The 72,089-nt window shown below is 43.1% G+C and overlaps 3 protein-coding genes across 3 annotated transcripts; 2 read left to right on the plus strand and 1 right to left on the minus strand.

The window, feature by feature from the left end:
• Positions 1–29,443: 29,443 nt before the first annotated feature.
• On the plus strand, positions 29,444–37,769 carry exoc1l (exocyst complex component 1 like). Its single transcript, XM_061244320.1, has 3 exons — positions 29,444–29,583; positions 29,858–29,988; positions 37,470–37,769. Exons 1-3 carry the CDS (start codon positions 29,463–29,465, stop codon positions 37,728–37,730), a joined length of 513 nt encoding a protein of 170 aa, XP_061100304.1. The 5' UTR covers positions 29,444–29,462; the 3' UTR covers positions 37,731–37,769.
• Positions 37,770–40,873: 3,104 nt separating this feature from the next.
• Positions 40,874–59,475, plus strand: LOC133131252 (C-type lectin domain family 4 member E-like). The gene is made up of 6 exons (XM_061246519.1): positions 40,874–41,108; positions 55,694–55,780; positions 56,563–56,766; positions 56,876–57,027; positions 57,768–57,874; positions 58,920–59,475. The coding sequence occupies exons 1-6, from the start codon at positions 41,033–41,035 to the stop codon at positions 59,065–59,067; spliced, it is 774 nt and encodes a 257-aa protein (XP_061102503.1). The 5' UTR covers positions 40,874–41,032; the 3' UTR covers positions 59,068–59,475.
• A 3,287-nt stretch (positions 59,476–62,762) lies between these two features.
• Positions 62,763–69,759, minus strand: LOC133131225 (thioredoxin-like). Its single transcript, XM_061246479.1, has 5 exons — positions 69,581–69,759; positions 67,835–67,939; positions 65,364–65,423; positions 63,486–63,551; positions 62,763–62,951 (listed from the first exon to the last, which is right to left on the minus strand). Exons 1-5 carry the CDS (start codon positions 69,602–69,604, stop codon positions 62,889–62,891), a joined length of 318 nt encoding a protein of 105 aa, XP_061102463.1. The 5' UTR covers positions 69,605–69,759; the 3' UTR covers positions 62,763–62,888.
• Between the last annotated feature and the right edge of the window lie 2,330 nt (positions 69,760–72,089).

Genomic DNA, 72,089 nt, shown 5'->3' on the forward strand with positions numbered 1-72,089 from the left:
GTCTAACCCAAAAAAATAATAATAATTGCGCTTACGATGACTGTATTTCTGTTTAGAATAGCCCTTCGTGTGTATTTTACTAGTTATGGATGTGATGCTTTAACTTGCATGCACTATGCACTTGTAAATCGCTTTGGATTAAAAGCGTCTGCCGAATGACTAAAATGTAAATGTAATGTTCATGCTTGTTCGTTACCAATTTCTACCACCAGGTGGCAGTGCATACATGTCATGTGAATGGTCTTGTATTTGATGAGAATCTTCAGTAAACGCACTTGCATCCGATGTCCGGTGTCGTTTGCACACTGAATTATTGCGCCACTGTTTTACACTAGAGCTTTGCTGCAGTTTCATGTGAAAGATATTCTCTGTCACAAAAAGACTGGCCATAAATTAATTTTAAAGTTGAATATCGCAGTTGAATGGAACTTAAATTCAGGCTTGTATTCGAGGCAGGCCTTTATTACTTATTAGGCCTCTGTTGTAGAATTTTATTCTTAGAAATAAAGTAAAAAGCTACACTTAAAGCGGGCCAACACTGTTCAACCCTTCCTGTAACCGTTCAGAAATCAATTAGTGTAGGCTAATCAGGTAAGTCTTAGTTTATTGCAAATATTCTCAAACACAATAAATCACATGCAAGTCCAGAATCCATAAAATAACAACTTGCCAGACACGCCTTCATGAACAGTAACAAATTAGCGTAGATAACAGCAACTTCATGATCTTTTTTCCTAAAGTGCGTTTTATTGTGAGACATGCGTTTCATTTGGAGCAGCATACCGGTAGGCTATCAAAGGATTTTCGCTTTGGTTTGGGATTTAATTTACTTTTGGACTGTTTGATTCTATTGCTAAATGTTGGGACTGATGGGCACTGAAATCTGGGGGGTATTTGATGGTTCACTGATAAGTTTTATGTAGTTGAAAGAGTGTCGGGATTTCCACCCGTCTGTTTATTGCGAGCCAAGGCAGCCGCTTTCATTCATTCATTGAACGTGCGCTGTGCTGTAAATACATGGGAACCTTATTGCGTAGCCAAGTAGCCTAAATTGAGTTAATTTTTAATTTTGCCTGATTTATTTTTAATTAAATTCGTAGGCTGGAATGCCTCGCGGCAACAATTGTGTTTAAATGTATACCGCTTCTGCCTTTGGCAAGCTACTCAGAAGGGGGCGGCAAGCGACTGGTAGCTTGAGAGCAACGCGTTGGAGACCCATGGTGTAGGACAACGACTTTTCATTGGCAACAGTATTAAACCAACCAACAACATAAAATATTAAGAAGAGCTCTTTTATTTCATTGAGTTAAATCGAAACAATGTGCTCATGGACTGATAGCCCTACTGGTAGGCAATATTACCCCGTCTTGTATTTGGGGGCCGGCCTTTATTTGTCCGAATCGACCACGCCCCCGGCTATTATCCGATAGTGATGGGAATTCCGGCTCTTTTTAGAGAGCCGGTTCTTTTGGCTCGGCTACCTAAAAAGAGCCGGCTCTTTCGGCTCCCAAGTGGCTCTTCAGATTTTTTGGTGTTTAAATTAATTAATTACCAAAAATAACGTTAAATTATATGTAAAATGAATTACTAATGTAAAAACCATACATTATATCAAATGTTTATTATTTATATGGCTTATTATACTCAATAAGGAGCGGAGTGCTACAAAAAATAAATTATAAAGTACATTACATTACATTACATTACATTACATTACATTACAAAAACAAAGACCCAACTCAATTAGACAAAAGGTCCAATCTCTGATTATATTATTTATTAACTTTTAACTATTTACAGTGAAACAACATAGAGAAGCTTAGAGAATCACACTTTACAAAATAATAACACAATAAGGTTTTTGAAAAAAAAAAAAAAAAAAAAAAAAAAAAAAAATAATAATAATAATAATAATAATAATAATAATAATAATAATGACTCTGTGGGTAAAGGCAAGCACTTAAACAAGTAGAACAGCCTGGCACATAAATAAATTTACATCAAGTAACGGTAATGCAGCCTTTAAAACCAGGAAAAAAACAACTTCTGTGCCAGAATATAGCAGTATCCAATATAGCTCCAATATAGTTGACCAATCACGTGCGGCTTGAACAGAAAAAAGAAAAAACAAAGCGGCTCCCAGGCAGGAGCCGGCTCCCGTCGTTCGCTTCAAAGAGCCGGCTCTAAGAGCCGTTTCGTTCGCGACCGACACATCACTATTATCCGAGGCCCGGCTTCAAATAGGATTGAGGATTTACGGTAGAACCTTAAACGAGTACTCTCCAGGAAAATTACCAATTGTCGTTACACTGCCACGAATCGAACCCTGTGCAGTTTTGAAACTGTGCTTCTGCCTGCAAAGATAATAGCCTTTAAAATACAAAATTTTCCGTTTAAAAACGGACAGCATGGGCGAGTGACTTGGATAGAAGTGCTGCCTGCCTGGCACAACCGAGTCCCTCCGATCAACAGCCCGACCAAGAAAAACATATCGATAAAGGAGAGAAAACACGTAAAAGTGTTCTATCCACAGCGCTAGGAAACATGCAGACATTAGTAACGGACAGGTCAGGCGCGGATGTGATAGTTTTGGGGCTCGTCTCAAATGCCACCATGGAGCCCCTCTCTCCCACCCCCACCATAAACTGTGCCATTAAACGCCTCGCTGGGTATCTGTGCGGTCGCGTTTCATTTTAAATGCGTGCAACGTTGGCAGATCCGCTCAAATGCGAGTCAAAGCACTTTTACGATTGATCTATTCTTTACTTATTATGAAGCTTCCATGTAGAGTATCTTTAACTGATTTTAAAGGTATATTAAAGGCTAGCTACCCGAATCCATAATTACGTGGATAATTTGATCGTGCACGAGTATCTGTAAAGCAAACCATTAACCTACAGGCTCCTGCCGTACTCTGGCTCTCTGTAGATACACGTGATAGTAGTTTGAGGACAGCTAGCTAACTAGTTTATCCTACCTCCTAAGTGCATGGCATATGTAGCCTACAACCGCTGTACCATTATTAGGCCACACTCTTATAGGGGAGAGAACCGCCATAAGCACATCTAATTACATTATATTACAGGCATTTAGCAGACGCTCTTAGCCAGAGCGATGTACAATGAAGTGCAAATCAAACCCAGATTACACTTACATCAAGATGGAGAAAGCACATCATTGTCCCCATTGCGTGCAGCCTTAATACATTTTGTAATGAAACAAAAGATGCTTTATTATAAATATCTTCATGAACACCTCGCAGTCAGAACGGCTCATATAACTCACCACCAGGAGGAGCTGTATACAATATGTACCCCGGAGCCTCTGAGAAAGTGTCGAAATCTAACATGAATTGTATGTAATAGCTCACACATGGCCCCCCGCAGGCCCAGATGGAATGCAGAGTTCATAAATACGACGCTGAATTGTGTGTGCCAGTGCACGCGTGTGTACTACTAATGAGCTGTTCTCTTGCTCATTAGCTTGCCAGCTTTTTTCAGTGTCAGAAAATAATGCAGGACACATATATTTAACAGAAAAGTAAAGGCCCGGACACACCAAACCGACGGTCGGCGTCGGAGCCCCCGGAGGCGACGATGAGAGAGCTCTCACCGACGTCCGATGGCTCCGACGCCGATTCAACATGTTGAACATGGAGCCCTCCAAAACACGCCGACGGAGTGTCGGCGTGCGGGACACACCGGAAAGACTCGGCCGACAGGGCGCCACCGACGGCCGACCGTCGGTTTGGTGTGTCCGGGCCTTTAACCCTCCAACACGTGTAATACCGAATCTGTGAGTATTGGGGGCTACTCTTTCTTTTGTCCACCCTTCTGCCGCAAAGTGTTCCATCGTTCCAACAACGAAATAAGTTACAGCTGTGTCCTCCCTATGAAAGTTGTGACCAAAAATGTAAATGACATTATGTGAGAACCCTCTGCCTTGTAACTCTTAATGTTAAAACTAACAAGTACCTGACCCTTTTTAAATATATTTAGTATTTCTGTATTTATTCATGAATCTATTCTTTATTTTGTTCAGTGTGTTTATTTCTGAATCCATATGATATTGAGAATGCTTGCATGGGGCTGTCCCATTTGTTACGGGGTCTAGAAGAGCTGCTCTTATTATGATATGCATGGACCCCGGAAGTTAGGAACCTGTATTCGAGTACGCGATACACACGAATGTGCACCTCGCTATGCGTGTCATGCATTTATTCAACACTCATACACCGTAACATGGTGTCCGAAGTCGGTGAACTTGCGCTTTTGTTCGCGTTATAGTTGAGTTAGTGTGTAAAATGCTGACAGCGCGTCAGGAGGCGGAGGTGCGGATGCACAAGCTGGGCAACGCCAGCCGGTCGCGGGGCCGGGCATGGCCGCCGACATTCCTCCGCCATCGCCTATGAGCTCCGCGGGTGACTGGAGCGTTAACTGGGACGTCTTCAGGGCTGAGTATGAGGACTACACTTCGGTCACCGGTCTGGCCGACAGGCCGAAGAATGTGCAAGCTGCTATGCTACGAACTGTGATGGGAAGTGAATGCAGGCACATTTACCGTCACAATCTGAATCTTACCGAAGCACAACGTGGTGATCCTAAAGAAACACTGGATGTGCTGTGAGAATACTTCAAGCCCGCCAAGAATGTGATTTACGAGAGGTACGTGTTCGGACGTTGCAGACAGGATGACTGAGAATCTATTGACAACTTTGTCACAAAGTTGAGGGAGAAAGCGGCTACGTGTGAGTATGGACAATTAAGGGATGAGATGATTCGCGATAAAATTGTCCTGGGCATTGCAGACAAAAGTACATGGCGCAGGCTGCTAAGAGAAAATACTTTCGTCGTATTTACGTTGACTAATATAGTTAATAAAAGCACAGGACGACGACATAACGTGACTCTTTATTCAACTCCGGCCTGACCTGGTAACTCAGGTAGCCTGCCTAATAGCTCCTGCTCATCAGGACCCCATGCGCTGTGTAACAAGTCCAGGGTGCCCTTAGACAAGCCAGTCACAAAATCAACCTATTCATAAGGCATGAATACTACATCCCCCTTCTTTTAAGAGAACTGGAAGTATTGGAGTGGTATCAGAACAATTAAACAAAACGTGTATGCATTACCTTGCAAGCTATAAATATAAACCAGGTAGGTAAACAATATTCATAAAAGGTAATAGATATTAGGTAAGGCAATCAGGTAAGTATGCTTAGTATATTATGTTATATACAGCCAGTCTCACAGGTAATATATATCATACCATAGGAAACTTCACCTCAAAGGACACCTGTTTGAACATTTTAAACATTCACAAGGTAAGTAAGGCAAGTAGGACATTCAACAAGGTTAAATAAGGTAAGTAGTTCAACATTCAAAGTTAGAATTCAAGGTTACAAATTTTTTTTTCCTCTCTAGGGCAGCGATCCGCCTATACCCTGTGCATTCATAGGTCCAGTATGGCCCGAGGCTCGACTGCTCGGCCTGACCTGGTGTAGTATGAAGCTGAGTGTGCTTCTGAGTCATCTGACTGTTCGGGTGTGTTAGCAACAGGTGAGTGCTCTGTGTCTTCTGTGTCTGCCGGACTATTGCTTGCCTGACAGTGTTCTTGAACTTATCCCTGGTTATGGGTATGCACTTTGTTGTACGTCGCTCTGGATAAGAGCGTCTGCCAAATGCCAATAATGTAATGTAATGTAATGTAATGTAACGTAACGCAACGTAACGTAACGTAACGTAACGTAACGTAACGTAACGTAACGTAACGTAACGTAATGTAACGTACTGTAATGCAACGCAACGCAACGCAACGCAACGCAACGCAACGCAACGTAACGTAACGTAACGTAACGTAACGCGGGCGCTTGATAGCCTTGTTCAGCTCTCTTGGGTCCAGGCAGATTCTGAGTTTGTCTGTTCTCGGTTTTTCAACGATGACTAGTGCAATGACCCACTCCGTTGGTTCAGTGACCTTGGCGATGATCTGTGTGTGCTCCATGTGTTGCAGTTCCTCTTTCAGGCGGCTGCTGTATTTTCTTGTGAAATTGCGAAAATCGTGTTCTTCTTTGGAATTACATATGCTTCAAACTTGTCATAGTAGCCTTTCAATACCTTGGCTTCCTCTGCGGTAAGAGTCCATGTGTTGAAAATGTCTCTCCCCTTCTCTCCGCTCCACAGTAGCAGGTAGCTACATTTCTCGTCCTCTTCTTTTTTCTTGAGCGGGCCCGAGAACATGAGCTCCGCATGCTGTCTGAACTTTTTCCATTCTCTCGGTAAGTCCAGAGATTCTCAGTTCATCAATGGCGATGGAGCTCCGTTAAAATCCATGTTCGGTCTTCTGCTCTGACACCATGTCGTATTTACGTTGAGTAATATAGTTAATAAAAGCACAGAACGACGACGTAACGTGACTCTCTTTATTCAACTCCGGCCTGACCTGGTAACTCAGGTAGCCTGCCTAATAGCTCCTGCTCATCAGGACCCCATGCGCTGTGTAACAAGTCCAGGGTGCCCTTAGACAAGCCTGTCACAAAATCAACCTATTCATAAGGCATGAATACTACAACTTCAATGCTAGTCCGTGCAATTGGAATGTGCCGCGCAGCCGAACAGACTACTATACGCATGAAAATGATGGAGGGCACTCCTCAAGCTGAGGCTGTACATGCGGTTGCTCGGCAACGATTCAAACCAAACAAGTCGAGGCAAACCAATCCACCTCAAGCCACAGAGACTGATCACAAGTGCAAATACTGTGGCAATGCACACTCATGGGGCAAACAACACTGTCCGGCGTTTGGTAAGTCCTGCAAATTATGTGGAACGCAAAACCACTTCGCAAAGATGTGCTTGAAAAGTCAAAAGACTAAGAGTAAGCTGCACTGTGTAGACAATTCGTCAGATTCAGAGACACATAATGATGGTGGCTTATACATGCATGAGTCAATTGGAGCAGTCCAGGCAAAAGGGAAGAAATGGTTTGTTACGTTGCAATTGAATAGGAAGTCACAGCAATGCCAGCTGGATTTGGGTGCTGCCTGTGACTGTGAGCTACAAAGACAAGATGAAATTGGCACCAAACACACCACTGCAGCCCAGCAATACCAGACTAAAGCTGTATTCTGGTGACCTGTTGAGCTCCATGGGCATCTTTGAAACTGTGTGTGTGTGGTTAAGGACAGAATGCACCAACTGGCATTTGAAGTAGTCAAAACAAATCAAAAGCCCTTGCTGTCAGGCTCCACTTGCGAACACCTCGGACTCATTAAGTTCATGGTGCCAGCAGAGCATTGACTAGAGAGCAGTTGATTCGCAAATATGAGGAAGTTGAGTTAGTGTGTAAAATGCTGATAGCGCGTCAGGAGGCGGAGGTGCGGATGCACAAGCTGGGCGACGCCAGCCGGTCGCGGGGCCGGGCATGGCCGCCGACATTCCTCCGCCATCGCCTATGAGCTCCGCGGGTGACTGGAGCGTTAACTGGGACGTCTTCAGGGCTGAGTATGAGGACTACACTTCGGTCACCGGTCTGGCCGACAGGCCGAAGAATGTGCAAGCTGCTATGCTACGAACTGTGATGGGAAGTGAATGCAGGCACATTTACCGTCACAATCTGAATCTTACCGAAGCACAACGTGGTGATCCTAAAGAAACACTGGATGTGCTGTGAGAATACTTCAAGCCCGCCAAGAATGTGATTTACGAGAGGTACGTGTTCGGACGTTGCAGACAGGATGACTGAGAATCTATTGACAACTTTATCACAAAGTTGAGGGAGAAAGCGGCTACGTGTGAGTATGGACAATTGAGGGATGAGATGATTCGCGATAAAATTGTCCTGGGCATTGCAGACAAAAGTACATGGCGCAGGCTGCTAAGAGAAAATACTTTCGTCGTATTTACGTTGACTAATATAGTTAATAAAAGCACAGGACGACGACATAACGTGACTCTTTATTCAACTCCGGCCTGACCTGGTAACTCAGGTAGCCTGCCTAATAGCTCCTGCTCATCAGGACCCCATGCGCTGTGTAACAAGTCCAGGGTGCCCTTAGACAAGCCAGTCACAAAATCAACCTATTCATAAGGCATGAATACTACATCCCCCTTCTTTTAAGAGAACTGGAAGTATTGGAGTGGTATCAGAACAATTAAACAAAACGTGTATGCATTACCTTGCAAGCTATAAATATAAACCAGGTAGGTAAACAATATTCATAAAAGGTAATAGATATTAGGTAAGGCAATCAGGTAAGTATGCTTAGTATATTATGTTATATACAGCCAGTCTCACAGGTAATATATATCATACCATAGGAAACTTCACCTCAAAGGACACCTGTTTGAACATTTTAAACATTCACAAGGTAAGTAAGGCAAGTAGGACATTCAACAAGGTTAAATAAGGTAAGTAGTTCAACATTCAAAGTTAGAATTCAAGGTTACAAAATTTTTTTTTTTTTTCCTCTCTAGGGCAGCGATCCGCCTATACCCTGTGCATTCATAGGTCCAGTATGGCCCGAGGCTCGACTGCTCGGCCTGACCTGGTGTAGTATGAAGCTGAGTGTGCTTCTGAGTCATCTGACTGTTCGGGTGTGTTAGCAACAGGTGAGTGCTCTGTGTCTTCTGTGTCTGCCGGACTATTGCTTGCCTGACAGTGTTCTTGAACTTATCCCTGGTTATGGGTATGCACTTTGTTGTACGTCGCTCTGGATAAGAGCGTCTGCCAAATGCCAATAATGTAATGTAATGTAATGTAACGCAACGCAACGTAACGTAACGTAACGTACTGTAACGCAACGCAACGCAACGCAACGTAACGTAACGTAACGTAACGTAACGTAATGCGGGCGCTTGATAGCCTTGTTCAGCTCTCTTGGGTCCAGGCAGATTCTGAGTTTGTCTGTTCTCGGTTTTTCAACGATGACTAGTGCAATGACCCACTCCGTTGGTTCAGTGACCTTGGCGATGATCTGCGTGTGCTCCATGTGTTGCAGTTCCTCTTTCAGGCGGCTGCTGTATTTTCTTGTGAAATTGCGAAAATCGTGTTCTTCTTTGGAATTACCTATGCTTCAAACTTGTCATAGTAGCCTTTCAATACCTTGGCTTCCTCTGCGGTAAGAGTCCATGTGTTGAAAATGTCTCTCCCCTTCTCTCCGCTCCACAGTAGCAGGTAGCTACATTTCTCGTCCTCTTCTTTTTTCTTGAGCGGGCCCGAGAACATGAGCTCTGCGTGCTGTCTGAACTTTTTCCATTCTCTCGGTAAGTCCAGAGATTCTCAGTTCATCAATGGCGATGGAGCTCCGTTAAAATCCATGTTCGGTCTTCTGCTCTGACACCATGTCGTATTTACGTTGAGTAATATAGTTAATAAAAGCACAGCACGACGACGTAACGTGACTCTCTTTATTCAACTCCGGCCTGACCTGGTAACTCAGGTAGCCTGCCTAATAGCTCCTGCTCATCAGGACCCCATGCGCTGTGTAACAAGTCCAGGGTGCCCTTAGACAAGCCTGTCACAAAATCAACCTATTCATAAGGCATGAATACTACAACTTTAATGCTAGTCCGTGCAATTGGAATGTGCCGCGCAGCCGAACAGACTACTATACGCATGAAAATGATGGAGGGCACTCCTCAAGCTGAGGCTGTACATGCGGTTGCTCGGCAACGATTCAAACCAAACAAGTCGAGGCAAACCAATCCACCTCGAGCCACAGAGACTGATCACAAGAGCAAATACTGTGGCAATGCACACTCATGGGGCAAACAACACTGTCCGGCGTTTGGTAAGTCCTGCAAATTATGTGGAACGCAAAACCACTTCGCAAAGATGTGCTTGAAAAGTCAAAAGACTAAGAGTAAGCTGCACTGTGTAGACAATTCGTCAGATTCAGAGACACATAATGATGGTGGCTTATACATGCATGAGTCAATTGGAGCAGTCCAGGCAAAAGGGAAGAAACGGTTTGTTACGTTGCAATTGAATAGGAAGTCACAGCAATGCCAGCTGGATTTGGGTGCTGCCTGTGACTGTGAGCTACAAAGACAAGATGAAATTGGCACCAAACACACCACTGCAGCCCAGCAATACCAGACTAAAGCTGTATTCTGGTGACCTGTTGAGCTCCATGGGCATCTTTGAAACTGTGTGTGTGTGGTTAAGGACAGAATGCACCAACTGGCATTTGAAGTAGTCAAAACAAATCAAAAGCCCCTGCTGTCAGGCTCCACGTGCGAACACCTCGGACTCATTAAGTTCATGGTGCCAGCAGAGCATTGACTAGAGAGCAGTTGATTCGCAAATATGAGGAAGTTTTCAACTCACCTGTGGAATCGGTGCCGGGGGAGGTTCACTTTGAGTTAGACCCGACCATCGCTCAATGTGTCTCCCGCAATGTCCCTATTGCAATGAAAGCAGACGTCAAAGCCTTGCCGGATGAAGAGTGGGAGCACGGCAGCAACCTGCAGGCGCTGACGGAGTGCTGCAGAGAGGTGAAACGGCGGCTAAGCCTGAAAAAGCTACGGAAGTCCGCTTCCATGGGCACGTTCTACCAGCCGCTGGGTTGAAGCCTGACCCTGAGAAGGTGAAGGCCATCATCGGCATGCCTAACCCCTCAGGCGCAAAAGGCGTACAGCGTCTCATAGGCTTTGCTAGCTATCTGGCAAAGTTCATGCCACACCTGTCAGGTGTCTGTGAGCCATTGCGCCGTCTGCTGGACAAAGACACACCATGGCACTGGCTGCCATGCATGATGCGGCAGTGTCTGACCTGACACCACTGGCCACATCCATGCCTGTGTTGCGTTACTATGATGTCACTCGCCCTGTCACTGTGCAAAGTGACTCCAGCCAGAGTGGCCTCGGCTGCTGCCTCATGCAAGAAGGCCAACCTGTCACTTTCGCATCAAGAGCACTCTCCTACAGAGAGAAACTATGTGTGTCTCAGTATCGTCTTCGCCTGTCAGAGGTTTCATCATTATCTGTATGGACGTGACCCCGTCACAGTTGAGACCGATCACAAACCTCTGATTTCCATATTCAGCAAACCCCTTCTGAGTGCACCCAAGAGGCTTCAGAGCATGATTTTGACACTACAAAACTACGACTTAAAAGTTGTTTACAAACCAGGGACTGAGATGTTTATAAGTGACACACTCAGCAGCGCAACAGCCACTTGTTCGGGCCGTGGCACTGTTTACAACCGCCATGCCATCTGCTCGCTGCAACGAGCACAGGAGGACATACCACACATTAACCAAGCAGACTTCTTGAATGTGAGTGATCAACGACTTGAACAGATTAGGCGGCACACGGACAGGGATGAATGTCTACAGTCTCTCAAGTCCACAGTCCCTGCAGGCTGGCCAGAGGTGAAGGAAGGCACGTCACACAACATAAGAGAACACTGGCCTTTTCACCATGAGATCAGTGTGCAGAACGGCATTCTTTTCAGGGGACAGAAAGTCATTATACCCAGAGCAATACATCCGGAAATGCTTGCCCGCATCCATTCAAGCCACATAGGTGGAAATGCCTGCTACCGGCAAGCCAGAGAAACTCTATTGGCCCAACATGCAGGCGGAAATCAAAGACTTTGTGAGCATGTGCTCAACCTGCAATGAATACGCACACAAACAACAAAAGGACCCATACGGCCATGGCAAATAGTTAGCATGGATCTGTTTACCCACAGACAGAAGGAATATCTGCTCATCGTTGATCTTTATTCTGATTTCTGGGTGATTGAGCTACTCCCGGACCTGTTGGCAGACAGTGATATTCTGGCCACTGGGAACTCGGCACCTGTCTCCGTCAGGTCGCACCACGCTCCTATCTGGTGAATGTTGATGGCACCCTTTACCGGCGCAACAGAGTGGACCTCAGAGCTTCAGAGCCCACTGCATCAGGGGACTATGGACATGGATGAGCCCCTGCATACACCCACACCAGAGGGGAATCTCACTGAAACCCCTACACCAGAGGACATGTCAAGCCCTGTCAGGCTGCCGTCTGCGGCTTCCCCGGGACCTGGGGAGCAGCCGCTTCACCACAGTGGCACTTGCACCAAAGCAGGGCGGCAGTCTAAGCCGCCTGAGAGACTCAATCTGTGAATTATAATGCAGGGCTTGGTGATTCCTGAAGACACACACACAGACACTGAAAAAAAAAATGAAAAAAGGAAGGAAAAGAGAGACAAGAAATGGAGATGTGTTTTGTACTGGCAATGCTTCTCAGGAAATGTTAAATCATAAATGTTAATGTTATTGTTTTCAATTAGATAAGTAACTAACAAATACTTACTTAAATTCAGTTCAGTCATAAGTACCTAAAGAGTGAACTGTTTAAGCACTGAGTTCAAGCACTGTGTTTCGTGCATGATGGCCTAATTCTTGAATTCTGTAAAGGGGGATGTTATGGGGTCTAGTAGAGCTGCTCTTATTATGATATGCATGGACCCCGGAAGTTAGGAACCTGTATTCGAGTACGCGATACACACGAGTGTGCACCTCGCTATGCATTTATTCAACATTCATACACCGTAACACCATTGGCTGTTAGACATTAGAGACATAAAGTGAATAATTAATAATAACTAATACTCCAAAGCCTCTACAGGTATGATACCTGGTGGAACAGTGATGTTGCATAAACACAATGCAGGTTAGGCTCAGTTGTCCTTGAATTCTTCATTATTTATTAAATGGCATGCATAGTGTTTCTGTGGCTTAAGAGCGTAAATAATCCCTGAAAACACAAGTGTCCTACTGACATTCTATAGTGGCTGGCCTGCTGGAACACATGGTGTCTGCACTAGGTATATTACTGCAGAACACCTGGACGCATACACACCCCAGCACCACAGTGTAGAAAATATATTTTTAAGGAAGGTCTTAGAGGATAAAAACAGCTCTACACAGTTTTAAACACTGACTTTTGATATGTATGCTATGTTTTATAACACTCCAGCATTTCATCTGATGTCGCAGTGCGTGGTAATTTAGTAATGCACTTATAAACGCTCTGAGCTATGAAGTTACTATTACAGCTCTGTGTCCACATCCTGTCATTAGGACGATGTTGAGCAATGTCTTTTTGTTTTTTTACAGCTATTTTTATTGCCATTTTCCCTTTTCCAAAACAACAGGATGACAGCACAGCATCGTCAGTGAGAAACACTGCAGCCTTTTATAAAGTAAAGAGGTAGACAGTGCAAGAGAGTGATTTTCTGTCGAAGATGTACACTCATTTACCACTTTATTAGACTTGTACACCAACTTGTTAATGCAAATATTTAATCAGCCAATCATGTGGCAGCAAATAAATGCATACAAGCATTCAGACGTGATCAAGAGGTTCAGCTGTTTTCCAGACCAAATGTCAGAATGGGGAAGAAATGTGATCTAAAAGACTTTGACTGTGGAATGATTGTTGGTGCCACAGAGGGTGGTTTGAGTATCTCAGAAACTGCTCATCTCCTGGGATTTTCACACACAAAAGTCTCTAGAGTTTGTAGAGAATGGTGTGAAAAACAAAAAACATCCAGTAGGCAGCAGTTCTGTGGGCAGAAATGCATGGTTAATGTGAGAGGTCAGAAGAAACAGGCTGGTCGAAGCTGACAGGAAGGTGACAGTAATGCAAGTAACCCACATTACAGCAGTGCTATACAGTGCTAGTAACCCACATTACAGCAGTGCTATACAGTGCTAGTAACCCACATTACAACAGTGCTATACAGTGCTAGTAACCCACATTACAACAGTGCTATACAGTGCTAGTAACCCACATTACAACAGTGCTATACAGTGCTAGTAACCCACATTACAGCAGTGCTATACAGTGCTAGTAACCCACATTACAGCAGTGCTATACAGTGCTAGTAACCCACATTACAACAGTGCTATACAGTGCTAGTAACCCACATTACAACAGTGCTATACAGTGCTAGTAACCCACATTACAACAGTGCTATACAGTGCTAGTAACCCACATTACAGCAGTGCTATACAGTGCTAGTAACCCACATTACAGCAGTGCTATACAGTACTATGCAGTGCTAAGAGAATCTCTGAACACATAATGTGTCAAACCTGTGTCAAAGTGAATAGGCTACGGCAGGAGAAGACTTAATATGTCGAAAAAAAATAAATAATAATAATGCATTTTATTTGTAGTGCACTTTACATTTGGAGACCAAATCTCAAAGTGCTACAGGGTAAAAACAGGGAATAAAACACCCAATGGCATGTATAAAATATAAAAACTAAGAAAAAGCTTTAGTAAAGAGGTAGGTTTTTAGCCCTCTTTTAAAAGCATCAGTGGTCTGCGGTGCTCTCAGGTAGTCAGGGAGGGCATTCCACAGGCGGGGAGCAGCCGAGCAGAAGGCTCGGTCGCCCATGGTGCAGAGCGTGGTCTTGTGAGGACGGAGGCGGTTGGTGTTGGCAGAGCGAAGGTTTAGTAAATAGGTCTAGTAAATACTTACATAAAGTCACCGAGTGTATAACTCCTGAGCTACAAATACCTAAACAAAAGATTTGAGGGAATACTATATTTATTCCTTTGCATCGCACGGTCAGAAGTATGTTATCCTCGTATAGATCCCTAATGTTACCGAGGTCTGTTTCATATTTCAAACCTGGGATCATGAGTCCTGGGTGTAAGTCTTCTGTTTGCACATGATGTTGTACCCAAGTCACTTTGTACTTTGAACCAAACCTCAATTGTGTTTGATGAAGGGATTCTTAATTTTCTTATTTGGGGAAGAGAGTGGAGAGTCAGAGAACAAATCTAGATTCAATGGTAGGGCAGTTGCACTATGTTCAATTTCCACCCAAGGTACAGAGCTTCCAACTATAAGTTGTCTGTTATTGTTTTACGGCATCTTTTAGGTAAAAAAAAAAGCTAAATTTCAAATCAGACAAATATACTAATACATCTCAAACACACATGTAAGAGATTTTAGAAATGTAAAAAAGGGTCAGAACGACATCCGATACAATGACATAAATAACAAACTTCACTTACTTGCAAAACTTCAACACATAAACATGGACAAATCAATTCCACGCAAAAGAAACCAAGTAAAGAGAAAAAGGTCTGTTCATGTGCTGAGGTCTCCATGGGGCAGCTAATGTGTTGCAGGTGTCTGTGAGTGGGTGGACTAAATGTTCAGTTCTTTCCAATAATCCTTCCCCCATTTTTCTCTTTTCAGGCCTCTTTTACAAAGCCCACCACAGCACCATCTTAGAGGAGATCTTCAATTATCCTCCTGACCTCCCTACTGACATCCAGCCCACTGCTGCCCAATAATAACAGAGCTAGTCGGGTAACTGGATACCTCCTCTCTCATGAGATCAGTATAATGGGGTCAGGGTTATCTTGGTCTCATGAGATCAGTATAATGGGGTCAGGGTTATCTTGGTCTCATGCGATCAGTACAATGGGGTCTGGGTTATCTTGGTCTCATGAGATCAGTATAATGGGGTCTGTGTTATCTTGGTCTCATGAGATCAGTATAATGAGATCAGGGTTATCTTGGTCTCATGAGATCAGTATAATGAGATCAGGGTTATCTTGGTCTCATGAGATCAGTATAATGGGGTCAGGGTTATCTTGGTCTCATGCGATCAGTATAATGGGGTCAGGGTTATCTTGGTCTCATGAGATCAGTATAATGGGGTTAGTGTTATCTTGGTCTCTTGTTACCCTAAAGAAAATGTCACAGCTTACATATTTTTGACTGAGTACAGTCAGTCCAAAACACACACACACACACACACACACACTCAACTGTGGTCCTGGGGGGTAGGGGGGTACTCAGCTGTGGTCCTGGGGGGTAGAGGGGTACTCAGCTGTGGTCCTGGGGGGTAGGGCGGTTGGGATGGAGGTATAAATGAGCAGTTAGTGCTGCTTGTAGTTTTCCATTTTAGAAGTGGATCATGAAGTGCAGCACTGGGGAAAGGGTTTAATGTGTTATTCATTAGGTTTCTGAGACACACACACACACACATACACATACACACACACACACACAGGAATACACACATACACACACACACACACACACACACACACAGGAATACACACACACACCCACAGGAATACACACACACATACACACACCGGAATACATACACACACACACACACACACACACACACACACAGGAATACACACACATACACACACAGGAATACACACATACAGACACACACACAGGAATACACACACACATACACATACAGACAGCAGAAATGGCAGCAGAGGGACCCATCTGCTCTTTATTTTGGGAATTAAAAACAAGATCATTTAAGATCATTCCCTAGCCCATTACCCTAGCCCCTTACACTAACCCCTAATCCCTAACCTCTAACTCCTAACCCTAACCCCTTACACTAACCCCTAATCCCTAACCATAACCCATTAGCTCTCATTCAGTGTCTAACCCTAACCCCTCACCCTAGCCCGTAACCCTTTACCCTAGCCACTTACACTAACCACTACCCCCTAACCCTAACTCCTTACACTAACCACTATCCCGTCACCCTAACCCTAACCACTAACCCCTTACACTAACCACTATCCCGTCACCCTAACCACTAACCCCTTACACTAACCCATAACCCCTCACCCTCACCCTAACCACTAACCCATAACCCCTAACCCTAACTTTCCACCCATGTATGCAGCTCCTGGAGGAACACTACCTGGAGATTCTGGAATAACTCGCTAAGAAGTTGGAGAGAATCCAGCTGACCAACTGGCTGGAGGCATTCCAGATGGCGGCCAGGTGGGCCAAAGAGAAGTTTGGCTGGAGACTACATTCGACCACCCTGGATATTGTTCAGGAAACAGTGGCCACAATTCTTAAACCCAGAAGACACACAACTCCAGTCTCCACCAGCAACAGATTCACTGCTCTAGTGAATCCTCCACCACCCCCACCCACAACAGAAATAATCGCCAACACTGGGACCAGTACCAAAGGGAGTGACGAACCCTGAGACAGACATGCACCCCCAGAAAAGTCTTTTTTAATATTTCTCCTTTATTTAACCAGTCCCATTTAGATTGTTATCTCTTTTACAAGGGAGCCCTTGTCAAGGGAGGAGCAAGCAGAGATTACAACATACAATTCAATACAATACAAAAGCACAGCACAAATTACACATTAATACAACCTCAAGCAACAGTCTGAAGTAAAACAGCTGCAGACCTTTAACATCTGAAGTGCGCCTAACCCCCACCAAGCTCCAGCACAGAACCCAGAAGGACCTGTGGAACCCCAAAATACCACAGGGACTGGGAACCGGAACCACTACAACAAACCGGACCCACTCTGGCCCCACTCCTAACCCCCACCAAGCTCCTAGAGCTAACTGGCTCATAACCCTAACCCCACACCAATCCCTGACCCCAAGCACACTATGACCGCAAAAACCCCAATGCTAACCCCACTCCCACGCCACTGGGGCCACCCACCCCACACTACCAGACATCCCAGAACAACCCGGAAGGTCCAGGAATGGACCATCACAACCACCAGGCCCAACATAATCCTGGGGGACTCCAACCTCTCCAGGATCCTGTCCCACTCCAGGGGGGACCTCCAGATTTACAGCTACCCCGGAGCAACATTTTATCATAGCGCAGGACTTCTGGAGAAAACAGAAGAAAAGAGTACAGAGAGTCATCCTGGCCGCTAGAATAAACAACAAGGACCAGCACCCTAAAAAGACAGCAATCAAACAGCTGCAAACCATGCTGAGGATGACAAAAAACACCTTCCCGGCAGCAGAAATCTGGATCCCACTCATTAATGACTCCCAGAACCCCGCCAGAAATCCAATTTGGAGGAGATTAATAATCACATCCTCAGAAACATGCCACATGTTCCCAAGCTTCCGGAGGAGGACTTCCGCACTACACGGGACGACATCCACTGGACAGAGAGAACAGCTGGCAAGATGTTGGAACACTGGCTAAAACATTTAAACTAAGAATCCCCACAAACCCAAACACAAACAGGGAGGGGAACAAGAGTTTTATACAACTGGCCTAAGATTTACAATTACAAGATTACAAAAAATATACATACAGTCAGGTCCATAAATATTGGGACATTGACACAATTCTCATCTTTTTGGCTCTATACACCACCACAATGGATTTGAAATGAAACGAACAAGATGTGCTTTAACTGCAGACTTTCAGGTTTAATTTGAGGGTATTTACATCCAAATCAGGTGAATGGTGTAGGAACAGTTTATATATGTGCCTCCCACTTTTTAAGGGACCAAAAGTAATGGGACAAACTAACAATCATAAATCAAACTTTCACTTTTTAATACTTGGTTGCAAATCCTTTGCAGTCAATTACAGCCTGAAGTCTGGAACGCATAGACATCACCAGACGCTGGGTTTCATCCCTGGTGATGCTCTGCCAGGCCTCTACTGCAACTGTCTTCAGTTCCAAGGCATTTTCCCTTCAGTTTTGTCTTCAGCAAGTGAAATGCATGTTCAATCAGATTCAGGTCAGGTGATTGACTTGGCCATTGCATAACATTCCACTTCTTTGCCTTAAAAAACTCTTTGGTTGCTTTCGCAGTACGCTTCGGGTCATTGTCCATCTGCACTGTGAAGCGCCGTCCAATGAGTTCTGAAGCATTTGGCTGAATATGAGCAGATAATATTGTCCGAAACACTTCAGAATTCATCCTGCTGCTTTTGTCAGCAGTCACATCATCAATAAATACAAGGGAACCAGTTCCATTGGCAGCCATCCATGCCCACGCCATGACACTACCACCACCATGCTTCACTGATGAGATGGAATGTTTTGGATCATGAGCAGTTCCTTTCCTTCTCCATACACTTCTCTTCCCATCATTCTGGTACAAGTTGATCTTTGTCTCATCTGTCCATAGGATGTTGTTCCAGAACTGGAAAGGCTTTTTTAGATGTTGTTTGGCAAACTCTAATCTGGTCTTCCTGTTTTTGAGGCTCACCAATAGTTTACATCTTGTGGTGAACCCTCTGTATTCACTCTGGTGAAGTCTTCTCTTGATTGTTGACTTTGACACACATACACCTACCTCCTGGAGAGTGTTCTTGATCTGGCCAACTGTTGTGAAGGGGTTTTTCTTCACCAGGGAAAGAATTCTTCTGTCATCCACCACAGTTGTATTCCGTGGTCTTCCGGGTCTTTTGGTGTTGCTGAGCTCACCGGTGCATTCTTTCTTTTTAAGAATGTTCCGAACAGTTGATTTGGCCACACCTAATGTTTTTGCTGTCTCTCTGATGGGTTTGTTTTGATTTTTCAGCCTAATGATGTCTTGCTTCACTGATAGTAACAGCTCTTTGGATCTCATATTGAGAGTTGACAGCAACAGATTCCAAATGCAAATAGCACACTTGAAATTAACTCTAGATCTTTTATCTGCTCCTTGTACATGAGATAATGAGGGAATAACACACACCTGGCCATGGAAAAGCTGAGCAGCCAATTGTCCCATTACTTTTGGTCCCTTAAAAAGTGGGAGGCACATATAGAAACTGTTGTAATTCCTCCACCGTTCACCTGACTTGGATGTAAATACCCTCAAATTAAAGCTGAAAGTCTGCAGTTGAAGCATATCTTGTTTCATTTCAAATCCATTGTGGTGGTGTATAGAACCAAAAAGATGAGAATTGTGTTGATGTCCCAATATTTATGGACCTGACTGTATTTACCTAAGGGGGGAGGAAAATCCTAGACCAAGGATCATTTACCTCCTCCCAAAAATACATCAATAATTTCCAATACACTCCACTGTCCACTAAACACAACAGCTATATAAAAGACACATACGAATTCATAGGCATAATTAAAAACTCTAAAATAACACGAGAAGCCCTCTTATTCACAATTGACATAGATAGTCTCTACGCAAACATAAACACTGCAGCAGGGCTAACAGCTGTAAAACTCTGGATGGAGAAATACCCGGACGACAGCTGCCCGGATACATCCCTCCAACATATTTTAGAAATCAGCCGTTTCAGAAATCAAAAGTTTACTTTGAATTCAACAAAGAATTCTTCTTACAGATCAGCGACACAGCAATGGGCAAAACATTTGCACCATTCTACGTTAACATTTACATGGAACACTGAGAGGAAACTGTTTTTCAAAAATGCCCCAAACTACCCACCAATTATTTTAGATACTTAGATGACATATGGGGAACATGGACACGCAGTTTAGAATATTTCAAACACTTTATACAAATCCTCAACACACACCATAGAACTATAACAGTTAAATACACCACACATAACCAACAAACAGCAGGATTTCACATAGGTGATAGATTTTGAAGAGGCTACCCAGACCCTCTTCCATGTATTAAAACCAAGGGGGTATTCCAGATCTTTCCTTAGACAGGTCCGGAAAACCTTCTTAACAACCAGACAACAAGGCACGCGGAAAATCATCCCGCTAATCATTACATTACATTACATTATTGGCATTTGGCAGATGCTCTTATCCAGAGCGACGTACAACAAAGTGCATACCCATAACCAGGGATAAGTTCGCTGAAACACCCTAGAGGGAAGTACAATTTCAACTGCTACCTGTAGAACAAAGATAAGGACGAGGGCCTTTTTTTTTTTTTTGAGAACAAAGAGACAAACAAACAGAGCAAAAGTGACCAAAGTTAACTATCCAAACACTAATCACCACCTACTCAGCGTTTAGCCTAGCTGCAAACAGAAAAATTAAACAAAATCTAACCTGCACCTACAGAACACAAACATAATCCAGGATTATAAAATTATCTCGATGTATAAAAGAACTAGAAATCTTAAAGATCATCTGGTGAGCAGCGAACTACCAGAAATAAACACGATACTTTACCTACACAGAGCCCAGTGTTCTACAAACAAGCCACGACAGTCAGGAACACCACGACAAACACAACCCACATAATAAAACTAACACTAACATACAATACAAAAAAAAGGATATTCACTCAGTGAGCACTTTATTAGGTATGTATTAGACTTATTTTTTAGACTTCTATTGCTGTAGCCTATCAACTTAGAGTTATGATGCGTTGTGTGTTCAGAGATGCTCTTCTGCTTACATTACATTACATTACATTACATTATTGGCATTTGGCAGACGCTCTTATCCAGAGCGACGTACAACAAAGTGCATACCCATAACCAGGGATAAGTTCGCTGAAAGACCCTAGAGGTAAGTACAATTTCAACTGCTACCTGTACAACAAAGATAAGGACAAGGGGCTTTTTTTTTTTTTTTTTTTGAACAAACAAACAAACAAACAAACAGAGCAAAAGTCACCAAAGTTAACTATCCAAACACTGCTTACCTAGCCAACTAAAAATACCGATACACAAAGCAAGTCACAGAGACAACAATTAAGGTTCACAGGGAGGTAGGGAGGGATGGGGAGAGGTGCTGCTTGAAGAGGTGCGTCTTCAGCTTGCGCTTGAAGGTGGGGAGAGATTCTATAGTTCTGACCTCAGCGGGGAGTTCGTTCCACCACCGTGGAGCCAGAACAGACAGTAGTCGTGAGCGTGAGGTGGAGGTTCTGAGAGGGGGAGGTGCCAAGCGGCCTGTGGAGGCTGAACGAAGAGGTCTGGCAGGGGTGTAGGGTCTGATGATTTTTTGCAGATAAGCTGGGGAAGACCCTTTAACTGCTTGGAAGGCTAGCACCAATGTTTTGAATTTGATGCGAGCCATGACAGGCAGCCAGTGGAGGGAAGTAAGCAGGGGGGTGACGTGTGAGTATTTGGGAAGGTTGAAGACCAGACGAGCTGCTGCATTCTGGATGAGTTAGAGGGGTCTGATGGCGGACGCTGGGAGGCCAGCCAAGAGGGAATTGCAGTAGTCCAGGCGGGACAGAACCATCGTTTGGACCAGGAGCTGGGTCGAGTAGGGGGTGAGAAAGGGGCGGATTCTCCGTATGTTGTATAGGAAGAACCTGCAAGACCGGGTCACCGCCGCAATGTTCTCGGAAAGGGACAGTCTGCTGTCCATCACCACGCCGAGGTTCCTTGCACTGGGTGACGCCGTGAGTGTGGTATCCCCGAGAGAAATGGAGAGATCCAAATGGGGAGAGGTATTAGCAGGGATGAATATCATTTCAGTTTTACCTGGGTTGAGCTTTAGATGGTGGTTGTCCATCCAGCTCTGGATGTCCCTCAGGCAAGCAGAGATACGGGCTGAAACCTGCGTATCAGACGGCGGGAACGAGACGAAGAGTTGGGTATCGTCCGCATAGCAGTGGTAGGATAGCCCATGTGCAGTGATCACAGGGCCAAGGGAACGAGTGTAGAGAGAAAAAAGAAGTGGGCCAAGGACTGAGCCCTGGGGAACTCCTGTGGCGAGGGGCCGAGGTGTCGATACCGAACCAGCCCAGGCAACCTGGAAGGAGCGACCAGAGAGGTAGGACTCAATCCAGTCCAGGGCTGTGCCACAGATGCCCGTTGCTGACAGGGCAGACAGGAGGATGGAGTGATCCACAGTGTCGAAGGCAGCAGAGAGATCTAGAAGAATGAGGATAGAGGAGAGGGAGGCTGCTCGTGCGGCATGAAGTGACTCACTGACGGAGAGGAGCGCAGTCTCTGTCGAGTGGCCCGATCTGAAGCCAGACTGATGGGGGTCTAGCAGGTTGTTGTTAGAAAAGAAGGAAGAAAGTTGAGTAGAAGCGGCTCGTTCTATAGTTTTAGAAAGGAAAGGAAGAAGAGATACCGGGCGGTAGTTCTGGATGATGGAGGGATCCAGGGTAGGCTTTTTTAGCAGCGGAGTGATGTGGGCCCTCTTGGAGGATGCCGGAAAACAGCCGGAAGACAGGGAGGAGTTGACAAGGGAGGTGACAAATGGGAGAATGTCAGGTGTGATAGTTTGGAGAAGAGAAGAGGGGATAGGGTCAAGGGCACAGGTTGTAGGGCGGTGGCAGAGCAGGAGTTGAGAAACATCAGAGTCCATAAGGGGGGAGAAAGTGGAAAAGGAAGGGATGGGCCTAGAGGGGGGGAAGGGCACAGTGAGGGGGGCGGTGGTTGTAAAGGATCTGCGGATGACTGTGACCTTCTCATCGAAGAAATCAGCAAAGTCATCAGCAGCGAAGGAGGACTGAGGAGGAGGAGGCGGTGCGTTGAGGAGAGAGGAGAAAATGGAGAAAAGTTTCCGGGGGTTAGAAGCAGAGTTCTGAATTTGTGTTTGATAGTATTTTGCTTTGGCGGCAGTGACATCGGAAGAGAATGCCGCCAGGAGAGACTGGTAAGTCATGAGGTCGGAAGCGTCTCTGGATTTCCCCCACTTCCTCTCCGCTGCGCGGAGGCTGGCCCTGGAGGTACGAAGGGTGTCAGATATCCAAGGACTGGGAGGGGATGTGCGAGGTGGTTTTGAGACAGGGGGACAGAGAGAGTCAAAGGCGGAGGAGAGAGATGAAAGGAGGGTGGCAGATGCAGAGTCAGCGGGGAGTTTGGAGAAGGATTCGAGAGGGGAGTGAGGCGGTGACGGTGCTGGCAAAGGAAGAGGGTGAGAGGGAGCGGAGGTTACGGCGGGCTGAGGAAGTGTGGGTGGGAGGAGGGGGAGGAGGATGGGGAGGAAGAGGGAGGGAGAATGAGATGAAGTGGTGATCAGATGTATGCAGAGGGGTAACCGTGAAATCGGAGCATGAGCAGTTCCTTACAAAGACAAGGTCTAGGACATTGCCCGCCTTGTGGGTTGGAGGAGAGTGTTGCAGGGAGAGGCCGAAGGAGTGGATTAGCGGTAGGAAGGCAGCAGACTGGGAGGCTTCTAGGTGTAATGCGTATTTGCATCACTGTCACCTTCCTGTCAGCTTTGGCCAGTCTGGCCATTCTCCTCTGACGTCTCTCATTAACAAGGCTGCAGAACTGCTGCTCACTGGGTTTTTTTTGCAAACCATTCTTTTCAAACTCTAGAGACTAGATTGCGTGAAAATCCCACAAGATCAGCAGTTTCTGAGATACTCAAACCACCCTGTCTGCCACTAACAATTATTCCACGGTCAGAGTCACTTAGATCACATTTCTTCCCATTTTGGATGGTTGATGTGAACATTAACTCGGCTGATTAGATAATCACATTAATAAGTAGGTGTAATAAAGTACAAATCTTTCTAATAAAGTGCTCGGTGAGTGTATGTCAGAAAGTGTAAACACTGTGACATAAAATATGTAGGAGAGACAGGAATATAATAAGATGTAGACTAGCACAACATATATAAATAACATTAGAAATTATAAGGAGACAGACACATACCTGGTGGCTCATTTCCTTGAGGGACTAGAAATATTGGGCCTTCAAACAAATAATAACTGGACCCTGATCCTCCTAACCCCTATCCCCTATCCTGACATGGAGCCTGGATGATATTCTGATATCTGTCAGCGGCAAATCAGATCCAAGCTGACATCACGTATCTGTTAGTGGCAAATCAGATTCAAGCTGACATCACGTATCTGTTAGTGGCAAATCAGATTCAAGCTGACATCACGTATATGTTAGTGGCAAATCAGATTCAAGCTGACATCACGTATCTGTGTGTGGCAAATCAGATTCAAACTGACATCACGTATCTGTTAGTGGCAAATCAGATTCAAGCTGACATCATGTATCTGTATGTGGCAAATCAGATTCAAGCTGACATCACGTATCTGTTAGTGGCAAATAAGATTCAAGCTGACATCACGTATATGTTAGTGGCAAATCAGATTCAAGCTGACATCACATATCTGTTAGTGGCAAATCAGATTCAAGCTGACATCACGTATCTGTGTGTGGCAAATCAGATTCAGGCTAGCATCATGTGTTTGAGCGGGTTCTGTGGGGTCCCTGATCGCTTGCATTATTAAAATCTCTTCAGTCAGGCCTGCTGGCTCAGCTCCAAGCGAACACTAAGGCCCTAATGCACCTCCTCTCATCCCTGCCCTGACAATCATTACTACTGACTGTCCGGAATACACACTTTATCTTAAATTGCAAACTTACAGCTTTGCAGTAATAGGGTATGTACGGGCTGATGTAAGAGTAATGAGGGCATTTTCATTATGTGACAGAAATGAAAGGATTTTCACATTTAAGGGAATTGCGCAGAGAGGAGTGTATTGTGGGAATAATGAGCTGCCTCTGGTATGGCTGTGGTAATGATAGAAAAATATGTATCTGTGCTATCTATTCTTTCCCTCTACTAAAGGCAAAACTGCTAAATAATATGAATTATATCATGTTTACAGTACTTTTCTGTTGCTCACAAACATTTCTTTGAAACAGAAGTCTCAGAACGGCTAACACAACCCTCTGAAAAGAAAAACTATTTGCTAAATGAACATTTATAATAACATTTGAGATCGTTTATGATAACGCTCTCAAAATATGGAATGCATTTCCCAAAATGGTAAATGGACTGCATATTTATGTGGCACTTTTATCCAAAACACTTTAAAATTGATGCCTCTCTTTCACCCATTCTCGCACTTACACTCACGTATGCAAGGCACCAACCAGCTCATTTGAAGCAATCTGGGGTTTGGTGTGTTGCCCACACCCAGGGGGATCGAACCACCGACCCTCGGCTTGGCCAGATGACCGCTCTTCCCTCCTGAGTGAATGTCGCCCCCCAAGATCAACTAAGTTAATCCAAAGAAAATAATTTGTCACCTAATGAAAAGTTTTACAACAAATTACAACAAGCAAACACTTGCCTTTCGGTTACCAAGATAGGGCCTTATAGAGCCCTATACGTGTCAATATACCCTTGTATACGCTTACCTTTGTCTGTGCTCTCTTTCATGGTGATGCAGTATGGTAATATGGAAGTATTTGAAAATCATATCTTATACATAACAGTTGACTAGCGAAACAGAAATTATATTTCACTCAGTAAAACAAAACAATACTGTAAATTTTCTTTAAAAATGAAAAAATATATATTTCGTTTTCTTTCACAAAATGAATTTTGCTGGTAAATTATGTCAAGTTCTTTTTTTTAGTAAATGTAAAATAAACCAATATGAAATATATACAATTAACCAATAGAACAATATGCAAAACTATGTAAACAATATAATATAAAGCTGCTCATACTAACTGCTCATTGTAGGCAATCAAATCTCTTCATTAACTCTTCCCTGCAGGTTTTCACTGACATCGCATTTCATCATTGTGCATGAAGCGAGGGGAAATGTCTGTGTGTGTGTCTGAGGTGTGTGTGTGTCTGAGGTGTGTGTCAGAGGTGTGTGTGTGTCAGAGGTGTGTGTGTGTGTGTGTTTGAGGTGTGTGTGTGTGTGTCAGAGGTGCGTGTGTGTGTGTGTCTGAGGTGTGTGTGTGTCAGAGGTGTGTGTGTGTGTGTGTGTGTGTCAGAGGTGTGTGTGTGTGTGTGTTTGAGGTGTGTGTGTGTGTGTCAGAGGTGTGTGCGTGTGTGTGTCAGAGGTGTGTGTGTCAGAGGTGTGTGTGTGTCAGAGGTGTGTGTGTGTCTGAGGTGTGTGTGTGTGTGTGTGTGTTTGAGGTGTGTGTGTGTGTGTTTGAGGTGTGTGTGTGTGTGTCAGAGGTGTGTGTGTGTGTGTCAGAGGTGCGTGTGTGTGTGTGTCTGAGGTGTGTGTGTGTCAGAGGTGTGTGTGTGTGTGTGTGTGTCAGAGGTGTGTGTGTGTGTGTGTGTCAGAGGTGTGTGTGTGTGTGTCAGAGGTGTGTGTGTGTCAGAGGTGTGTGTGTGTGTCAGAGGTGAGTGTGTGTGTGTGTGTCAGAGGTGTGTGTGTGTGTGTGTCAGAGGTGTGTGTGTGTCAGAGGTGTGTGTGTGTCAGAGGTGTGTGTGTGTGTCAGAGGTGAGTGTGTGTGTGTGTGTCAGAGGTGTGTGTGTGTGTGTGTCAGAGGTGTGTGTGTGTGTGTCAGAGGTGTGTGTGTGTGTGTGTCAGAGGTGAGTGTGTTCTGCTTCCATCAAAGCTCTAACTCAGTGATATATTCTTGAGCATGAAAACACATTCACACATTCATAAAATGACTAAACTACAGGTCGCGGTATTTCTACAAAGTAGCCAATCTGAAAATAATTCTTCCAGTCATAGCTAACCTAAGCTTTTCAGCTGAAAAATACACAGACCATTTTATGTTAGTTCCCTCTTTTATTGATCTATTATCCTCCATAGTTAGTGGGTACTTTAAACCTATTAATTTAATCGAGGTCACAAAGAATTATGAGAGTGAACAAAGCTGGACAAAATATGGTGATGTCGTTAACAGTCGGCAGGGACAGCTGGTGTTGCTAATATACACAAAGATAAGATTCACACAATCCTGTTATGCCAAATAATCTCATTAAATGCACTGTAAATGTTACTGCCAGGGGATGCAGGGCAGAGGAACCAAGAGCAGGCCCAGGATAAGGTGAAAAACAGCAGGCTTTAATAAGGGGAGGTAGATGAAGGCAGGCAGTGGTCAATATCCAGCAAACAGGTAAATCAGAGGTAATCAAAGACGTAATCAGAAACACGGGCAAAAGTCCAAAACCAGGAGGGCAGTCCAGACGAGGCAACGGTACAGAATATGCAATCCAAAAAAACTGAATATCAATAGCCAGGCAGGTTGATAACATAGATTGATAGGACAGAAAACATACGGGTAAAACGGGGCAGAGGCTAACACAGTACATAAGTATACGTGTAAATACTGGTGAAACAGAATGACAAACTAACAACAGAAAGGCCAAAAGGCATGCTTAAATACAAAAATTACCAAGAGGTGTAGGAGCTGGGGAACAGAAAATGAGGAACAGATGAGAGGACTTAATGAATGACAGGAAGGAAGCCCAAATATGGAGTGAAGGGCAGGGACATGTAATAAAGAGAGAGGGAAAACCAGGGCTGGGGTGAGAGCACAGAGAATATAGAAAAATGAAAAAACAAAATAGAAGGGCATGGATGTGACAGCTACAGATTACAGGTCCTAAATGAACTGTAAATACTACAGATTACAGGTCCTAAATGAACTGTAAATACTACAGATTACAGGTCCTAAATGCACTGTAAACACTACAGATTACAGGTCCTTAAATGCACTTTAAATACAACAAATGACAGGTCCTAAATGCACTGTAAACACTACAGATTACAGGTCCTAAATGCACTGTAAATATTACCATTTACACATCCTTAAATGCACTGTAAATACTACAGATTACAGGTCCAAAATGAACTGTAAATACTACAGATTACAAGTCCTAAATGAAGTGTAAATAATACAGGTGACAGGTCCTAAATGCACTGTAAACACTACAGATTACAGGCCCTTAAATGCACTTTAAATACAACAGATGACAGGTCCTAAATTAACTGTAAACACTACAGATTACAGTTCCTTAAATGCACTTTAAATACTACAGATTACAGGTCCTTAAATAAACTATAAATACCACAGAATACAGGTCTGAAATTAACTGTAAATACTACAGATTACAAGTCCTAAATGAACTGTAAATACTACAGATTACAGGTCCTAAATGCACTGTAAAAACTACAGATTACAGGTCCTTAAATGCACTTTAAATACAACAGATGACAGGTCCTAAATGCACTGTAAACACTACAGATTACAGGTCCTTAAATGCACTTTAAATACAACAAATGACAGGTCCTAAATGCACTGTAAACACTACAGATTACAGGTCCTAAATGCACTGTAAATACTACTATTTACAGGTCCTTAAATAAACTGTAAATACTACAGATTATATGTCCTAAATGCACTGTAAATAATACAGATTGCAGGTCCTAAATGCACTGTAAATAATATGATTACAGGTCCTTAAATGTAGTGTAAATACTACAGATTCTTTGTGTAATTGTGTCTGGTCAATGGGATCAGAAGGTCTTGAGTCTGTCAGCATCTGTGTAGTGGGCTCAACCTTGCCGGCACTTTGATGTTGCTCTGATAAAACCTTTTAATCTTTTAATCTGGACATAGAATGTTTTCTGATAAAACATTTTTATGATGATTGATGCCTGTTCTGAAGTTTACTGCCTTCACTTATACTTGTGCTCCCCTAAATCTAATGGAACTGAATCTTTCATGGATCACACCGCAAATCAATACTTTGCCAGGCATTCTGTGATTATAATGGAGTCTAATTGATGCCTCAATTATATCTCCGTTTAAGGAAAATGATGTTAGCTAGATGAGTGTGGCCTCCCTGTAGAGCTCATTTCTCATAAGAGGCAGAACCCAGTATCACAGAGAGGAGAGACCAGCCTGTGTGCTGCAGAACCCAGTATCACAGAGAGGAGAGACCAGCCTGTGTGCTGCAGATCTCAGGTTCAGAGAAGAGAGGAGAGCTGGCAGCTGTAGAACAGTGAGGAGGGCAGGGAGCTGGCTGAAGCTTTCTGAAGCTTTCTGAAGCTTTGCAGAGGGACTTGTGCTTCATACGGTGACCATAAATGTCCTCCCTACTGAAGGAGGAGATGCAGAGAGTCCTCTTCACCCCCGAGGGACAGCAGCTCAAGGAGTTCATCGAGATCGCTGAAATCCCCCCCGGGAGACATTTTCTCTGTGTATCAGGTCAATTACTATTATTACTATGTTATTATTATTATTATTATTATTATTATTATTGTATTAGTATTAGTAGTAGTAGTATTAGTAGTGGCAATAGCCGTAGTAGTAATTTTGTTGATGTTCTGCATGTTTTCAGAAACTGTCACAAAACATAATGTATGGTCAATTTCTGAAACTGGTTCTGATGAGAATGTTTTTTGTTTGCTTTGAATACTGAAAGCGCATGATCGTTGAGCTGGATGCAGATGTAGCCTCACAGACATGTTGTTATTCTCAGTGAATAAAGTCAAAGCCGTGCAGATTTCTGTGGTGAAAAACCTCCGGACCAATCGGCTGGACACGTTCCAGAGGACTGAAGAGTGGCTGCTGAAGGATTTGGTTTTGCTGGATGGACGAGACCCTGAAGCAGTAAGATTGCCCTCCTTGTTTGACTTTGAGTTTTCAACCGTTAAAAATGAATGAAGTCTGGAAACTCAACATGTCCGCCTGCATTAAAAAGCTGAGCGTGATGCAGGAGACTTACTCTCAGGTTGCAGTTTGTATGAAGATCAATATTGTATCACTTTCAGGCTCTGCAGAGATGTTTCCATGAGAAATGTGCAGTAAATTCACTGTAGATCTCTCACACAATTACACTTTCTGCTCAGATGCATTTTCCCAATTAGATTTTGTGCAGAAATCTGAGCTCAGTCCAGCCCCATGAGGGTGGCCAGTGCCAACATCATTATTTACTGGCAAAAAACGGCCCATTTTCTTAAAACAGCCAAGATCCTAACTTATTTATTTTGTCCATTTATTTTGTCTTGTAAATTGGCATATTAGAGCAGTAAAACATATAACACAAACATATACACATGAATATAACGTATAGAATATATATATATATATATATATAATACACATATACACAAACATATACACATGTATATAACATATATAATATATATATATTATACACATATACACAAACATTTACACATATAAACATCATATACATATATATTATACACATATACACAAACATATACACATATAAACATATACACATATATATATTATACACATATATACAAACATATAAACATATACACACACACACACATATATATATATATATATATATATATATATATATATATATATATATATATGAAGTAAACTGTATGCGCACATTTATGTATTTCTGCTAGGTAAAATGCACACTTTAAATGCTTTGATGCTTTTGATGCCAATACAATTCTGAGAATTTTCTCATATGAAAGATGTCTGAATATTGCAGAAAAAAAAGATGATTCTTTCATGTGCTGGATTTTTGCAAATTACTCACAAATACATCAGCCTGCTCTCCATGAAGGTATCGGTACAGATCTCTGTGGCATTATACACTGCCATGTATAATGCCTACTGTACGTCAAACAACATGTGCTCACCACTGGGCAGATTGTTTAAGATTAAAAACTTGTTTGCATTAACATAATTATAGAAAAATGTCCAAATTGTTTTGTCTCAAGCAATCAATCAACGTCGCATCTTCCGACATTCCGAATACAACAACAACACCGGTGAATGATATCACTCAGGTAGAAAATGTTTTAATTATGAAACCACGATTAACCATCACTTACTTACGTTTTATGTTATACATCCGTTAAAAAACTATGAAGTAGGGCAGTAGGACTCGCCAGTTGCCGCCCTCACGTTGTAATTTCGCCTCGGTACTCGCGACCAAGCAAGCTAGTGTAATTACTTTGAAAACAACGTTTTCTCCGTCATGCTCAACTTAAAAATATGCAATTAAGCAGGTTACGTTTTGCATAGTTTTAGTAGTTTAGTGATTAGTCACCCCCTTTTCTTTAAAACTAGTTGTTTAAAAAAAACGTGATGTTAAAAGATGTATTATTGTTTGGACATGTCGCAGCGTGTTTTCCCTGTTAAAATTAAAGTTCGCAAAAGTTCAATATTGCTTTGGGAATAAGATAAACACGGTTAGTTGAGGCTCCAATGAGCTGCAAAATACTTCTCACCTCCCTGACCCTGGATCAGATTTTCAGCTAGATGTATAGATGTAACAAATATATTAGTGCGTGTGTGTGTGTGTGTGTGTGTATGTGTGTTTTTGAATATGACATAATACACTGTGGTTTCTTTTCCTCTGTGTGATGTTCAAAGTGTAGTTCAATAGTTGAACTGGCTGTGTGTAGTGTATATGGGTCTAACAGGCTGTGTGTAGTTTATATGACACTAACAGGCTGTGTGTAGTGTATATGGGTCTAACAGGCTGTGTGTAGTGTATATGACACTAACAGGCTGTTTGTAGTGTATATGACACTAATAGGCTGTGTGTAGTGTATATGGCACTAACAGGCTGTGTGTAGTGTATATGACACTAACAGGCTGTGTGTAGTGTATTTGGCACTAACAGGCTGTGTGTAGTGTATATGACACTAACAGGCTGTGTGTAGTGTATATGGGTCTAACAGGCTGTGTGTAGTGTATATGACACTAACAGGCTGTGTGTAGTGTATATGACACTAACAGGCTGTGTGTAGTGTACATGACACTAACAGGCTGTGTGTAGTGTATATGACACTAACAGGCTGTGTGTAGTGTATATGACACTAACAGGCTGTGTGTAGTGTACATGACACTAACAGGCTGTGTGTAGTGTATATGGGTCTAACAGGCTGTGTGTAGTGTATATGACACTAACAGGCTGTGTGTAGTGTATATGACACTAACAGGCTGTGTGTAGTGTATATGGCACTAACAGGCTGTGTGTAGTGTATATGACACTAACAGGCTGTGTGTAGTGTAAATGGGTCTAACAGGCTGTGTGTAGTGTAAATGGGTCTAACAGGCTGTGTGTAGTGTATATGGGTCTAACAGGCTGTGTGTAGTGTAAATGACACTAACAGGCTGTGTGTAGTTTATATGACACTAACAGGCTGTGTGTAGTGTATATGGGTCTAACAGGCTGTGTGTAGTGTATATGACACTAACAGGCTGTTTGTAGTGTATATGACACTAATAGGCTGTGTGTAGTGTATATGGCACGAACAGGCTGTTTGTAGTGTATATGACACTAATAGGCTGTGTGTAGTGTATATGGCACTAACAGGCTGTGTGTAGTGTATATGACACTAACAGGCTGTGTGTAGTGTATTTGGCACTAACAGGCTGTGTGTAGTGTATATGACACTAACAGGCTGTGTGTAGTGTATATGGGTCTAACAGGCTGTGTGTAGTGTATATGACACTAACAGGCTGTGTGTAGTGTATATGACACTAACAGGCTGTGTGTAGTGTACATGACACTAACAGGCTGTGTGTAGTGTATATGACACTAACAGGCTGTGTGTAGTGTATATGACACTAACAGGCTGTGTGTAGTGTACATGACACTAACAGGCTGTGTGTAGTGTATATGGGTCTAACAGGCTGTGTGTAGTGTATATGACACTAACAGGCTGTGTGTAGTGTATATGACACTAACAGGCTGTGTGTAGTGTATATGGCACTAACAGGCTGTGTGTAGTGTATATGACACTAACAGGCTGTGTGTAGTGTAAATGGGTCTAACAGGCTGTGTGTAGTGTAAATGGGTCTAACAGGCTGTGTGTAGTGTATATGGGTCTAACAGGCTGTGTGTAGTGTAAATGACACTAACAGGCTGTGTGTAGTTTATATGACACTAACAGGCTGTGTGTAGTGTATATGGGTCTAACAGGCTGTGTGTAGTGTATATGACACTAACAGGCTGTTTGTAGTGTATATGACACTAATAGGCTGTGTGTAGTGTATATGGCACGAACAGGCTGTGTGTAGTGTATATGACACTAACAGGCTGTGTGTAGTGTATTTGGCACTAACAGGCTGTGTGTAGTGTATATGACACTAACAGGCTGTGTGTAGTGTATATGGGTCTAACAGGCTGTGTGTAGTGTATATGGGTCTAACAGGCTGTGTGTAGTGTATATGACACTAACAGGCTGTGTGTAGTGTATATGGGTCTAACAGGCTGTGTGTAGTGTATATGACACTAACAGGCTGTGTGTAGTGTATATGACACTAACAGGCTGTGTGTAGTGTATATGACACTAACAGGCTGTGTGTAGTGTATATGGCACTAACAGGCTGTGTGTAGTGTATATGACACTAACAGGCTGTGTGTAGTGTATATGGGTCTAACAGGCTGTGTGTAGTGTATATGACACTAACAGGCTGTGTGTAGTTTATATGACACTAACAGGCTGTGTGTAGTGTATATGGGTCTAACAGCCTGTGTGTAGTGTATATGACACTAACAGGCTGTTTGTAGTGTATATGACACTAATAGGCTGTGTGTAGTGTATATGGCACTAACAGGCTGTGTGTAGTGTATATGACACTAACAGGCTGTGTGTAGTGTATATGACACTAACAGGCTGTGTGTAGTGTATATGGGTCTAACAGGCTGTGTGTAGTGTATATGACATAACAGCCTGTGTGTAGTGTATATGACACTAACAGGCTGTGTGTAGTGTATATGACACTAACAGGCTGTGTGTAGTGTATATGGGTCTAACAGGCTGTGTGTAGTGTATATGACACTAACAGGCTGTGTGTAGTGTATATGACACTAACAGGCTGTGTGTAGTGTATATGGGTCTAACAGGCTGTGTGTAGTGTATATGACACTAACAGGCTGTGTGTAGTGTATATGACACTAACAGGCTGTGTGTAGTGTATATGACACTAACAGGCTGTGTGTAGTGTATATGGCACTAACAGGCTGTGTGTAGTGTATATGACACTAACAGGCTGTGTGTAGTGTATATGGGTCTAACAGGCTGTGTGTAGTGTATATGACACTAACAGGCTGTGTGTAGTTTATATGACACTAACAGGCTGTGTGTAGTGTATATGGGTCTAACAGGCTGTGTGTAGTGTATATGACACTAACAGGCTGTGTGTAGTTTATATGACACTAACAGGCTGTGTGTAGTGTATATGGGTCTAACAGGCTGTGTGTAGTGTATATGACACTAACAGGCTGTTTGTAGTGTATATGACACTAATAGGCTGTGTGTAGTGTATATGGCACTAACAGGCTGTGTGTAGTGTATATGACACTAACAGGCTGTGTGTAGTGTATATGACACTAACAGGCTGTGTGTAGTGTATATGGGTCTAACAGGCTGTGTGTAGTGTATATGACATAACAGCCTGTGTGTAGTGTATATGACACTAACAGGCTGTGTGTAGTGTATATGGGTCTAACAGGCTGTGTGTAGTGTATATGACACTAACAGGCTGTGTGTAGTGTATATGACACTAACAGGCTGTGTGTAGTGTACATGACACTAACAGGCTGTGTGTAGTGTATATGGGTCTAACAGGCTGTGTGTAGTGTATATGACACTAACAGGCTGTGTGTAGTGTATATGACACTAACAGGCTGTGTGTAGTGTATATGGCACTAACAGGCTGTGTGTAGTGTATATGACACTAACAGGCTGTGTGTAGTGTAAATGGGTCTAACAGGCTGTGTGTAGTGTATATGACACTAACAGGCTGTGTGTAGTGTATATGACACTAACAGGCTGTGTGTAGTGTATATGGCACTAACAGGCTGTGTGTAGTGTATATGGCACTAACAGGTTGTGTGTAGTGTATATGACACTAACAGGCTGTGTGTAGTGTATATGGGTCTAACAGGCTGTGTGTAGTGTATATGACACTAACAGGCTGTGTGTAGTGTATATGGGTCTAACAGGCTGTGTGTAGTGTATATGACACTACCAGGCTGTGTGTAGTGTATATGACACTAACAGGCTGTGTGTAGTGTATATGACACTACCAGGCTGTGTGTAGTGTATATGACACTAACAGGCTGTGTGTAGTGTATATGACACTAACAGGCTGTGTGTAGTGTATATGACACTAACAGGCTGTGTGTAGTGTATATGACACTAACAGGCTGTGTGTAGTGTATATGACACTAACAGGCTGTGTGTAGTGTATATGGAACTAACAGGCTGTGTGTAGTGTATATGACACTAACAGCCTGTGTGTAGTGTATATGGGTCTAACAGGCTGTGTGTAGTGTATATGGCACTAACAGGCTGTGTGTAGTGTATATGACACTAACAGGCTGTGTGTAGTGTATATGGGTCTAACAGGCTGTGTGTAGTGTATATGACACTACCAGGCTGTGTGTAGTGTATATGACACTAACAGGCTGTGTGTAGTGTATATGACACTAACAGGCTGTGTGTAGTGTATATGACACTAACAGGCTGTGTGTAGTGTATATGACACTAACAGGCTGTGTGTAGTGTATATGACACTAACAGGCTGTGTGTAGTGTATATGGAACTAACAGGCTGTGTGTAGTGTATATGACACTAACAGCCTGTGTGTAGTGTATATGGGTCTAACAGGCTGTGTGTAGTGTATATGGCACTAACAGGCTGTGTGTAGTGTATATGACACTAACAGGCTGTGTGTAGTGTATATGGGTCTAACAGGCTGTGTGTAGTGTATATGACACTAACAGGCTGTGTGTAGTGTTTATGGGTCTAACAGGCTGTGTGTAGTGTATATGACACTAACAGCCTGTGTGTAGTGTATATGACACTAACAGGCTGTGTGTAGTGTATATGACACTAACAGGCTGTGTGTAGTGTATATGGGTCTAACAGGCTGTGTGTAGTGTATATGACACTACCAGGCTGTGTGTAGTGTATATGACACTAACAGGCTGTGTGTAGTGTATATGGGTCTAACAGGCTGTGTGTAGTGTATATGGGTCTCACAGGCTGTGTGTAGTGTATATGGGTCTAACAGGCTGTGTGTAGTGTATATGGGTCTAACAGGCTGTGTGTAGTGTATATGACACTAACAGGCTGTGTGTAGTGTATATGGGTCTAACAGGCTGTGTGTAGTGTATATGGGTCTAACAGGCTGTGTGTAGTGTATATGGGTCTAACAGGCTGTGTGTAGTGTATATGACACTAACAGGCTGTGTGTAGTGTATATGGGTCTAACAGGCTGTGTGTAGTGTATATGGGTCTAACAGGCTGTGTGTAGTGTATATGACACTAACAGGCTGTGTGTAGTGTATATGGGTCTAACAGGCTGTGTGTAGTGTATATGACACTAACAGGCTGTGTGTAGTGTATATGGGTCTAACAGGCTGTGTGTAGTGTATATGACACTAACAGGCTGTGTGTAGTGTTTATGGGTCTAACAGGCTGTGTGTAGTGTATATGACACTAACAGCCTGTGTGTAGTGTATATGACACTAACAGGCTGTGTGTAGTGTATATGACACTAACAGGCTGTGTGTAGTGTATATGGGTCTAACAGGCTGTGTGTAGTGTATATGACACTACCAGGCTGTGTGTAGTGTATATGACACTAACAGGCTGTGTGTAGTGTATATGGGTCTAACAGGCTGTGTGTAGTGTATATGGGTCTCACAGGCTGTGTGTAGTGTATATGGGTCTAACAGGCTGTGTGTAGTGTATATGGGTCTAACAGGCTGTGTGTAGTGTATATGACACTAACAGGCTGTGTGTAGTGTATATGGGTCTAACAGGCTGTGTGTAGTGTATATGGGTCTAACAGGCTGTGTGTAGTGTATATGACACTAACAGGCTGTGTGTAGTGTATATGGGTCTAACAGGCTGTGTGTAGTGTATATGGGTCTAACAGGCTGTGTGTAGTGTATATGACACTAACAGGCTGTGTGTAGTGTATATGGGTCTAACAGGCTGTGTGTAGTGTATATGGGTCTAACAGGCTGTGTGTAGTGTATATGGGTCTAACAGGCTGTGTGTAGTGTATATGGGTCTAACAGGCTGTGTGTATTGTATATGGGTCTAACAGGATGTTTCTGACTGCAGGATGAGCCCCAGTTTGTGATGCATTTCGACGCTCCGCGCTCGATGGAAGCGGTGAGCTGTGCTGCTAAATACTCGCTGGCACGTTCACTGGTGTCTCTCAGCACCTCGCACCACCAGACGGACCTGAAGCTTGCAAACTTCGATTGGACCTACATCCACCCCACATCTGTGTACTCCAACCGTGGAGACTGCATGGTGCTCCTGCAGATCTGCTTCTACGCTGCCAACCTGGTGTGTCTCTCTCTCTGTCCAATTTCATAAATCTACTATCTCTCTCCCATTTCATAAATCTTCACTCTATGTCCCATTTCATGAATTTGCCTTCCTATAATCTAACTCACTCTTCACTGTCAGTATTCTAAAATCTATCTCTACACTGTCAGTGTTCTATTTCTTAACTTTACACTGCCAGTGTTCCATAATCTAATGATATAATGCCAGTGTTCTATTTCCTATCTTTACACTGTCAGTGTTCTATAATCTATCTCTACACTGTCAGTGTTCCATTATCTAACTCTACACTGCCAGTGTTCCATAATCTAACTCTACACTGTCAGTGTTTTAATTCCTATCACTACATTTTCAGTTTCCATAATCTAACTATAGATCATCAGTGTTCCATAATCTAATTATACACTGTCGGTGTTCTATTTCCTAACTTTACACTGTCTGTGTTCTATAATCTATCTCTACACTGTCTGTGTTCTATAATCTATCTCTACACTGTCAGCATTCTAATTCCTATCTCTACACTGTCAGTGTTCTAATTCCTATCTCTACACTGTCAGTGTTCTAATTCCTATCTCTACATTGTCAGTGTTCTAATTCCTATCTCTACATTGTCAGTGGTCTATTTCCTATCTCTACATTGTCAGTGGTCTATTTCCTAACTCTGTACTGTATTCTGTAACCCACACTGTCACTGTTGTATAACTTCATGTATGTGATCTGGTTGTGTCATTGTGTGTGTCCCATTCCCTAAAGATTCCATCATCATTCTCCAGGAAAATACAGGGCTGTGTGTATGCTTTTTGACATGAGATTTTAACCAAAACTGTCAGCAGGAATGTGTTAAAAAGAGTTTACTTTTTTTTAAACGTCATTTGTATCTCTTTTTGAATTGCATGCGTAATCTAATCCAAAAGTGTTGACTTGTTGTGTTGTATACTATAAATTCTGAGAAACTAAAGCAGGCCAGGTCATTGTGAAGTTGAGCATGTATACCCAGAATACAATGGGGTTCAGGTACTGATGATGTAATGATCTCCATGGCCAATGATTGGTTACAGGTCATCTGCAGTGTAAAAATGGGGAATGTTACTGGGATTATTACATGGTAATGTAATAAAATAGTTTAGATAATTAAAATAGTCCAGAAATGACTCCAGGTTTGTTCATAGGGAGCATGTCTGGGAGTGCTTGGGAATGCCCAGATGCCAGCAGGCCAGACTCATATCACCAAAGAAACACACAAGGGACCACTTTTGCTCTTAGGAAATTGACTTGATTTTAGGGGAACACAGACATACTTTTGGGAATTTGGATGCCACAGTGGATCTGGAATTCTGAATCCTGTCCTTTGGAGTTACCAGGACAAGAAGCCCCTCACACAGGTTCTCTCTCACAGATGGACAGGATGTATTCTATCGGAATGGGATTTCCAGGGTTCCAGTATCCTTACATAACGTCCACAAGATAAAACAACCTTATATTATGCCACAAACCTGAGGAAACACATAGGATGTGTTCTCTATAGTGTTTCAGCGACATACAGGGAGGCAACAATTGTTAGTTGTGTGTGAGTATAGGATATTGAAACATTTATTTAGAGTAGTATACAGTAACAACTGGATGTCTCATAATGAAATAGATTGAATACTGGCTCACAGAAGTGACCCCCTCAGGTTTGGCGTTTGGACAAAATGTGCTGGCAGGCTAATGCTGCGTGCAACAGAAGTTATTCCTGTAAGAAACCCCCCAAATACACCAAAAGGCGGAAGTATCCAAGAGGTGAAGGAAACGTGTGTAGTCTGACCAATGCTACTGGAACAGGGTTAATTTAATTTTGTTCTCATTTATCTGACTCCAAAAGATAAGTTCAACTGCTCCTCTGTTCTAACAGTTCAACAAAAGGAACTGCAAATGTCCGCCAATAGTGTGGCTCTATATGATCGCTATCTATTTGTATAGACGCGAACGTGCCTGTGGCCTGTATAGCCTACAATTGTACACTTTTATACAGGGAGGCAACAATTGTTAGTTATACAATATAATTATACACAGTATGTATCTTGCGACAGCACTGGTGTATAGGCGAGTGACTACGGGGTGCAGGTATCCTAGGTTGTCTATGTCTGATAGGACTCTAAACTGCTAAGTGTGCAGTGGTGCGAGCCAAGAGGATGCAGGTTCAAATTAATACAATTTATTAAACAATGTGCATTGCAGAAATAGAATGACAATGTGTTACAAGAATTACAAGTTGTAGTATGAATGGCTATAGGCAAATAGTGTGCAGGAGATCGTATTAGTGAGTCTTCCGGAACCATTCCACGTTTCCCTCTATAATACCCAGGGTTTTCAGGAAAAACAACAAATCATCAAATAAAGACGGGGGTAACAACAGTGGTCCTGCTGATGTTAGGTCTCTGTAGTCCAACAAACCTGGTTAACCTTTGTATCACAGCTGGATGCTGACTCACAGGTAACTTGCAGTACCTGTGGTTTATTCCTACAAGATCCTTATTCAGCAACCAGTGTACTACACCACCAATGACACCAAACTTCCCACATCATTGGCTATCTAAAGACACCAAACACTGTATGTGGAAAACCCATGGTTTATACAGTGCTATTTCAACTCATCAGTTCTGGGAGCATTCCACTGAGGTGGCAGCACAATGATGGGAGCAATAGTCCTGTATTGACGAGCACTGTCTTTTCATCAAACCTTGCTGCTGTGTCAACATGGTCAACACGGTCTTTTTCATTTAGGGGGTCTGCAGAGAGGCACACTTATGTAAAATGCCCCACATTCCCGTCTGGTTCTGCGCGTCATATAACCTCATATAACCTCCGGACAACGCAATCAATATAATTCCAAGTAATCACGAAACGCTACATTATGAAAGGCTACTTTCGTTTTCATTTTAATTGAAAGAACTACTAATGTTTCACACTGTGTAGTATTTCAACAAATCGTTCTATACAGCGTAGCCGAACATGAAAACTTTAAACGTTGTTTCACAAAATTTCGTAATACACCCCCCGGATAGTGCTGACATCAATGCTGTGCTGAACTGGCATATTATCAGATGGGGCGGATATGTGATTGATAAATTCGCTACGGGGGGGGAAAACCGCAAAAAAACTGACTCACTTTTACCAAGCATGGACAGGATCAAGCCATACACACGTTATAGCAATCTGTCTAACGCGTCAGCTTCCTTGCTAGAACACAGCACACTCCACGACAAAACCACGACTCTTCCGCATACAGTGAGGATCTAATCCACAGGACGAGCGTGCACGCGTCTCTCAGCGAAAAGCGGAGGACAGATCTCATGATGGACTCCCCAACGAGCGCGGACTTCGATCTTCGCGATAGCTGGTCGCGCACAGGGGAGTTCGGGATGAAAGGTACAGTGTTTTACAATCCGAACCTTCCCATCCACTGCCACCATATCCATATCTCTTCCCATATGTCTCACATCTATCCCATTGTCTTACAAGCTGGTCCACTCTCAGGAGTATTGTATTACTTTGTATTACAAGCAGGAAAACACTCTCAGACCTTTACATATTTTATAAAAGCAAACTTTGCCATTTTAAATAATAATTAGGCTACTGTAACATAATCAAAATGCACAATCTCCTAAATTTTTATAACTTTGTAGATGTATAAGATAATAATTCAGATCATCTTAATGGTCAATCAGCATTTTCAGTCAAAGCAACACATATGTGATATGTTTTTTGAGAAAACCGGCTTAAAAGTTTTGATGTGAGATGGTAGTTAGGGGAGACTGGAGATGGTTTAAACAATGGGTTAGTGTAACACCATCAATTTGACCAACAACGGATGAGTTGCAGTAATGTCACTTTTGTCTTGATCCATATTCCCCTTTGAGCTCACAGGAGGAGACTGATGACTCTATATTAAATATTGGGTGTTTTAAGCAACAAAAACTAAAAAATAATAATAGTAAGATTTTGAGCTGCAAAAGTAATAATTCTCATTTAATCTATTTTGTGTGTATCAGTCACAATATTGTAGTTAAAATGGTTTAACTTCTGCAGTAATAAGCAATTTATCTAGTCAAATGAGAAGCTTCAAATTCATGCTAGCCTCAAACCCAATGCCAACATAGATTAATTTCTTTTTCAGCAATGAAAGAACAAACAGACAAGAGTAGACACGCTAAAGCAGTCTTGTATGTATGTGTATGTGGGTAATCAGTTGACATATTCACTCACACACACACACACACACACACACACACACACACACACACACACACACACACATACGCTATTACAATATGCAGTTTTTTTTAATTAAATAAAGCTGTTTTACATTTAAAGACTAAAATCATCATTTCATTTATTTGGATAATATAATCTTGAAAAGGGTGATGTTATAAAAAATGACACGTAAAACAATGTACTTTCGGCCTATGCACAATTTCTTGTGTAAATGCAATAGTGGGTCTGATTAAACAAATTTTATATTCCTGTTACATCCAACCCCAGCAAGTGTTACTAAAGGATTTGCTATCAAGGCAAGATTTAAGCCTAGACTTAAACATGGAGAGAGAGTCTGTCCCATGAATCTCAGCGGGTAAATCGTTCCACAGGAGAGGGGCTCAAAAGGAAAAGCCTCTACCGCCTACAGTACATCTACCCACTCTCCGAACAATGAGGAGCCCTGCATTTTGTGAACGAAGAGTTTATAGAGGAATATATGGATGGAGGAGGTCCTTAAGAGGGGGGGGGGGGGGGGCCGTTTCCTAAATATGGGGCAAAACTTAAGAAAACAAGTTTAGCTTGAATCCCAAGCCTGTGTTTCCCAGAAGGTAATGGGCGCTCAAACTCCACCCTTGAACGCAGAAACTGGTTCTAACGCAGCCACCCATCAAGGCGATCACATGACACTCCCATGGTAACGTTAGCATACAAATATCCCTGAACCTAACTAGGCTAGCCTGGGCGATATGACGGACAGCTCTGACTTCGGCGAGTTAGGGGACAAGCTTTTACATTTTGACGCAGAAATACAACCTAGCAGTTTTGAACTGGAATTTACAGTGGAAGAATTGCGTGCCCCACTCAATTTGTCTTTTATCTTCCTAAGTTTGAATGAACTTGTTTCAGCGAATACTTCGAATTTCGTGCACAGCACGAAGACTGACACGGTGACCGACGGACTGACAGCAGGTCCCCACTCATTTGATTAAAAAACTGCCTTGCTCGCATACCATTGGTAATTGCAGTATAAATCGTTGCAAGACTGAACGTGCTTGGATAGCACGCATCCGGAACAAAACAAAGACACGCGGCATCGCGTTATGAGAATTACGTTTTAAGACCTTGGCCGGGGAGTGGTTGTTGTATTTTCACAACTCTAAGCCTTGTTTTGAGACTTTATAATTCTGGATGTGTCTTGGAATAACTTAATAGCTCAATAACTTAAATGAAGCAAGACACTTGTACCATTTAACATGCAAATAACGAATGTATACGAATGTTATTCTTCTGACCAACAGGGACCGGGCGTGATGGGGGGTGTTCATTTAACTGCAGTAGTTCTTGAGCCTCATTCAGGAACTTCTCTTTTGTTTTCTCTGAAAAATTCCTATGGAAAAGCAACGTGGGATTCAGGAAACGTGCAGAGCTTGGATTGTGTGCATATCCCAGGTGTAGCAGAGGATGAATGCTAATTGCTTGTAAATTGAATGTGCGTGCATGTTCACCCTATAGGGTCAGCCATTCATCGCTCACCAAAACAGATCTGCATCTCATATGCCTGTTCCCCCCAGACCATGGCACGGTTAGCCAAGTGATCCACAAGCAACAAATGCACTCAGTGTTGGGTTTGGCTGTGTGTTTGTGGGTCTGTACAATATACATTCACCAAGCACTTTATTCGGAATAGTTTTACTTCATTCCACCTACTTATTAATGCGATTATCTAATCAGCCAATTGTGTGGCAGCAGTGCAATGCATACAATCATGTAGATACAGGTCAGGAGCTTCAGTTAATATTCACATCAACCATCAGACTGGGGAAAAAATGTGATCTAAGTGACTTTGACCAGAATTCTGAATTTGATATACACTCAGTGAGCACTTTATTAGGTATTTATTAGACTTATTTTTTTAGACTTCTACTGCTGTAACCTATCCACTTAGAGTTATGATGCGTTGTGTGTTCAGAGATGTGTGTTCTGCATACAACAATCACTCCACTGTCAAAGTCACTTAGATCACATTTTTTCCCCATTCTGATGGTTGATATGAACATTAACTGAAGCCCCTGACCTATATCTACATGATTGTATGCATTGCACTGCTGCCACACAATTAGCTCATTAGATAATTGCATAAATAAGTAGGTGTGAGAAAGTAAAAATGTTCCTAATAAAGTGCTTGGTGAGTGCATATTCTCTGTAGTCGGACAGCCTGGTGGAAAATGAACTTCTCTACCAAATCTGTTCTTAAAACTAAAGAAAGCTAAACTGAAATTGAAATCAAACGCTGGTGAAAATATTTAGGTTATTCGGATAGTTAATGTGATGAAAATCAATAGCATATTTAATATACATACGTATATTATTATAATATTATAATAATTGTATTGAAAAAGATTGTTGATGACAGGAGGTCGCTAACTATAGCTTTACTAAAGCTAATAAAGCTTTGAATAGACACATGTTCTGTTGTGTTAAAATACCCTAGAGGGAAGTACAATTTCAAGTGCTAAGGCTACAACAAAGTTAAGGACTAGGACCTATTTTACCAATGAACAAAGAAATAGAAAAAAATAGATGAATGCAGAAATGTTAGTGGATGCCTTCATAGGCACAGTTAATGATCAAATTTGATCATAAATATGTTTCCTGAAAGAGGACCATTGAGAGAACCAAGCAGTCATGACAGATCTATGAGATTTCCCTACCAGTAGGAGGATGACATTGGTAAATCTGACTCATTTAGCTGATACAGTCCACTCACAAACAGTGAAACGCTTTCCTGCTTTACTCTCCCTGCTTCCTGTCAGACATCACTAGGAAACTGAAACAGGAAACAGGGAAGACATCCTCATTTCCTCCAGCACAGCTTCCAGGTTTGTTGTGCTGGCGTGACTTTTATTCCGGCAGGGTTGCAAGTGAGATTGTTGCCAGGGGCAGTTGAGATGGAGATTTGGTGCTATGGTAGTGGTGCTAATACTTGATTGGTGGGTTGCCCTGTAGTGTTAATTGTTAGTGTTGAGTGTAATGTTAATGTGAAAGGTAGAGTGTGGAGCGATGTCTCTTCAGACCTTGGGATAAAATGTCTGCTTAGTTTTTTAGAGGAAAGGAGGGTTTGTTTCACCACTGGGGAGCTATGGTGGAGAAGCTCTGTGGCTGGGATTTGCAGAAGTGTGGTGGAGCTGGAGTGAAGGGTTGAATGATGTTCTGTCAGTAGGAAGCAGTGTAGATCAGAGTCAGGGCTTCTGGATGAGTGGTAGTGGCTGTTTGGCACAGGCAGATGAGATGGGGTTTGTGAGTGGCAGTCTTCTTGGTGGGAGATGAACAGCTGGATGGGCAGTTATGGTTGGGTCCTGCTGATGCTGTACAAAAGGAATCCCCTTTATGACCATTATGCTGCTGCATTAACTTACTCTAGCTGGTAATCCAGGACCACGCTCAGGTTCCTCGATGTGATGTAATGACTAAGCCGAGAGATTTAAATTGAAAACAGCAGAGGCCCTAGTACAGAGCCCTGTGGGACTCCTGTAACAAGGGGATGAGGTGAAGAGACACTTGGTGGAGAGAGCTTGGTGGTTGACCGTGTTGAAGGCTGCAGACAGGTGAAGGAGGATCAGGACAGAAGAGAGGGCTGAAGCTCTTGTTGTGAATCAATTTTGAATTTGGTGCCCTGAGACTCATGAGATCTCATTGTACCTTGTTTAATAATTCATACACCAGTTAAGCATACCTCTCGTGAGTTAACACAACATATTGCTCAGTAATGTAATTTCCTCTTCATTCTGCAGTCTGTTATTCATTGTATCTTTCTTTATTGTTCTCATTGCTTATTATTCCTGTTTCATTTCATTTGTCTGTTATGTTAGATTGCACATGTTTTTATTATTAACTATAAATATAAACATCAGAAATCTAATTTCATATTCATAATTAATTTCATATTCTGCCCAAAATGGATGGTGCAATGGTTTCCTCTTTCACATTGTTTTAACTTTGCTTAAACAAGCAATTTTCACACAAATGTGACGCACATTGTCTTGTAAAAGCTTGGCATTCCAGTTTCAGTTCCTCATGACATCCCTCCCCCCCCCTCCCCCCCCCCACCCACTCCCCTACCCTCGGGCCGCTCCACGTGACCTCGGCTTTGGCAGGAACAAGAATTTTGCCCCGGTCCTCCGTGGGCAAGTGCAACAAACTGATAAACTGTAACCTGTCTAACTGCACACACGCCCTGTCTGTAACCTGTCTAACTGCACACACGCCCAATCTGTAACCTGCCTAACTGCACACACGCCCAATCTGTAACCTGCCCAACTGCACACACACCCTGTCTGTATTCTTGCTAACTGCACACACACCCTGTCTGTATTGGTGCTAACTGCACACAAACCCTGTCTGTAACCTGTCTAACTGCACACACACCCAGTATGTAACCTACCTAACTGCACACACACCCAGTCTGTATTCTGCCTAACTGCACACATACCCTGTCTGTAACCTGTCTAACTGCACACACACCCTGTCTCTAACCTGCTTAACTGCACACATCACCCTGTCTGCAACCTGCCAAACTGCCCACACACCCTGGCTGTAACCTGTCTAACTGTACACACACCCTGTCTGTATTCTTGCTAACTGCACACACGCCCAGTCTGTATTCTGCCTAACTGCACACACACCCTGTCTGTAACCTGCCTAACTGCACACACACCCAGTCTGTATTCTGCCTAACTGCACACATACCCTGTCTGTAACCTGTCTAACTGCACAAACATGCCCTGTCTGTAACCTGTCTAACTGCACACACGCCCAATCTGTAACCTGCCTAACTGCACACACGCCCAATCTGTAACCTGCCTAACTGCACACACACCCTGTCTGTAACCTGCCTAACTACACACACACCCTGTCTGTATTCTTGCTAACTGCACACACGCCCTGTCTGTATTCTTGCTAACTGCACACAAACCCTGTCTGTAACCTGTCTAACTGCACACACACCCAGTCTGTAACCTACCTAACTGCACACACACCCAGTCTGTATTCTGCCTAACTGCACACATACCCTGTCTGTAACCTGTCTAACTGCACATACACCCTGTCTCTAACCTGCTTAACTGCACACATCACCCTGTCTGTAACCTGCCAAACTGCCCACACACCCTGGCTGTAACCTGTCTAACTGTACACACACCCTGTCTGTATTCTTGCTAACTGCACACACACCCAGTCTGTATTCTGCCTAACTGCACACACACCCTGTCTGTAACCTGCCTAACTGCACACACACCCAGTCTGTATTCTGCCTAACTGCACACACACCCTGTCTGTAACCTGCCTAACTGCACACACACCCAGTCTGTATTCTGCCTAACTGCACACATACCCTGTCTGTAACCTGTCTAACTGCAAACACACCCTGTCTCTAACCTGCTTAACTGCACACATCACCCTGTCTGTAACCTGCCAAACTGCCCACACACCCTGGCTGTAACCTGTCTAACTGTACACACACCCTGTCTGTATTCTTGCTAGCTGCACACACACCCTGTCTGTAACCTGTCTAACTGCACAAACACCCTGTCTGTATTCTTGCTAACTGCACACACACCCTGTCTGTAACCTGCCTAACTGCACACACACTGTCTGTAACCTGTCTAACAGCACACACACCCTGTCTGTATTCTTGCTAACTGCACACACCCTGTCTGTAACCTGCCTAACTGCACACACATCCTGTCTGTAACCTGTCTAACTGCACACACACCCTGTCTGTAACCTGCCTAACTGCACACACACCCTGTCTCTAACCTGCTTAACTGCACACATCACCCTGTCTGCAACCTGCCAAACTGCCCACACACCCTGGCTGTAACCTGTCTAACTGTACACACACCCTGTCTGTATTCTTGCTAACTGCACACACGCCCAGTCTGTATTCTGCCTAACTGCACACACACCCTGTCTGTAACCTGCCTAACTGCACACACACCCAGTCTGTATTCTGCCTAACTGCACACATACCCTGTCTGTAACCTGTCTAACTGCACAAACATGCCCTGTCTGTAACCTGTCTAACTGCACACACGCCCAATCTGTAACCTGCCTAACTGCACACACGCCCAATCTGTAACCTGCCTAACTGCACACACACCCTGTCTGTAACCTGCCTAACTACACACACACCCTGTCTGTATTCTTGCTAACTGCACACACGCCCTGTCTGTATTCTTGCTAACTGCACACAAACCCTGTCTGTAACCTGTCTAACTGCACACACACCCAGTCTGTAACCTACCTAACTGCACACACACCCAGTCTGTATTCTGCCTAACTGCACACATACCCTGTCTGTAACCTGTCTAACTGCACATACACCCTGTCTCTAACCTGCTTAACTGCACACATCACCCTGTCTGTAACCTGCCAAACTGCCCACACACCCTGGCTGTAACCTGTCTAACTGTACACACACCCTGTCTGTATTCTTGCTAACTGCACACACACCCAGTCTGTATTCTGCCTAACTGCACACACACCCTGTCTGTAACCTGCCTAACTGCACACACACCCAGTCTGTATTCTGCCTAACTGCACACACACCCTGTCTGTAACCTGCCTAACTGCACACACACCCAGTCTGTATTCTGCCTAACTGCACACATACCCTGTCTGTAACCTGTCTAACTGCAAACACACCCTGTCTCTAACCTGCTTAACTGCACACATCACCCTGTCTGTAACCTGCCAAACTGCCCACACACCCTGGCTGTAACCTGTCTAACTGCACAAACACCCTGTCTGTATTCTTGCTAACTGCACACACACCCTGTCTGTAACCTGCCTAACTGCACACACACTGTCTGTAACCTGTCTAACAGCACACACACCCTGTCTGTATTCTTGCTAACTGCACACACCCTGTCTGTAACCTGCCTAACTGCACACACATCCTGTCTGTAACCTGTCTAACTGCACACACACCCTGTCTGTAACCTGCCTAACTGCACACACACCCTGTCGGTAACCTGTCAAACTGCACACACACCCAGTCTGTAACCTGTCTAACTGCACACACCCTGTCTGTAACCTGCTTAACTGCACACATCACCCTGTCTGTAGCCTGCCAAACTGCACACACACCCTGTCTGTAACCTGCCAAACTGCCCACACACCCTGTCTGTAACCTGTCTAACTGCACACACCCTGTCTGTAACATGCCTAACTGCAAACACACACAATCTGTAACCTGTCTAACTGCACACACCCTGTCTGTAACCTGCGTAACTGCACACACACCCTGTCTGTATTATTGCTAACTGCACACACACCCGGTCTGTATTCTTGCTAACTGCACACACACCCTGTCTGTAACTTGCCTAACTGCACACACACCCTGTCTGTAACCTGTCTAACTGCACACACACACCCTGTCTGTAACCTGCCAAACTGCACACACACCCAATCTGTAACCTGCCTAACTGCACACACACCCAATCTGTAACCTGTCTAACTGCACACACACCAAATCTGTAACCTGTGTAACTGCACACACACACACAATCTTTAACCTGTCTAACTGAGCACACACCCTGTCTGTAACCTGCCTAACTGCACACACACCCTGTCTGTATTTTGTCTAACTGCACACACACCCTGTCTGTAACCTGTCTAACTGCACACACACCCTGTCTGTATTATTGCTAACTGCACACACACCCGGTCTGTATTCTTACTAACTGCACACACGCCCTGTCTGTAACTTGCCTAACTGCACACACACCCGGTCTGTATTCTTGCTAACTGCACACACACCCTGTCTGTAACTTGCCTAACTGCACACACACCCTGTCTGTAACCTGTCTAACTGCACACACACCCTGTCTGTAGCCTGTCTAACTGCACACACACCCAATCTGTAGCCTGTCTAACTGCACACACACCCAATCTGTAACCTGCCAAACTGCACACACACACCCTGTCTGTAACCTGCCAAACTGCACACACACCCAATCTGTAACCTGCCTAACTGCACACACACCCAATCTGTAACCTGTCTAACTGCACACACACCCTGTCTGTAACCTGCCTAACTACACACACACCCAATCTGTAACCTGCCTAACTGCACACACACCCAATCTGTAACCTGTCTAACTGCACACACACCCTGTCTGTAACCTGCCTAACTACACACACACCCTGTCTGTAACCTGTCTAACTGCACACACACCCAGTCTGTATTCTGCCTAACTGCACACACACACACACAATCTTTAACCTGTCTAACTGCGCACACACCCTGTCTGTAACCTGCCTAACTGCACACACACCCTGTCTGTATTCTGTCTAACTGCACACACACCCTGTCTGTAACCTGTCTAACTGCACACACACCCGGTCTGTCTTCTTGCTAACTGCACACACACCCTGTCTGTAACCTGTCTAACTGCACACACACCCAGTCTGTAACCTGCCTAACTGCACACGTCACCCTGTCTGTATTCTGCCTATCTGCCCACATCACCCTGTCTGTATTCTGCCTCACTGCACACATCACCCTGTCTGTAACCTGCCTAACTGCACACACCCTGTCTGTAACCTGTCTAACTGCACACACACCCAATCTGTAACCTGCCTAACTGCACACACGCCCAGTCTGTATTCTGCCTAACTGCACACATCACCCTGTCTGTAACCTGTCTAACTGCACACACACCCTGTCTGTATTCTGCGTAACTGCACACGCACCCTGTCTGTAACCTGCCTAACTGCACACACACCCTGTATGTAACCTGCTTAACTGCAGATATCACCCTGTCTGTATTCTGCCTAACTGCACACACCCTGTATGTAACCTGCTTAACTGCACACACACCCTGTCTGTACTCTGCCTAACTGCACACACCCTGTCTGTAATCTGCCTAACTGCACACATCACCCTGTCTGTAACCTGTCTAACTGCACACACACCCTGTCTGTATGCTGCGTAACTGCACACGCACCCTGTCTGTAACCTGCCTAACTGCACACACACCCTATATGTAACCTGCTTAACTGCACATATCACCCGGTCTGTATTCTGCCTAACTGCACACACACACACAATCTTTAACCTGTCTAACTGAGCACACACCCTGTCTGTAACCTGTCTAACTGCACACACACCCTGTCTGTATTATTGCTAACTGCACACACACCCGGTCTGTATTCTTACTAACTGCACACACGCCCTGTCTGTAACTTGCCTAACTGCACACACACCCGGTCTGTATTCTTGCTAACTGCACACACACCCTGTCTGTAACTTGCCTAACTGCACACACACCCTGTCTGTAACCTGTCTAACTGCACACACACCCTGTCTGTAGCCTGTCTAACTGCACACACACCCAATCTGTAGCCTGTCTAACTGCACACACACCCAATCTGTAACCTGCCAAACTGCACACACACACCCTGTCTGTAACCTGCCAAACTGCACACACACCCAATCTGTAACCTGCCTAACTGCACACACACCCAATCTGTAACCTGTCTAACTGCACACACACCCTGTCTGTAACCTGCCTAACTACACACACACCCTGTCTGTAACCTGTCTAACTGCACACACACCCAGTCTGTATTCTGCCTAACTGCACACACACACACACACAATCTTTAACCTGTCTAACTGCGCACACACCCTGTCTGTAACCTGCCTAACTGCACACACACCCTGTCTGTATTCTGTCTAACTGCACACACACCCTGTCTGTAACCTGTCTAACTGCACACACACCCGGTCTGTCTTCTTGCTAACTGCACACACACCCTGTCTGTAACTTGCCTAACTGCACACACACCCTGTCTGTAACCTGTCTAACTGCACACACACCCAGTCTGTAACCTGCCTAACTGCACACATCACCCTGTCTGTATTCTGCCTATCTGCCCACATCACCCTGTCTGTATTCTGCCTCACTGCACACATCACCCTGTCTGTAACCTGCCTAACTGCACACACCCTGTCTGTAACCTGTCTAACTGCACACACACCCAATCTGTAACCTACCTAACTGCACACACACCCAGTCTGTATTCTGCCTAACTGCACACATCACCCTGTCTGTAACCTGTCTAACTGCACACACACCCTGTCTGTATTCTGCGTAACTGCACACGCACCCTGTCTGTAACCTGCCTAACTGCACACACACCCTGTATGTAACCTGCTTAACTGCAGATATCACCCTGTCTGTATTCTGCCTAACTGCACACACCCTGTATGTAACCTGCTTAACTGCACACACACCCTGTCTGTACTCTGCCTAACTGCACACACCCTGTCTGTAATCTGCCTAACTGCACACATCACCCTGTCTGTATTCTGTCCAACTGCACACACACCCTGTCTGTATGCTGCGTAACTGCACACGCACCCTGTCTGTAACCTGCCTAACTGCACACACACCCTATATGTAACCTGCTTAACTGCACATATCACCCTGTCTGTATTCTGCCTAACTGCACACACACCCTGTCCGTAGCCTGTCTAACTGCACACACACCCTGTCTGTACTCTGCCTAACTGCACACTCCCTGTCTGTAATCTGCCTAACTGCACACACACCCTATCTGTAACCTGCCTATCTGCACACACACCCTGTCTGTACTCTGCCTAACTGCACACACACCCTGTCTGTAACCTGCCTAACTGCACACACCCTGTCTGTAACCTGTCTAACTGCACACACACCCAATCTGTAACCTGCCTAACTGCACACACACCCAGTCTGTATTCTGCCTAACTGCACACACATGCTGTCTCTAACCTGCATAACTGCACACACACCCTGTATGTAACTTGCTTAACTGCACACATCACCCTCTCTGTATTCTGCCTAACTGCACACACACCCTGGCTGTAGCCTGTCTAACTGCACACACACCCTGTCTGTACTCTGCCTAACTGCACACACACCCTGTCTATAAACTGCCTAACTGCACACACACCCTGTCTGTAATCTGCCTAACTGCACACACTCCCTGTCTGTAACCTGCCAAACTGCACACACACCCAATCTGTAACCTGCCTAACTGCACACACACCCAGTCTGTATTCTGCCTAACTGCACACACATGCTGTCTGTAACCTGCATAACTGCACACACACCCTGTATGTAACTTGCTTAACTGCACACGTCACCCTGTCTGTATTCTGCCTAACTGCACACACACCCTGGCTGTAGCCTGTCTAACTGCACACATCACCCTGGCTGTAGCCTGTCTAACTGCACACACACCCTGTCTGTACTCTGCCTAACTGCACACACACCCTGTCTATAACCTGCCTAACTGCACACACACCCTGTCTGTAATCTGCCTAACTTCACACACTCCCTGTCTGTAACCTGCCTAACTGCACACACACCCAATCTGTAACCTGTCTAACTGCACACACACTCTGTCTGTAACCTGCCTAACTGCACACACACACCCTGTCTGTAACCTTTCTAACTGCACACACACCCAGTCTGTATTCTGCCTAACTGCACACACACACAATCTTTAACCTGTCTAACTGCACACACACACCCTGTCTGTAACCTGCCTAACTGTCCACACACCCAATCTGTAACCTGCCTAACTGCACACACACCCAATCTGTAACTTGTCTAACTACACACACACCCTTTCTGTAACCTGTGCAGTTACCAGTGGGTAATCTGCAGCCAGCTCTCCAGTGATTTCCTTTTATTTTTGTTCTCCAGGATGGGAATGTGCTGATTTTAAAAAATCCACTGCAGAAAAATGCAACATGAGCAAAAAGGAACTATTTAAACTTCCAGGAAGCTACATGTCAGTGGATCAAGTGTGCTGCTTGTAACATCAGCAAAATGTCAATATATTAAATTCTGTGGTGAACATGGCAGCAGTTCAGATTTATTCCCTGCGGTTATGACTATATCTAACATTAATATTAATACTCCATGAGGTTAGGACTATATCAAAGGTTAATATTAAGACTCCCAATGATGACAATTCAAGGTTTTCCTACAGCATAATGTGGATGCAATCCCAAAATCAATGCCCCCGTTTTGTTGCATAAACAATATCTTGCCTCATTTTTTGAATGATTTAAGGAAATGCTTAACAGTTACCTTTAATTTAAACATAAAAAGTAAGAGTATATTAATAAACCAATACTGCAATGTGATTCAAATTTCAATACTTTATAACTTTGTTTACAAATAAAGTTATAATTATTATTATTAAGTTGCAGATGCAGATTAAGACTAGTCCTAGACTAAATTTAATTGGAGATTATCCATACAAAGCTCCATTTAGTCCAAGATTAAGCTTAATCTGTGTCCATGCAACCGGCCCCTATTTTGTTATTGACCCTTATCTTATATTACAGCCCATGGTAATATTCACCCTTATCTTATATTACAGCCCATGCTATTATTCACCCTTATCATATATTACAGCCCATGGTAATATTCACCCTTATATTGTATTACAGCCCATCCTAATATTCACCCTTATCATATATTACAGCCCATGCTAATATTCACCCTTATCTTATATTACAGCCCATGCTAATATTCACCCTTATCATATATTACAGCCCATGCTAATATTCACCCTTATCTTATATTACAGCCCATGCTAATATTCACCCTTATCTTATATTACAGCCCATGCTAATATTCACCCTTATCTTATATTACAGCCCATGCTAATATTCACCCTTATCTTATATTACAGCCCATGCTAATATTCACCCTTATCTTATATTACAGCCCATGCTAATATTCACCCTTATCTTATATTACAGCCCATGCTAATATTCACCCTTATCTTATATTACAGCCTGTGGTAATGCTGACATTATATCACATGAGTCACACAGAGTTCTTAGTTCTTAATGGTTATTTATTTTATCTAATTTATTGATATATGGATTACCTACCACACCAGACCTGAGGTTTGGCAAATCCTTTCTCCAGCCATCTTGAGAAAGGTTTTGCCAAACTATCTTTTTGTGTGCCCCTGATACTACTGCTTCTTGAGTTGTCACATACTTGATGTCATATACAAAATATGTCTTTTACACTTCTGGTTTTTATATCTTCAATTAGCATAGGAATCGTAATTAATTTCTATTGTCATACTGTTGTTTAGGTTGCACCATTCTGGAGACTTGAGACTTGACTTGGACTCTAGCTCAGAAACTTGAGACTTGACTCGGACTTGCATTTGATGACTTGTGAACATATCTGGTGCACAGGAACACAAGTGCACAATTTAACACAGCCCATGTTTCACATGTGCCCATATAACCCACCACAGTGCCCCCTACTGGTTCCACCAGCAACACACATCTCAGGACTCATATCCGAGTATTAACCAATCCCAGCCCTGCTTATGTTCAGCACTAACCAATCCCAGCGCTGCTTAGCTTCAGTACCTAACCAATCCCAGCCCTGCTTAGCTTCAGTACCTAACCAATCCCAGCCCTGCTTAGCTTCACCACTAACCAATCCCAGCCCTGCATAAATTCAGAACTAACTAATCCCAGCCCTGGTTAGCTTCAGCACTAACCAATCCCAGCCCTGTTTAAGTTCAGAACTAACTGACCCCAGCCCTGGTTAGCTTTAGCACTAACCAGTCCCAGCCCTGCTTAAGTTCAGAACTAACTGATCCCAGCCCTGCATAAGTTCAGAACTAACTGATCCCAGCCCTGTGTGCATCTCAATCTACAGGAACAAAACTCTACAGACTGACTGCAGTGTGTCTGGGGCTTCTGAGTGGCCTTCTGCTGATAGTCATCATAGCGCTCTGTGTCCACCGTGAGTATAATACTACTGAGTACATACTGCTACATACACTCTATCCACTGTATCAGCACTACTGAGTACATACTGCTACATACACTCTATCCACTGTATCAGCACTACTGAGTACATACTGCTACATACACTCTATCCACTGTATCAGCACTACTGAGTACATACTGCTACATACACTCTATCCACTGTATCAGCACTACTGAGTACATACTGCTACATACACTCTATCCACTGTATCAGCACTACTGAGTACATACTGCTACATACACTCTATCCACTGTATCAGCACTACTGAGTACATACTGCTACATACACTCTATCCACTGTATCAGCACTACTGAGTACATACTGCTACATACACTCTATCCACTGTATCAGCACTACTGAGTACATACTGCTACATACACTCTATCCACTGTATCAGTACTACTGAGTACATACTGCTACATACACTCTATCCACTGTATCAGCACTACTGAGTACATACTGCTACATACACTCTATCCACTGTATCAGCACTACTGAGTACATACTGCTACATACACTCTATCCACTGTATCAGCACTACTGAGTACATACTACTATTTTATTAGGTATAGGTTATAGGTTTTCGCATTTAGTTGCTGCCACATGTTTGGGTGATTAAATATTTGCATTAACAAGCTGGTGTCTGCCTACTACATTGCTCACTGTGTGTACATGCATCACATATCAGTGGTCTGCAGTGGGTGGTACAGTCAGTGGCTCATGGTGTCAGTGTTTGTGATTTCTTCCCTCTGCAGATAATGGAGTGGTCAACAATACCACAGAGAGTCTGATGACCCTTAAAGCAGAGAGCCAGGAACTACAGACCAATTGCAGCGCGGTTTTAGCAGAGAGAGACCAACTACAGACCAATTACAGCATGGTTTTAGCAGAGAGAGACCAACTACAGACCAATTACAGCATGGTTTTAGCAGAAAGAGACATGTTTCAGAAGAGGCTGAGTGAGTAGAATGTTATTACAAATACATAGAACTAGGATTACCCATAATCCGTACAAAAGATGTTAAAAGTTGTTATTGTGTGTAATAGTGTGACTCCTGTTTATTGTAGATGTTTTGCAGCCTGCTTGCCCTGTGGGCTGGACACAGTTCAACAGCAGTTTGTACTTCAAATCCAAACAGAAAAGGAACTGGATTGAGAGCCGGCAGTACTGCCTTGACAAAGGAGCGGACCTGGTAATCATCAACAGCTATAAGGAACAGGTGAGAGAGAGAGAGAGAGAGAGAGAGAGAGAGAGAGAGAGAGAGAGAGAGAGAGAGAGAGAGAGAGAGAGAGAGAGAGAGAGAGAGAGAGAGAGAGAGAGAGAGAGAGAGAGAGAGAGAGAGAGAGAGAGAGAGAGAGAGAGAGAGAGAGATTTTCACATTTTCACATGTGAATTACTAGTTAGAGGTGGACCAGAATAGAGGAGAAACCTTTACAGAGTTCCTTTACAGAGAGGAGTTCCTTTACAGAGTGGTGTTCCTTTACAGAGAGGAGTTCCTTTACAGAGTGGTGTTCCTTTACAGAGAGGAGTTCCTTTACAGAGTGGTATTATTTTACAGAGTGGTATACCTTTACAGAGAGGAGTTCCTTTACAGAGTTCCTTTACAGAGAGGAGTTCATTTACAGAGTGGTGTTCCTTTACAGAGTGGTGTTCCTTTACAGAGTGGTATACCTTTACAGAGAGGAGTTCCTTTACAGAGTTCCTTTACAGAGAGGAGTTCATTTACAGAGAGGAGTTCCTTTACAGAGTTCCTTTACAGAGATGAGTTCCTTTACAGAGTTCCTTTACATAGTTCCTTTACAGAGAGGAGTTCCTTTATAGAGTTCCTTTACAGAGAGGAGTTCCTTTAAAAGAGTGGTGCTCCTTCACAGAATGGTGTTCCTTCACACAGAGTGCAGTTCATGGAAATTGCAGAGCATATAAAAGAATATAAATATTATTTTTATTTTTATTGTTCAGGAGTTCCTGAATGGATTAATGAAAACACTTCATTTCTGGATTGGCCTGAGTGACAGAGATAAAGAATCAAGCTGGACTTGGGTAGACGGCACACCATTAACATCAGGGTAAGAACACAGAACTGACCACAGAGTAACAATAATAATCATCATAATAATAGGTAGGTCATTGCATTTACTGTATATAGCACTTTTATAGACACACAACGTGCTTTACAATGATGAGGGGGAAACTCACAGCTGCCATTTTGGGCCAGAATGCTCAGCACACACCAGCTGTGGTGGAGAGGAAGAGAACAATGCTTTTGCCAATTAATTCAGAGGATGATTAGGTGGCAAGATGAGAGAGCCAGGCTGGGAATTTAGTGAGGACACCAGGGAACCCCTTACTCTTTGCGAAGAGTGTCCTGGGATCTTTAATGACCACAGTGAGTCAGCATCTCAGTTTATCGTGTTATCTGATCTGAAAGAAGCATCTCCTACTCCCACACCTGCTTAGCTTCAGCCATTTGGCAGGGGCAGAGTGCATGATGGTATAACTTCTGGCCTATATTAATAATTTAAAAAAAATACAAAGTGCTTCACAGGTTATAAATAATATGCACTACAGGAAATAAAAAAGGAAACAAGGATTAAGAGATAATGAAATGATTTCATTATGGGGCGACATGGCTCAGGCAGTAAGAGCAATTGTCTGGCAGTCGGAGGGTTGCCGGTTTGATCCCCCGCCCGGGCTGTGTCGAAGTGTCCCTGAGCAAGACACCTAACCCCTAAATGCTCCTGACAAGCTGGTCGGCGCCTTGCATGGCAGCCAATTGCCGTCCATGTGTGAGTGTGTGTATGAATGGGAAGCATCAATTGTACAGTGCTTTGGATAAAGGCGCTATATAAATGGCAACCGTTTTTTTCCATCATTTCCTGAATTAAAGATTAATGAATAAAAACAGGATGATGAAAGATGTAGGATATAGGTCAGAACTGATTCTCTTTCTGAACAGTACTGTCAGAACAGGGCCCTGCGTTGTTCAGCCATGCTAACAAAGACAGCCCATTGGCTCCAAGGTTACATGGTCTTCTGGCCTTGTGACCCTGTAAACTGAATATATATATGCAGTCATATGCAGCTCAGCTCATCTGTCCTTCCTGTGTTGAGGTCCTGGAAGAGCGGAGAACCTAATGATGCTGACAAGACAGAGGACTGTGCCACAAGTGAGCCTGAATCTGACATCTACTCTAATTGGAACGACATGCCCTGCTCCAGTAATAAGAACTGGGTTTGTGAAAGATCAGTGTGTCAGTAAATGTACCATCTCTCTCTGCCTCTCTCTCTCTCTCTCTCTCACACACACACACACTTAATACTCTGGGAACATAAAAATGAAGATTTTTTAGTTTTACTAAATAAAATGGATAAGGAAACATACCTAGTCTGACATCACTGCACCCTACAAAAATATGTAGGGGGAAACATCTTGGGAGTAATTTTCATTAATTGTATTTAGTAAGTCTGTTACTTTTAGCTTTGGCAATTACTGCATATCAATGTTCCCCAAGTCTTTATACTCAGTGTTAACTATATTAATCCTATTTCATCTCATGTAGAATGACTTTCCTTGGCTGTTCATTCGATACTGAAATTATTAAATGACTACTTTTCACCTAAAGTGATATAGACAGATTTTGGATAATAAATAGATCTGGAAACCATATATATTACTAATCTCATTATTTCCAGTTTATACCTGCCTGAGACCATTTTCATGACCTTGTGCACAGAGATGATGTCTTCCAGGGTGGTTATGAGGGAGCATCGTGATGAAGAACATTTCAGCAGACAGCATTTGATTCACTAAGAGTTCCATTCAGCAGACAGCGTTCAGTAAGAGTTCCATTCAGCAGACAGTGTTCAGTAAGAGTTCCATTCAGCAGACAGTGTTCAGTAAGAGTTCCATTCAGCAGTGTTCAGTAAGCGTTCCATTCAGCAGACAGTGTTCAGTAAGCGTTCCATTCAGCAGACAGCGTTCAGTAAGAGTTCCATTCAGCAGACAGCATTTGATGGTAAATGTTCAGCATTTATATAGTGGCTTCATCCAAAGTGCTGTACAATTGATCCATACATTTATCCATTCATACACACACTCACATGCCAACAGCGATTGGCTACCATGCAAGGCACCAACCAGCTTGTAAGGAGCATTTGGGGGTTAGGAGTCTTGCTCAGGGACACTTCAACACACCCAAGTCCATCCATCCATCCATCCATTATCTGAACCCGCTTATCCTGAACAGGGTCGCAGGGGGGCTGGAGCCTATCCCAGCATCCATTGGGCGAAAGGCAGGAATACACCCTGGATGGGTCGCCAGTCCATCACAGGGCACACACACCATTCACTCACACACTCATACCTATGGGCAATTTAGACTCTCCAATCAGCCTAACATGCATGTCTTTGGACTGTGGGAGGAAACCGGAGTACCCGGAGGAAACCCACGCAGACACGGGGAGAACATGCAAACTCCGCACAGAGAGGCCCCGGCCGACGGGGATTCGAACCCAGAACCTCCTTGCTGTGAGGCGGCAGTGCTACCCACTGCACCATCCGTGCCGCCCACACCCAAGTCATTTATTCAAATTATATTTAATCTGCAATTAATTATACCGTTTATTCATGTAGTCTTGTATCAGCTTAAATTGATATGCTTTTAGTAAAAAAGAATCAAGAACTTATTTTGGCAGTATGTCTATGCAAGAAAAATGAAAGTGTACTAATTGTAATGGATTTACTACCACCTTGTGGTTATATAGTGTATTGCCATGTTTTATCGAAAGAAGGAAAGGATTGTATCTGGAAATGATGTTAAAGAAAAACACTCAAACCTAAATGCTGTACATGCATCTTGCTCACCGCAACTCCTTATTTGTTCAAGTGCGGCTGTCTATAGAAAATATGTTGGTTAAAATAAACAAATTCATCATAGCAAATGATTTACAACCCCTCTGGAATAAAGTCACGCCTATTTTTTATTTATTTTTATGAATTCATTACATTTTATGAACACACCATGGAAGTCAGCATATTGTGTTATGGTTACAGACTATATTTACACCTGTGGAGCAATTGGATTTGGAGTGACACCAGTTTCAATACACATTGTGCTACAAGCACAACACAGCGGTATTCTCATGTTCTCATGTTCTAGATATGCTGAATGACCTGTTCTCATTATGTGTTCTTATGTTTTCTTGATATGCTGAATGACCTGTTCTCATTATGTGTTCTTATGTTCGAGATGTGCTGAATGACCTTTACATTATTGGCATTTTGGCAGACGCTCTTATCCAGAGCGACGTACAGTTGATTAGACTAAGCAGGAGATAATCCTTCCCTAAGGGCCTTGCTCAAGGGCCCAATGGCTGTGCGGATCTTATTCCGGCTACACCGGGATTGGAACACCTTACGTGTCCCAGTCATTTACCTTAACCACTACGCTATAGGCTGACCTGTTCTCATTGTGTTCTCATGTTCTAGATGTGCTGAATGATCTGTTCTCATTGTGTTCTCATGTTCTATATGTGCTGAATCATCTGTTCTCATTATGTGTTCTCATGTTCTACATGTGCTGAATGACCTGTTCTCATTATGTGTTCTCATGTTCTAGATGTGCTGAATGACCTGTTCTCATTATGTGTTCTCATGTTCTAGATGTGCTGAATCATCTGTTTTCCAAGATGAGGCCAACTTACAGCCCTACATAACTGTGCACAAATAGGACAGTGTATTAAACACAGGCACAAGTTAGACTGCCACGGAAACTGCACGTGTGTTACACAGCACATGTGTGTTATACTGCATGTGTGTGTTATACTGCACGTGTGTGTGTTATACTGCACGTGTGTTATACTGCACACGCGTGTTATACTGCACGTGTGTGTTATACTACATGTGTGTGTTATACTGCAGAGGTGTGTTATACTGCACGTGTGTGTTATACTGCATGTGTGTGTGTTATACTGCAGATGTGTGTTATACTGCACACGTGTGTGTTATACTGCATGTGTGTTATACTGCATGTGTGTGTTATACTGCACATGTGTGTGTTATACTGCACGTGTGTTATACTGCACACGCGTGTTATACTGCACGTGTGTGTTATACTACATGTGTGTGTGTTATACTGCAGAGGTGTGTTATACTGCACGTGTGTGTTATACTGAATGTGTGTGTGTGTTATACTGCAGATGTGTGTTATACTGCACACGTGTGTGTTATACTGCATGTGTGTTATACTGTGTGTGTTATACTGCACACATGTGTGTTATACTGCATGTGTGTTATACTGTACACGTGTATTATACTGCATGTGTGTTATGCTGCACACGTGTGTTATACTGCACGTTATACTGCACACGCGTGTTATACTGCACACATGTGTGTTATACTGCATGTGTTATACTGCACACGTGTTATACTGCATGTGTGTTATACTGCACACGTGTGTTATACTGCATGTGTGTTATACTGCACACGTTATACTGCACACACGTGTTATACTGCACATGTTATACTGCACACGCGTGTTATACTGCACACACGTGTTATACTGCACGTGTGTGTTATACTGCATGTGTGTTATACTGCACGTGTGTTATACTGCACACGTGTGTTATACTGCACACATGTGTGTTATACTGCACACGTGTTATACTGCATGTGTTATACTGCACACACGTTATACTGCACACGTGTTATACTGCACACACGTGTTATACTGCACGTTATACTGCACACGCGTGTTATACTGCATGTGTGTTATACTGCATGTGTGTGTTATACTGCAGATGTGTGTTATACTGCATGTGTTATACTGCACACGCGTGTGTTATACTGGATGTGTGTGTTATACTGTGGTCACAGGCAAGAAAGGGAATAACCAAATACTTCCAAACAATGTCATGATAGATACTAAAAACACTAAATCAAAGGCAGCCTCACAATTCTGAAGGAAAAAGGTTTATTCAGTTCAGACTTCCTTTATGACTGATTGGTTGAAACATTTGTAAAACATCTATAAATAGCAGGATTATTTTTGTAAGAATAGTGGAGGTGGGGTCAGATGGAGTTCATTTTTTGCTGGATATCATTTCTTCCAGCTTTCCCTGGTTTGACCCAGCAAACTCATCCAGCTGCAGGAGGACAAAAAGGATGTGAATGAGAATGCAGAAGAAACAGAAATAACTCACAGACAGTGACACCTTTTAAAGACCCATTTCATTCACAAACATAGTAGGCTGGTGCTATCACAGCCGATATGAAGGAAAGTAATTTGTGGAGCCTAGGCCATTGTATTAGCCTAGCATTAGCCTAGCATTAGCCTAGCATTAGCCTAGCATTAGCCTAGCATTAGCCTGAGCAGCATCAGACGCTGCTGTGGTCATCGCTGCATCCCCAGGCCATAAGGCACTTTCAACTTCTGGACCTTAATACTTTAAAATCTCAAACTAACGATTCCCCCAAAGGTGCTCATTCTGATTTAAAAATAATGTTTTACAGCTGGATAAAACTGAGTCAAAAGGTTCCAGAACAGCCAGGTGTTGAAAGAGGATTTGTGTCCCAGTCACACGATGACAGGGATGTGTGTCCTGGTCACACGATGACAGGGATGTGAGTGCCCGTCACACGATGACAGGGATGTGTGTGCCAGTCACACGATGACACACCTTTTTGCTGTTTTTGTAGAAGTGGAATGTGGGCATGCATTTGATGTCGCAGAAGCTGGCCACGTCCTGGAGATGGAGAGAGGAAAAAGAGGATGCATTTGGAAAGAGATTCCCATTTCAGGAATGTACAAATTATGGCACCTAATACACACACTAAACCAGAGTGCACACACACTAAACCAACATATACACAATTATTATTATTAATAATAATAATAATAACAGCTTTATTTGTATGGCTCCCTTCATACAGAATGCAGCTCAGAGTACTTTACAGAAACAATAATGGCAGGGAAGAGCACAACGCGTGAGGGTTAGGTAGAAACACACTGGGCCTCATTTATCAAATTATTCCACTGGAAATGCATTTCCACAAATAATGTGGGATTGAGCAACGTTTTTTTGTGGGAGCCAAACGAACTTCACGAGTCTCAGCTGTTCGTATTGTGCACTGAAATGAAAGGTTAAGCATAAGGCTGTGAAGTGTGTTTAGTTATTTTATAATTCCATGAATTCACATTTTATTTTGATTTAGAGTGGCTAAATTATTTTAATATGGCAATTGGATATTATAATTATTCATATCATATAAAAACAGGAACAGGATTCAACATTAAAATGGGTGATGTTTAATTCCGGTAATTCTGATGAATGAATGTTTAAGTGGACTTTAATATAAACTCCATAAAGCAGGTATGGGGCGTGGCGCAGCCTCTTCAGAAAGACCCAGCCGGGTTATGTGTTGAGGCTCACAAAAGGAACACTGAAAAATAAAAAATAACGCCGACTTCAAGTTCAAGTTTCACCTGCAAACATCATGGCATAGAAGTGGCATGACATGTGGCGGATTGATTTGTTTTGTTGTTTGCCTGGCGTTTAAAGAGCTGAGTTTTCCCCAGTCAGAAGGTGGTCATGTGGTAATGGATTGATTTGTTTTGTTGTTTGCCTGGCGTTTAAAGAGCTGAGTTTTCCCCAGTCAGAAGGTGGTAATGTGGTAATGGATTGATTTGTTTTGTTGTTTGCCTGGCGTTTAAAGAGCTGAGTTTTCCCCAGTCAGAAGGTGGTAATGTGGTAATGGATTGATTTGTTTTGTTGTTTGCCTGGCGTTTAAAGAGCTGAGTTTTCCCCAGTCAGAAGGTGGTCATGCGGTCACTCCCATGACGTGACGCAGCATTCGGCTTCGTTCGGTGGGATTCCAGACGGCAACGTCTCTCCTGCCAATGTGCTCCTCCAGCCCAGGGTATACTCCCTCAGTGAAGCCTGGAAAAACTAGTAAACTAATCGCGACGGGTTTAACATGCTAGATCAGTAACATAAATGCAGATACATTTCATAAAAATACATTAAAGAAAATCTGCTAGTGAAGTAATAATATTTACACAATCTGTAGTTGGCGGAGCTGAAACGGCTGCCTTGCAGGCTTCACTGTGGGAAGGAAAGTGTAAAAAACCATTTCCTTTTTACCTGTTGCATAGTGCGTGTAACTTGAGAAAGAGTTTACGACAGCTAGGCTATATTGCCAGGCTTTAGTCTTCCACAGCTCTGACAATTCAATGCATCAACTTATGCTAATCACAAATTTTGTGAACACGCCTTTGATGTACGATTACTTGCTATTTATCAACATACATACGTGGATATGAAAAAAAGCTGTGTCTCATCTATTTCATAAAACTTTCGTAAAAGTTGTTAGTTCGTTTTCGATCACACATACATTTGCACATGAATTTCCGAAAATATTGATAAATGAGGCCCAGTGATTGTACTCAATCATGCGTTAAAAACATAAAGAAGTTGCGAAAGGGAATAAAATAAAATATTAAACTATTTATAACATAAACACTGAGATAATAAAACACACTGAACCGTGCTTCCTACCGGAGCGTCATCCACATCCACCTTCAGAAACACCACGTCAGAGTACTTCTCAGACAGCTCCTGAGAGAGGGAGCGAGGGAGAGAGAGAGGGGGAGGAGGGGGAGGGAGGGAGGGGGGAAGGAGGGAGGGAGGGAGGGAGGGAGGGATGGAGGGAGAATTTTGTTTGGGATCATTTAAATTCTCGGTTTATGTTATATTACTCTCCACCAGTGAGAGAGTGTTTGTGAACAGCAAAAAAACAAAAAATAACATGTATTTTAGTCATATATTGAGACTTATAAATATCTTATTGTACTTTTTTGCTAAATTTACCAATGAGGTCAGACAGTTTGGCTCATTTCAAGATTTGCCAATGGAATGAGAAAACTCAGAGAACATTGACTGTGAAAATGTCAATGTCTAGCATACCTTAACTTAAAACAAGCAAATATTTTTCACTTGAGAGAAAAAAAAGATCTTAAGACTGAAATGCTGTCTGGACACGCTCAGTCATCTCTCACAGCGGCGGATCCTGTGGTTGCCTGGCAGCGGCGGGGCGATAATCAGGTGCAGCTCCTGCTGCGGCCAGCTCAGGTGTCCCCTGACAGGTGAGCACGTCGGATTCACACCCACAAATATGAACTGCCGTAACCGGCACGGTCCGGCCTCAACGGCTGGTTTTGTGTATTGTTCTTATTGTGTTGTTTGTAATGTGTATTGCTCGTATTGTGTTGTTTGTAATGTGTATCGCTCGTATTGTGTTGTTTGTAACATACAGTTTTTCAGGAGCAGTCCTTAATGACTTAATGAGCCCGCTTTAGTGGAGTGAGTCATTATGTTGCTAGGTGTATTCAATTGCTAATTGGCTGACCCATTATACTCGGGATAGTTCATTAGTAATTTAGAGCAGTGCTTAAAGCAGCCAGCTCCTTAGATACAGCAACTGAACTAGCCATACGATCCCTATGGCCCTCTTCCTCCAATCTACTTCCCCAAAAATCCTCCCATTCCTCTCCTCTGTACAGAACTCATCCCCCCATCCTTACACCCATCCTCTAGTCTATCTCCCCAAACATCCCCCCATCCCTCCCCCCTCTGGATGTTTCCCCACTGTTCTCCCCTGTTGCTCCTATCACTGAGGGGGTGGTGGAGTGGAGACCTCAGGAACTCTTCATAGGGGTTCCCCAGGGTTGAGTCCTTGGTCCCCTCCTCCTCTCTCTCCCCTATCGCTTTCCTGGTGATGCACTGCTCTATCTCTTCCCCTGATACTCAGTCTGTGCATTCATCACAGCTTGTCTGACCTATGACCTCCCCAAATCAGCCATGTCACTCATCTCCCTCCATCTCCCTCCACTGGCTGCATAAACAGTCCCCTGTATTGGAACACCAAGGCCAATTCCTTTGTTTTTGCAATACACTGAATACATTTGGGGTTGAGATAAAAAGATGAACACAAGACAAGAGTTCAGAATTTCAGCTTTTATTTTCTGGTATGTACACCTAGATGTATTAAAATACTTAGGACATAGGAAGTACTTTGTTGTGTTGGCAGTGTGTTTTGGGTCATTGTCTTGGTGCATGATGAAGTTCTTCCCAGTTAGTTTTGACGCATTTTTCCGTAAGCTGGCAGACAGATTTTGGTAGACTTCTGAATTCATCCTGCTGCTACCATCATGAGTTACATCATCAACACAGATTAGTGAGCGCACTCCAAAGCAGCCATGCAAGCCCAAGCCATGACACTTCCTCCACCGTGCTTCACAGATGAGCTTGTATGTTTTGGATCATGAGCAGATCTGTTCTTTCTCCACACTTTGGCCTTTCCCTCACTTTGGACCAGGTTAATCTTGGTCATCATCAGTCCATAAAACCTAAGACTTAGAGAGCAGCAATATAGAGGCTATACCATAATATGCAAACCACTCATCAGTAGTAAGAATCGGAAAGCGAGATTACAATTTACAAAGACAGCTAAGAGACAGCTCTGATATTTTCATCAGACCCGACACACCCGACCAGAACCATCCATTCTGTGCCCTCTGGACAGTCACACCTGACCAGAACCCTCCATTCTGTGCCCTCTGGGCCGACACACCCAACCAGAACCCTCCATTCTGTGCCCTCTGGGCCGACACACCCAACCAGAACCCTCCATTCTGTGCCCTCTGGGCCGACACACCCAACCAGAACCATCCATTCTGTGCCCTCTGGACCGACACACCCGACCAGAACCATCCATTCTGTGCCCTCTGGACCGTCACACCCGACCAGAACCCTCCATTCTGTGCCCTCTGGACCGTCACACCCGACCAGAACCCTCCATTCTGTGCCCTCTGGACCGTCACACCCGACCAGAACCATCCATTCTGTGCCCTCTGGACCGACACACCTGACCAGAACCCTCCATTCTGTGCCCTCTGGGCGTCTAGCCCCTCCCCCCTGGGCATGCTCTAACAGGGCCTGGTGCATTGTGGGTTAAATGTGACACTCACTTTGAAAAAGGGTGCGATGCTTTGGCAGGGCCCACACCATGTTGCTGTGAAGTCCACCACCACCAGCTTCTCCCCAGCGTCAATCAGGGCCTCCTCAAATGCCTCCTAATGGAGGAAGAGTGATTTAATCACATCATCACAACTGCACAGCAAATCTTCACCTACTTTGTGATTAATTCTTCTCTCAGTAACAGGGAAGAGGTTTGTGATCCATGCTTGGTATTATAAGCATTTTATGATTAGTGATTTACCACCTATCTGTTATCAAGAGGAATGTGGTTAGTTTATTTCGTCTGTATTACATTATCATTTTGTGGATCATCTCCTCTTAGTAATGAATTTGTAGTGAGTGATCAGTGAACTTTCTCTTGGTAATATACTATGTAATTTCTTCAGCTACTTCTGCAAGCTACTCTGGAGAACTGAGAATGGATTCGTGGCCAAAGACCTGAGACGTAGCTTAACGCTGGCTTGAAGTTCAAGTTCATAATTCATTGCAATGTTAACTTAAGTTATTAGTGTGTGGTTAATTTATGTCCTCTCAGTAATAGATTGGTTGTCTGTGATTGGTTCTTTGTTTTACACAGCCTTACCATCCAAACACAAATCCAGTTAATTTATGGAAAGAAAATACTTCCTTAATCAAGTTTCATTGTCCTGTTGTAGGTCCTCAATAATTTAAAAGTGGAGGGGACATGTTCTCCTGCTGACGGCAGGGAACCAAATCTCCGACGCGAAAGAGAGAACTGTAATTAGCGTTACTGTGTGGAAGATATCTTTCATCCGGAAACAATGCCCCAAGCTCAGTAACTCCGCAAAAACAATAATCTTTAGTACCTGACTCCCAGACACACGGATGGAAATACACACCGTATTTTACATTACTATGACAACTGAAACAAACTAGCTTTAGAAAATGCAAATCGCGCGGCAAGCAATCAAATCAATCTAGATATCATTAAAACATAGGCTACATTGTCGCGTCATCAATAAATAATGCTCTATGGATATCCAGCTTTAACTAATGCTGACACACGACAGTGCCAACTATAGGCTACTAAATAACCGTTTTGCGTGCGGCCTACTCCTACGCTATGCTCCATGTCAATTATTCAATTAGAAAATACAACATATCTCATTACAACCTGATTTTGGTGGCACGGATAATAGATTCAAGTTAGCCAGTGGTGCCAAAACGACGCGTTTGAGGCCAGGAAGCTTTCTAGTTCATCAAGTTTTTTTTTCTGCTAAGAGAATAAGCACACCATTAGGACCGATCCGACAGCATGGTTTTCCCGGACCGCTGTTCACAGCATCCTGGCTAACGGGGTTTATTCGAAAGGTGAATTTTTCAGATGGCTCGCAAGCGACAAATCTAATTAGAACAAATTCGAGCACAAAAAAAAATAATAAAACGCATTCGCAGTGTACAAGCATACACGGGTGCAAGCCGGCAGTTTTTTGACAGTAAAATAAGATGCACTAATTAGAATTTAAGATGGCGAGAATGTATAAATATAAGCGGTAACGTTCGTGGGCAAAAACCGCGAGTCAAAAGGTTTGCTCCCCATAGCATTCTAGCTAACCACACATTTTTCTCATGGAAGTAATCTAATATGTTTAGGGTTAGGGTGGTAGCCTATAGGCACTAGGCAATCTCACCGAATGGATAACGTTAGTGGCCGCGCATTTTCCATCTAGCCAAAAAGCATCAAACTTCAGATGACTGACTGACAAATTTCTTACCTGATCTTCAATTATTACGAGCATTCTGACTATTTTCGGTTCAGCCTGACGGGAATAATAGTTTATATCCTTCTATTCTGCAGCGACAGTGCGGTCCACGTTCCCACTATCCCCGCAGACTGCATTTATATAGCCTAACGCTGATCGGAAGCCCAGCCCCCCGTCACTGTGCACTATTCACGGTCATGCACTCATACGCGGGGAACGGGCGACACAGAGAATGCTTCGAACCTTAAATAATTGTGTAAATGTCATACATTTATGTTTATTAATTTATGAGAGGAGAAGCATTTAACTTCGTAGTCTACACAGGGGTTGAATGAATCTTGTTTATATAGTTCTGTGATCGCACAAAATGTCTGTGCTGCAAACATCTGGATACATCGATTAGCACTGCATGCATTCCATGGCCGACTCATGGTGACTTAACAGAATCTGGGGCACATGCCAATCAAAAGCTGAACTGGGCGGTTTAGCCAACCGAATACCTTTTGGTCGGATTTGACAGGAATTCGATCTCATGCGCTTTTGTTTTTTACATTACATTACATTACATTACGTGGCATTTAGCAGACGCTCTTATCCAGAGCGACGTACAACAAAGTGCAAATCAATCACAAGAACAAGTGCAAAAGTAGACCTGAGAGGACAGTACAGTTCCGAGTCCTAGTGTAAACATACAGAAATTCAGAACCCTTGAAGAGTACAATCAACATTCAAACTAGCATACCACTGTTGGCAGCTTATTTCTTTCATAAAGGAAGTAAACTATTTACAATCACTTGGAGGCTAAACTCAGACGTTTGTGGTCAATTTTGACCTTAGTCACAACACTCAAAACGGTAAGCATTTGTAACACAGCCTGTTCGCTTGTTCAAAACATGCATTGTGCATTCATATCTCTGAAGAAATCTTGCACTTCCACACTCATTGGTTCTAGTAACTAATTTATCGCGAAATACTGCAGGAACATTGGTTTAGATCACCCACATAAAAGACACCTATAGATTCACTATTTAGTTATTTTTACAAAATTTTAATATTGCAGTTAGAATACTTGATACATGTTTCAAAATGGTTATTTTTGTGGTTGTAAATATAGGGAATAGTGGAAACAGTAGAAGAGAGTGTAATCATTGAACAACATCTGAACACCGCAAAAATATAATTACAGCATACTGTGGGTTTGTTTCACGGTTGTTGTTTACAATTGCAAACAAACATTTTTTGATACAGTTTACTTTTTTAGAACTTTTCTCACAGTTAGCACAAGAGCACTGTATGTGGACCAAACTGAATGATTTTTTCATTCCTTTAAAAAAAATAGCAGGCTGAACCACCAAAATCTATATATTTCTACTGTCCAATTTGCAAATCATTGACAGAAAATAGTGCATCTACTGTAATGTCACTGGTTGTTAAGTGTTCTTTTAGATCATTGTTCTATTCTGTGATAAAGGATGGTGATGAAATCTTACATTCAATCATAATGTGGTAAAAGTGATCCTGTTCCAAATTAATTGGTGTCAATTGATTTATCTATCCTAAAACATTCATGATCTAAACATGGAATGTTGTTCCAAGTAATCTGTTTTGATAAAACTATGATTTAGGAGTAATGTTGAAGTTACTTATCATTTTGAGTAGTGGGATACATTGGTAGTTAGATGCCTTGTAATGAACAGTATTTTCAAATGTAATGTGTGTATTTCATTTTGAAATGCTAATACTTTGAGCGTTAAGTTGTGTCAAGTGATTTGGTTCAGCAAACAAATTATTTTTGGTTTATGTGTATTGTATCCAAGCAATTGAAAAAAGTGTTTATAGAGTTTTGAAAAATTTTGATTATCCGTTTTGAGTTTTGGGTCTATTTTTGAAAAATTACCTCAAGGTTCTGAAATGAGTGTCAAAGTGATTGTAAAAAACTGAAAGACACTAAAGCTGTTACAGGCCCACATGTTTACAGATAAACAGGAAAATTATGTTTTTTTGTCCCCTACGTTTTAGAGCCCCTCATCTAAAGGCAAGCTGAGATAATTCAATTACATTTTGTGCCTTGTGATTATGAAAAAGTAAGGAAAAAGCGCAACACTGTGATTATGAAATAATATACGTCAGTCTTTAAATCAATGATTATAATTTAATCATTAGAATGCAACAGTCTGGTGATGTCAAGTGTTATACTTAAATGCTCTCTGTTCCAATACTTTTGTTCACTTAAAAATTGGGTGGTCTGATACCAAAGGTGCTATGTTCTAAGTAGTTTAACACATCTAGGTGTAAATACCAGGAAATAAAAGATGAAATTCTGAACTCTTGTCTCATGTTTATCTTTTTAATCTCAACCCCAAATATATTCACTGTACTGCAGAAACAAATGGCCTTGTTTTTTCCAATACCTTTGGACTGTATGCAGGTAACCTGTACACATATTCTAACTTGATAACTAAAACTTGGCTGTCAAACAAATAATCTGCATTCAACAGATTCATTTTGCCCGTCATAATGA

Source organism: Conger conger, chromosome 6 (genome assembly GCF_963514075.1).
Source record: "Conger conger chromosome 6, fConCon1.1, whole genome shotgun sequence".
In the NCBI taxonomy this organism is placed as follows: Eukaryota; Metazoa; Chordata; class Actinopteri; order Anguilliformes; family Congridae; genus Conger; species Conger conger.

Bases quoted from the DNA above. Each gene is read 5' to 3' on its own strand.
- exoc1l (XM_061244320.1), top strand. From the start codon at position 29,463: ATGTCCTCCCTACTGAAGGAGGAGATGCAGAGAGTCCTCTTCACCCCC. The intron at 29,584-29,857 runs GTCAATTACTAT...TGTTATTCTCAG, and splicing joins ACATTTTCTCTGTGTATCAG to TGAATAAAGTCAAAGCCGTG. The intron at 29,989-37,469 runs GTAAGATTGCCC...TTCTGACTGCAG, and splicing joins ATGGACGAGACCCTGAAGCA to GATGAGCCCCAGTTTGTGAT.
- LOC133131252 (XM_061246519.1), top strand. From the start codon at position 41,033: ATGATGGACTCCCCAACGAGCGCGGACTTCGATCTTCGCGATAGCTGG. The intron at 56,767-56,875 runs GTGAGTAGAATG...TGTTTATTGTAG, and splicing joins CATGTTTCAGAAGAGGCTGA to ATGTTTTGCAGCCTGCTTGC. The intron at 57,875-58,919 runs GTAAGAACACAG...TCCTGTGTTGAG, and splicing joins GGCACACCATTAACATCAGG to GTCCTGGAAGAGCGGAGAAC.
- LOC133131225 (XM_061246479.1), bottom strand. From the start codon at position 69,604: ATGCTCGTAATAATTGAAGATCAG. The intron at 65,424-67,834 runs GTGAGTGTCACA...TCCCTCTCTCAG, and splicing joins GCATCGCACCCTTTTTCAAA to GAGCTGTCTGAGAAGTACTC. The intron at 62,952-63,485 runs GTGTGTCATCGT...GTCCTCCTGCAG, and splicing joins TCTACAAAAACAGCAAAAAG to CTGGATGAGTTTGCTGGGTC.